Here is a 72089-nt window from a genome sequence, read left to right on the forward strand (position 1 = left end):
TTTTACTTTACAGAAAAGAACCTTAACATGTCAAATATGCAGCAATAACCCTGATGTCGATTGAAGTTAAAAAAATCAGCTTTAGTTTGCAAAGATCTCATGAATCTTACGGATGATAAAACACATATACTACTAGATCTAAGCATTTTTATGCAAGGTTACATGTTTGTTTCTGCACACTCCTTAAAGTGTATTTCAGGTATATGTAATGAAATATATGCATACAGTCTATAAAAAATTAAAATTATGTTGATTCTATGATCTTAAGGGTGATTCTCGAAATTGTGAATCTTGTTATTTGAAACAGAAGAATATTATATGTGAACAGAATACAATGCTCCGGGACCAAAAATTATGCTGCTATTTTAGGTAGGGTTGTAACAGTTTAGAAATCATTATGTCCGCGCGCCAGTCGATCTTCAGGGAATATACAGACGTATTCTTTCATACAGGTATTTTGAAACTATCCTATTTCAAAACTAAAACACTGATTTTGTATACTATAGGCAAGAGATATAAAGCAATACACATTTCTAAAAATTTTAATTTGACGTATCTAGAGACACGAAAAGAATTAACATAATAAGAAGTAAAATACAAATAGAATCTAAATTGACTATTCAAAATGAAAAGTAAAATTACAATTTTGCTGATGTGTGTACAATTTATTGTTATAAAATTTAAAAAGAGTTTATTCATTAACCAAAACTTTTAGAAGAAAATACCAATTAAAATATTTATGTCTGTGATAGATTAAGTTCTTATTAAATTTTCATGAGTAAGTATTTGCGAGACAGCTCATGATTTAACAGATAAGGGCACACATTCATACACGTAAAAATAAAATTGGACATTTTTTATGAACTACCTCAGATATTACATATAATTTTTACATAATTTGTTTAACAAAAACGTTCAAATGAAAATCATAAAGTTTTCCTATAAACAAAATTGAATCGTATTTATTGATGAAAATATACATAGACATATATGTTCTAGTTACAATGCATTTAGATAAGTAAATACTTACTTACACATTTATAATTTACTTGCTTACTTACTTCTAACCATTGTCATATATTTTCTTATCAAGCATTTATGTATTTTAACGCTGTATTTGTGCACTTTATTACATATGTCTAGAAGTTGTCATTTTACACACACTTTCAAGGCTTATGTTTGTTATATTGCAGACCTAAACACCCATTTAACGTACATACAGAGCAAAAGACCATTCGCCTGCAGGCCTAAACACTCGTAAAGGTACACACATTCACACCACTCATTCACTAGCTGTCTGCCTACTTTGCATATTTTTTTCTACTTAAAATATCACATTCTTACATTCTTAATAACCAATTGCATCAATATATTCTTAAATTTTGTTAAATAATAATAAAATACGAAAAGATAATTTTGTTTGCATTTATGTCTACAGAGATAGTTATAAGTGTTTAAAAGCTTTAAATGATACACTATTTAGTTAAGAAAAACAAAATATTAAATCTAACATTTGTACACTTAACAAATCTTATAAGTGTGCACCTTTTATGTCCTTATAACTTTTTCGTTTATCAATATATTTTTACAATATTTTGTGTTCTGACTATTGGCTGCATTTCCACACATTTCATGTGCTCAAGCATGCCAATTTTAATTATGAGGTGCGTTCAACCATGAACGAACGAAATTCCCACAATGCACGAAAAAAATGTGAGAATGGGTAAAATAAGATTGCACATGATATTCTCGGATACGATAGAGATCGACATATCAGAAAAACACCACATGGGTAGATTATCTATACAACAGCGTGACATAGCCCTAGGATTGGTCATCGCTGGTGTACACCAAACGGAGGTTGGTAACAAAATTTATTTGTTCATTTTTTTTTTAATTCCTTTGCATTGTAAAAGCCGAAAATCGTTTTAATTCAGTTTCTATCAAAGACGAACATAAAATGCATAATTTTTATTTAGAAATTACTTGTATGTATCATTTGTAGGTTGCGCCTGGCAAAAGTGTACACCAAACTACCTAAGAAGACTAATCTTTAATCACAGAGCAACTTCTTTGGTAACCTTCCTCACCAACCCCAAAATTATCTACAACGGTATGTAACATTGATGTGACGACGCTGTTAGGCTGTAATACACAGTCAGTGTGGGCACACACAGTGTAAGGACATCATTTTGCAACATCGACTTTCGACACGCATTCACATTTTTTAAAAATTAAATCTTCAATTTGTATCTTGAATAAATAAAACTTAATGAAAATGATAACATGTCTCTTTTATGTATTTATTGAAAATTTCAGCATGATCGGGCAAATATTGATACACCTATGAAACCATTTATACATGCACACTTATAAGATTTGTTAAGTGTACAATTGATGTTGTCATGTTTTTAACTTTAATTGTAAGACATTATTTTTATTAAACATATTAGTAAAATATGAGATAAACGCATTTAAAAGTCCCTTTACAAAGTATACCCGCTATTTTTAGAAGGTTAAACAAGTGTATTCATGTGCCATTGCATCGTTAGAAATCTAAAAACATTACTTTCAATCTACATGTATTACCTTCTATTTTTTGTAACGAATACAAACTATACAGATTGCATTCGTCCTTGTAAAGCGTTATAAACATTTTACGCACTAAAACATCATAAGTACTGTTACAGCCGTCTGCATAAATAGTCCAATAATGATAACTCTTGGTAACAAACCAGAGAAAGTGCTCGAACAATTTGTCCCTCCACCTGTAATATAAAACAGAGATATTTATTTATACTAGTATTTATTTTAACAGGTATTCCTGAAGTTGATACGTAATGTTGAACTTCTACAATGGTCTTTTTGATATATAAACTAAAGTAGTTTACTTGATAATATTTGAATTTGAATACGAATTAAATCATTTTTACATTTCCATTGATACAATATGTCAAAATCTTGTCAAGTCCCATTTTTTGTATGTAAACACTATGAATGGATTGATTCGGAAACTTTAATCTCGGAGAAAACAAATGCTGTATTATGCATTTTTAAGGGATTAAACTTACATAATATGGCCTAAATTATATTCAACATGATGCATTTCATTTGATGACTAACTACAACTAAGTTTTTTGCCGACAATGCCTCAGCTTTATGAAACAGATATTCATGGTGTTGTCACAAAACTTCAAAAATGTTATATAAGAATTTTACTTAACGTAATACCCCTCTTCAAAATATCTATTTCATAGGATATTGATAACAAAGCATGTATCTCTTACAAAATGTATTAACAATTTTGATTTGAACATTTAATAATATTCTTAAAAATAAATATTTTTGTCCACTTATTATTTTAAATTTGCATTTTTTTACAAAATTTGCGGCAAAATAAGTTTCATATGCAAATTCAGAAAAAAGATAAAATCGAATTACCAACGGGTAATAGTCCAAGACAATTCTTCTTTTGGCAAATATATTTTTATGTATAAGAAGAGAAGATTTCAGCTTGAAAATCGTTGATGTTCATTTTTATACACCTGTTCGTCCGTCTGTCTATGAGCAGGTTTCGTGTCCAGTCTGTATCTTTTGAACCAGTGTAAAGAAATTAAAACTACTCGACAGAAATGTTTACCATTATGAGACAATGTGCTGAGTGCAGGTTTCACCTTTCTCAGGTCATGGTTAAGGTTACACTAAGTAATTTAGTATAAATTTCAAAATTTCATGTCCGCTTTGTATCTTTACAACCGATTGCAGGAGGCAGAAATATTACTTTAAATGAGACGACGTAAAAAGCCCATGTATGGACTTTCTCAGATCAAAATTGACACCGGGCGTCACTTGATGTATAAGGGCTTTATATAGGAAAACATATGTATGCCTTATTTCAAATCTTTTTGTGTAGAGCTACAGTGTTGAGGGATGATATATTTGGCATGTAGTATTTCCTGGTGACTTCTATCAAAGTTGAATGAATCATTCACCTAGGGTATAAGACGGAACAACCCTAAAGGTTGTTTTGTATTAAAGGAATAATTAAGATAGTAAAATGATGGTGAAGTTAAATGAGGGTTTCTTCCCTATTTGAAACATTATTTTGATTACACAAACAAAGTTGCGTTCGGGCGTATATTGCCCAGCCTTTGCGGTGCTCTTGTTTTTCATATCAAATGAAAATGTTAAAAAACATCATAATTGAAAAAAGGACTTCAAATTCTCAATTTTTGAATTTTTTTATTCAATTAAACGCTTGATCTTTTTAGAATCGTTGGAATCATTGATATTTGTATACGCTTAAAAGTTAACAGTAATTAATGTGAATCAAAATTTTTGCATTTCAACAAAACCTATACAATCTTGTTTAATAACATACCGCTCGTGCCATTAGATGTGTTTGTGTGGTTGTTTTGTAATTGTAATCCGGGAGTAAAGGGGTATGCAGATTGGTTAGTCACCGACGGCGGGGTCGATGGTATCTTCACTAAACCATTTCCAGACTCAAAACCTGAAAATATCGTTGCATATTGATCAAAGCAAAATATTTTTAGTTTGAACTTCTACAATGGTCTTTTTTGATATATAAACTAAAGTACTTTACATGCTTTAGTTGAATATATTTTATTGTCTTGAATAAAATACGAATTAAATCATTCTTACATTTTCATGGAAACAATATGTCAAAATCTTGCCAGGTTCAATTTTAGTATGTGAACACTATGACCAGGTTAATGCTAAAACTTTAAACCTGGAGACAGAAGTTTTAAAGGGATTTAACTAATATGGCCTAATTTAATATTCAACATTATGCATTCTATAAACTGAGTTTTCCACAGGCAAGGCTAAGTAGCTATAATTGTAAAGCTGAACCAACTCCCTTAAACAATAAGGCACTTTGTTATGACAACTTTAGATCAGTAAAGAAAACATATTTTCCTATCAGTGACATGTTTTCCCAAGACACGTGCATACAATTGATTTGACACCAAAGGGACAGAAAAATACAACAACGGTAAGATACAGTTTTAGTCAACGTTTTAACAGTTGCCACTGCACGAGCACATAGTGTTTGCTTAAATGAGTACATGTATATAAATTCAAGAAAAGGGACACTTCCCCAGAGAAATGTGAACAAAACCAAACAGTTAAAAAACTTGCAATTGTACAAACGTAGTTTTAAAACATATCTGTCACTAGAAATACAGTAGAAGTATGCTAAACCATAATAGGTTGGAATACTAAATATGTCATTAAGAAAATTAAGAATATTTGTACCATATCCAAAGAAAAAAATATAAACCATTCACTCGGCCCTGATCATAAGAACATTCTAAGTAAATCTCGTTAACTATGACAAAAAAAAAACCAAACCAAAACAACAAAAAGCAACAACAAAAAAAACCCCCCAACAACAACAAACTAAATGTTTGATATAAAGCGAATATTTCAACCACCTTTGCTTATTTCCAAAATATCGTCTGAGAGCAGTTAAACAAAACTTACCTGTACATGTGCGTTGACACGACAAAATGTTTTTTTCAGGAGGTTCATGAGGACAGTTTTTGTAGTATGATTTAGTTTCATCTTTACAAATATCTTTTTCACATTCGTTGCGAATCTCATGGTCATCATCGGTGTAGACAATAGGTTCCGCTGAAATTCGAAGTTTAGGACATTCTGTGGTATTGGAACAACATTTCATGCGAACTCTTTTTGTTGGTATATGGTTATAACTTACACAACATGAGCAATTCCATGGCGACCATAAACTCCAGGTACATGATTCATCAGAAGCAAGAGTATACGTCACTTGTTGATATAACACAAACACTGCCACTATTAAACTTATAATATAAATACACCCACATTTATTCATGCCGATCCAAATTTTTGAATAATTCTATCAAAGCTAAATAGATTTTAGTAGCCTAAATTGTTATGTGCATAAATCAGTGTCAAGCCTAACCTTAAACGAGTTTAAAAAAAGTTCCAGAGTCACAATCTTTTAATATGCTTGATTGAATATTCTTATTTCTTATCACGCTTCTTTATCATTTGGTTGGGTTTCATTAATATTACCATTTGGATAATTGTGTTTATATGGGTCAATATTGCATAATTTCCAAGTTTATAAAACATTACCATATACGAAAAAATACACTTTTAATCTCTACCAATGATTACGCTTAACAATCCAGGAAGAAATGCGCTGTTCTTTCTTATCATCGACAAAAAGGTGTTAAAAAATATACAATTTCAATCAATGTTAATCAATAAATTCCATAACTGTTCAGTATCGGAATAAATAAAATCCTCATGTTGCCATATGCAAAAATATAACAGAGATAAAAATATGCAACAAAACAATTTAAAATCAATTTGAATATTACGAAGTTAAGAGTTTTTATATAACTTTCTACATACTTGATATGGCATTCATATCAATGGATATTGGAATGCAATGAAACTTTTATCTTAACAAATGTACATTTGTAACATTGAAATATTATAACGATTCAATAACTACAATAACACATTTATAAGGCCCTTAGACAACGTGAAACAAGGTAAGAAATAAAACCTATTCCACTCCTAATAGCTTCCAATGATATTATACATGGGTTTCACAAGCACAAGAGTCGATTCAAGCTTTCTTAGCTCCGAACCGAAGCGAATATCTGTCAGTGTTTCCGAAAAGTCTGGAAATTGTGTTAATGCGGAAGATACTGTTTGTAATGTTGGTGTAGCATTAGAAATGAATTGGCTGTTCTCTCCTAACAGTGAGAAAATGGAGTGCACAAGAAGTACAAACACTACATATTTAATCATTTTTACATATAAATCCCACTGTTATATAGTATCCTCAACGTAGATAAGATCTATAGTTTTCTTGGAAGCCTATATATTTTAAATTATCATGTGATAACAGTAAGTAAACTTCTTTTATACACTATTTTTATGTTGTCAAAATTTGAGAAAATACATATACAAAAGTATAGGTTTTGATGTTTGATTTTATATTTTACGTATGATGTGCTTATTACTGAACATATCTTTGATTTAAATGTAGATAACAAAAATTAGACGTTTTAATGTAAGACTTAAAGAATTTGTAATTACTGATAAAGAATAAAGGTTTAGATTACATTCTGTTTCGGGTTAAAACAAAAAAATTGGCAAATGTATTGCAATTGATGGGTGAAATACTGAACCGATCGAAATGTTTGAAAAAAAGAAACAAATGAGAACAAAGCAAAAACAACAACAACTACAATAAAATACAATCAAAGATATTTAAGTATTTGTCTAAAATATCAATAGAACAAACAAACTTTCGGATACTACTTTTCCTTTGTTAGAAAATGCGTTATATTTGCCAAAAAATAATTCAAATATAATCGCCTGAGAAAACATGCACGCAATATAAAACTGATTTGAACCATGTATTTTAAGTTCAACATTCGTACAAAATAAGCATCGAATATTGATTTAAACGTATGTGATAGAAGTCTGTAAGTATTCACAAAGAGATGATACACATTCTGCGGATTGGAATTAATAAATGGATACGGAAGTATCTGATTCGTAAGTAATATTATAAAATGCCTCAACTTGTTAAGAACAACCATAATTGCTTATTTCGACAATATTATCTAATTGTTTGAGTAAACATATTCCAGTCAATCTTGAAAAAATATCTGACAATGTATTAACGTGTAAAAGGTCATAACCAATACTGAAGTTTTCAAAAGACCAACGGAATTTTGTTTTTACCAGAACGCCTCTTGAGCTAGCGGTAATGACTGAATGTATTTTGTGATATAATGGCACATTTAATCAAATTAGGGAATCGCTACAACGTCCAATTGTATGCTATTGATATTCGGTATAAATTCTGAATAAAAGAAATGCTATCTAATCAATCTTTCAAGAATGTTTTCGCAAACATAAAATCAAAAACAATTTTTTTAATATTCTTTCATGATTTATCTTTTAAAGCTCTGTTTTACATTTTAAACGATGATAACATGTACATTCATTATCAGATAAGACAATATCGCCGATGCGTATAAACAAGTTTGTAGCACAAACCGATCTGCAAGTAATCCCTTATGCAGAACACCTCCAATTTTATTTTATCAGTTAATATTAAGAAAGACGATAAAAGGTATGTAAAAACGATGTCAAGTGATTCAAGCAACCCCATGCCAAAAATCGACAGAATATTTTGTTGTCAAATATATACAAAAATGACTTTTACTTTCTTAGTCAAATATAGTTGGTGTTAAAAACAGTAACACCTTCCATACTTTATATGAAACATGCAAAGCATCTTTCGATATATGAATATGTGTGCGCGAGATAAACATTAATTTAAATACAAATTTCCTAAGTAGGATGTTTAAAAAAAATATCTGTATTCATCTGGAGGCATGAAGCTTTAACGAATATTTAGAAATGAAACGAAAGTAACAATTGGTATAGAAAATAGAAAAGAAATTATTGTCTAAATACACATATGTTTGCATTCGGGTATGTTATGAAGCACATTTTGATGTCTATTAACAATCGCTTCTGAAGACCTATCGAAACAAGATATATGTAAGGAAAACACGAGTAACATATTCAATGTAACATTAACAAAGATTAAATTTTCTTCATATCTTGAAATAGATTATATAAGTGCTAACGACACAAAACATGTCTGTCACAATATCTTATGTTTAGATGATAAAACAAAGAGAGACGAACAGAGTTTTATGTAAACAGGACAGTTTTTAAATATTTGTAAAATTTTACGAAAATATAAAGGTCACTTTCAAACAAATTAAATCTTATACACTGTATACAAAATTCCATACAATTATTATCTTAAATTCATACATTTAGACATGTGCAGTATGACATACGTATTTACTTTCTTTAAGTGACATTATGTGTATCCAAGGGTATACAGTGAGTAAACAGGTGATAGTCAAAATAAAATATATTTTGCCAAAATAATTCCTTTCAATTTTATAATTTCCTTCGCATAAACGATAAATAACTCGCGTGACCAAAAATACACATTCCGTAAAAATCTTTCGGAATTTACCTGTATCGTTCAATTTATAAAAATAGTGGGAGAGTTTTTTTTTTATAATTTAGGCAGATTTATATTTTATCTTTAACATTTTCCAAAATCTAACGTTGTTCGATCTCCATTAGAACATTCAATCTTTTGAAGTATATACTTAATTCAGCTCAATCTGACAATGAAATTATGAGCATAATGTGTATTGTTAATACTGTTTATTATAAACATTATTTGACAAACATTTATCATTCATACAAAAACTCGAAAAAAAGATCAATTTCAAAAATTTATAAAAAACAAATATTTCTTTCAATTCAGATACTGCATTGTATTTTTTCACATTAGTTTTATGACAATTTAACGAACTAAAATATCAAAATTAGCAGCAGTCGTCAGCATAAGTGACCGGAGAATGAGAACTCCGAGCAAGAACTTGGCGAATGTGTTCAGACTAGTTGTCCTTCCACCTGGAATATAGAATAAAGATATATACATGGACTTGCTCATGTATATACGGTTAAAAATCCTATTAATTGTCACCAGATACAATATCTAGTGTGATGTTAATGCCATTATCGAAAAATTCTACTTTAACAAAATAGGTAAGCTTTTAATATTAAGTAAAAAAAGAAAGAAAGGAAAATCCGCTCAATGTAAAAACAAAAAAAAGCATAAGAAATGACTTCTGAATAAAACCCGCTTAAACCAAATTCTGATAATTTACATGTTGATGCTTTGTTATAAACATCATATATTCAGGAGTTACTATATGATAGACGTTTAAAGATATTTTTATTTAATCTTGTCTATAAATGTTACTTTGTTTGATTAAATGTTATTTCCTGTTATTTGCAGATACAGGTATAAGTCAAGATTTAAAACTTTTCTATTGGCGGCTGGAACTATTCACTATGTCTATCGCTAGTTTTGGATGACCAATGGTAATTATGTAGCTATTTATAATGATGAAAATATATTAGAATTATTGACAAGAAAAAAAATATTTTATACAAATGATACAGAAAGTATATGGAGAAGTTAGATAATTTAACAGCATCATTCTTACACCTATTTATTTCATAAAGTAAAACTTTATCTGCTAACTACCTACCATTTGACGGTGTGTTTTTCTCAGAACTGACATTGTTACCAGTTTGAAACTTGGAAGAAGACGGGTATGTGAATGACGCATTTGCCGATGTCATCCTCTTCGAAACGTGCCCTGTGACAACGCCCGGAAATATTGTTGTATCTTTGTTTGAGATGCCAGTTTGCAAAGAGGAAGTTTGGGATTGGTCATTCTTCGTTGTAATAGTACCGTTCTCACCTCCACGAAATATTTTGGTGGTTTGCGAAGAAGCGTTATGTACTTTGGTGGCTGTTGGTTTTGCAGCAAGTGTTGTTGTTGTTGTTGTTAATGTTCCTGTATATTACAACACAAAGGGTAAATGAATTAGAATCCTAAGGTATGTATATTTTTTCTGGATTATTTAAGAACATGTTTAATAAACATTGGCTAAATGCATTAACAATGAAATCAAAACAGCCTAAATGCATTGTATGATTATTGTTCAATAAAGCGAATCCGATATAGTACATCTTTAGACAAACAAACAAACAAACAAACAAACAAATATAAATGATTGTCAAACACAGACAAAATTGAGGGCAACAATATCTTTGAGAACAAAAGTGATCAATTCACACCCGCAAACACCGACTTAAGTAGAATTAAGCGTATCATGAATACAGATATATATGTGTAAAACTTGACATCTCTGTCTCTATTGACGAACTAAATTATAACTCATTCAACTTTCTCAATATATCAGTTTACATTCATCTGAATACTTTTTAAATAACATAAAAATTGATAATAATACAAGCGTTAACGTTTGAATTAGATGCATTGGTGCATTTATGGCCAGTTGTGTAATACCGTATTCTAGGCAACAATAAAATAACCACATGCTCGTATTCCAGTTATAAATTGATAGAAACATTTGCTTTATATTTTTTTGATAAAGTCATTTTCGTATTTCGGATATCAATCCATCTTACAAACACTGATCATCGTGAGAATCATGTTTTATAAATATATCGGTTTTGTATGGTAAATACATTTGTCTTAATCAATACTACAGAATAGCAAGAGTTATTGCGCAAAATACTGAGAACATAAATAATCAAAATGACTGTTCATTTCATACTACGCTGAGGTTTAACACTAAATATTTTAAATAGTGATACTATTTACAACATGCTCGGCCTCGACATAATAAAGAATATAAGATATTAACTTAATTATAGAAAAAAACATGACAGAGAAACATACCTAAGCACGTTTTTTCACATGATTTGATTTTGCTTTGTGCTGATAAATCGTCTAGAATCATCTTTGATGAAACACAAGTGTTGAAATTGTGTTGAGAAAATCGCGTTTCACAATCCTTCGAACAGCTGCCCTTATCTCCAAATTTATTTTCATCCGAGATATCTAAAGACATTATTCTCCTGACTGAACATTCATAAGTATGATCACAGCACTTGGCCCTAACCCTGTAAACATCTTTTTCCAATGAACCTCCACAACATGAGCAATTCCATGGCAACCACGATCCCCAACTACAGCGGCCACCTGTCACGTGATAGTGTTGTATGTAGTGATAAAGTAAACATAGTATCCAAATAAATTCAATGAATTTAGTAATAATATTCATTTTATGTAAATCACCCTATGATGTGCATAAAAAAGGAACATTTAATTCATTCGATTGACACATTCAATTCATTTTACATCACCATGCACCATTTTGTGCAACCTAGTGTCAAGTTAACGTATGTAGTTAGAACAAAATGTAAAATTTCAATAATCAATTTCTGATAACAGGGTAAATTGAACAACGATTGTAATCTTATCAGTCATTTCATCAGCCAATTGTAAACGTGTATGAATGAACGAGTAGCCAGGTGACAATGCAATTTTGAGAATTAAGTGATTAAAGTTTTATCTTATATATACATACTTCGAAAATTCAAACAAATTCATATAAACAATTTTAGATTTGATAACATACATTCGAGCGTTTTCATACAGTCGCATTTTAAAATCTCGTACTCTTCATAAATGTAGTCTGTACAAGTACACTTCAGTATCTGTCTGCTTAATAAGTAATTTAAATGTTTCTTAAAGTAGAGAAATTATATTCTGTAAACACAAACATATGGATGTCTGAATGTGTTAAAGGTTTCCACCGAATCTTATATTTATTTATTCATTTGTTTAAATGCAATTTTTGCTGTGTTTTCTATGTTGTTCAATATGACTGAAATACTGTTTGAAAAAGGCGTAAAATGAAACAAAAAAACAAACAAACAAAATGTTGTTCAATTATCGCGGGTAGTAAACATTAATTAACTCATGTTTAAACATACATTGTACTTAAAATGAAATGTATTCAAAATCAACAGATATGACTCAATATCTTTATATATAATAATATAAAACTAATGAATGAACAGCCGGAACAAATACTAAAAACTATTATTAATAAAAATATTTTGATGTAAGTGTTAATATATAAAGACGTACTGGTGAGCATATATACATGTATGTATATGCCCCGGGTATATAGTAACTGAACCGCACGTCTGTCTGCGCAAGATCAACCTCAACGTATATCTTAAGTTCTACCTGTACCAATGTCTTCCTTATTTACACACTTACCAATCAATACAAATTACATAATCTGGTCAAGTTACATAACTATGGCTTTCTTTTTTCCATGTTATTGTCCTTTTCAGCACTTAAAAAATAGATGGTGTTAAGCTAAACCGGCAAGTTGGATATATCTAAGGTTCAGTTTGTACTAATGGCTTCACAATTTCCACACTTATTTATCAATACAAAGTACATTATATTGATAAGTTATAACATATACATCAATCCATCTTTTCACAGTCATTTCCCTTTTCATCACTTTGAAAATAGGACCTAGTATGGTAAACCGAATCCACAAATTGGATTTATTTTAAATTTCTCCTCATTTCCACATTTGTTTTATGATAAATCCTATATTTGGCAGATTGTTACATTTGATAGTCCTCATACTTGTTTCTGAAGTAAGGGGTCACTGAGATCAAGGTCAAAGTTATTGGGTTAAAACTAATCGTTTGCATTTTTGCTCACATAGCCTTTTTTTTTTTAAAAAAAGGTGTCTTTTATACCGTACATATATGCCTAGGGAGATCCTGTTCCTTAAAGTTTAGTTAAGGGTCATTTGGATCAATGTTAATATCACCAATGCAAAAAATAGATGTTTACAATTTTACAGGAAGAACTTTTATCTATCGACATATATACTTTATTTTTGGTAGGAATATAAGTCATCTTCCTTTGAATGGAGTTAGGGGTCAGTTGGGTGCATGTCACCAGTGCTAAAATTGATTTTTACATTTTTTCTTATACAGCCTCTTTATTGACATATGTTTTTTATATATTTGGTAGGAAGATAACTTGCATGATATTCTTTATTTGTATTGAGTTACCGGTCAATGGTCAAGGGTGCCAAAATATATTTCTACACATTTGCATATAAAGCCTATATTGACTGATATTTTTCAAAACTGGAAGGAACATATTTTGGGTGGTCCAGTGTTTTGGGTAACAAGGTCAAGGTCATCTGTGCTTACAATAAATTTTTTCACTATTTTTTTTGTTATTTTACAGCCTTACTTTTTTAACTGCCATCGTTGTTTTAGGTACATGCGTAGTGAAATCTGTATTTTGTATTAAAATGAAGCATATTTTACTTTATTGTGTAACATGTATTTTGTATTATGTGATTATAATGTTTGCTTCTCAAATTGTTCAAGAGATTTACTGTAAAGGTTTAATTTTGTAAAGCAAGACCGCATTATTGGTTTGGTCGCTCTTATAGTTTAGTTAAGTTGTGGAATCACCCTTATGCCCTTAAAATTGCAGTAATTCTGCCAAATTACCATAACCATTTAATTGAAATGCAATTAATAGTAAAAGTGTTTTTTCTTGACAAAATGATTACTTATAACTTTATATGTTTACTCTGTATGTTGATATTATGATCTGTTGAGCTGTTTACTCATTTTAGGAAGGGAATTCCTTGTCGATTCTGATAAATTATAAGTGCGATCTGATTGGTCGGGAATCCTTTTCTAAATTCCTAAACGGCTCAGAGGTTATAAAAACGAGAGGTGATTCATATTTATATGAACACTTTTGAAACCAATATTTCTGCACGTTCAACACTGGCAATAACGTAAAAATTGGCCCTATAAAAAACAACGTACTGCTGCTACAGCTGACGTCATCCGAAAGATACGCAATATGATAAGATAGGTGCATCCACCAACCCAAAGAAAGATGGCAAACAAACTATGGGTATCTCAGTCAACAGTCAATCGTATCATTTCTAACATAATACGTATGAAACTAGAAAAAATGCAGGACTCTTCATGAGAAGCAACTTCAGAACAGACGTTTCGTTCTTGGCGGCTGTACTTCCGCTTAAATAGTGGGAAATGGAAAATCTTTGTCACTACGGACGAGGCAATGTGCTATATCGGTGGAAGCTATAGTCGTAGGCGTGTTTTCTATGTAAGAGAAAACTAGACAGACAAAGACTTAAGATTGGTTAGCGTGATTCGTTTGCACCAGGGTATATGGTATGGGCAGGAGTTAGTTTATACGGTAAGACGTCCTTGAAAATTATAAATAAAGTTGTTAAAGTAAATGCAGGCTACTATGTAAAAACCTGTTAGAGCCATTTATGAAAAATGACGTTACACGTTTGTTCCTGGTCGTGAAAAGGAAAATGTATTCCATTAGGACAGTGCTTCGAGCCACACAGCTGCCCAGACAAAAGAGATTTTCAAAGAAGGTAATGTCAAGTGCGTAACCCCAGATGAATGGATGCAAAAGAGTCTTGATGCAGCACCCATGGACTTTGGAATCTGGGGCATCCTAAAACGCCAATTACAAAAACGAAAAATATACACTTTGCGTGGACTTAAAATAGCGCTGAAGAAGGAGTGGCAGAATCTAGAGCAAAATATCATTAATAAGACTCTTGCAAGCTGGCTAAGGCGATATAGAATGATCTATTATGCCCATTAAACTGCATTTTAATAAACAACTTTCCCTGAATGAGAACTTGTGTACCTCATGTTATAATCTTTATGCCTAAATTAAACGAATATTGCACCAAAAAATCCAAACTTGATAAAGGCATTGACGACTTATATTTTAGGAAATCATAAAATCACTTAACATAGTGCCTGATGAAATGATGCTGAAACCTATTGCTGCATGGGTGTAGTTATTAGTTATTATTTCAATAGGTCTGTCTTGAACATTGATTTGTTTGGTATCATATAATAAATATCTCATCCATCTACGAATGATAAAACAAAGAAGATAAAGCCTCGGTCGCCCTCAATTGCCTCGGTGGAACAATTCATTTCTATCACCCTCAGTGGCATGTGATATTTATAAATTATATGAAACGGTGTTAAAAACCAAACGCATAATTAATGTTAATAAAACTTTGATATATTAAATGAAAAAAAATTAAGAAATAGATTAACTTAAACAGGTATTTTATAGTAACAGATCTAATAATGTGTATCTTACGTAAACAAAAAATGTGGGACCTTAAGTAAATCACTTTGCAAAAATAATATTATTGTAATTTAGATAATTGATAATTAGTGATTATTAAACTTTTAATTAAATTTTTATGTTATTTATTTAAAATGTACAAGACATCTTATTTGAGCTTTGATGGTTACTGATTACGGGGTATTTGACATTGAAATGCGTAAAGATAATTTCTAACGTTCTGCTTTAATGAATAATACATAATATTATATGCATTTTGCTCTTACCTTACTTCAAACCACTTTGCACTCACTGCTGTGGGTTCGAATACCACCCAGAGGCTTTTGATTCTTACATGTAAGGAAGCGTTCCAACTTTCTTACGTTCTACTCAGGTATCTCTTTATGCTTGAAATAGTGCAAGGAGGGGCATTTGGGGTCTTCCTCCGCTAGTAAAGCTGTAAAGTCGCCACATCACCTCCACAGTGTTGATGAGGCGTAAATCAAACAAAAAGCTTTGTTTTTCCCTTTGAATGAAATAATTAAAAAAATGCTATATATGTATGTACTGTATAATTTATCTTTATTATCATCGTCGGATACCCACGATTGATAAACATGTCACATAACATGCAATCAACCGTGGGTAAAATGAATCGATTTGCGTCGATATACAGCAACAGGTGCGTAAAATATCCACCAATGACATCGCGTTTAACAACTCTATGTTCTTCAACAGCGGAGGTAAAAAACAATAAGAAACAAAATGACAGCTCCCACGGTTAAAAACTGTTACACGTTTCTTGCTAAAATCAATGGCAAAACTATCGCCAAATAGCAGATATCAATCAGAAAGGAAAACATCACGCTGTAAAAGTAAATTATCTATACTTTCTTGCTGGAAATCGTTTAATTTTTCGATGTTGAACTTTTCACGTCGTCTATGGTTGTCGCAATAGTGTTTGTAATACCGAACGTCGTACAGAACGAGCGTTTTGATTGGTTTTAATCGCCTCATGAAATCGTGAGGCAGCCAATGAAATAGCTGCTTTTGACACACCTCTAATCGACTGAATATCGGCAAAAAATCCCACGGCTGATAAATGTTAATGGTTCGGCCGTGGGTATCCGACGATGCTTTATTATATACTGTAACTATTTGCAAGTTTTGGATTATCAATATTAAATGACTGTTACGTTATGCAGCATTCATTATAACCAAGACTTAGCTTCAAAGGTTTCCGGGAGAAATCAGCGGTTTTCACTGTTTTGATATATCGCCGGTTGATTTTTTGTTTGAGTTTTAAAATGAACATGAAGCCTTATCGAAAGACAGTGGCGTTTAACAGAGATTTATCATTTAACAATCCGACTGATCCCGCGGATGGATATCTTACATTTCTTCACAGTGACTTGTTTCAAATGACGGTGCATAGTGCAGATCAAATGGACGTATTTAAACTATATCTTGTTATATCTTATCGATACAATTCATGCATATTGTAAATTATCCGCAACGTGTTTCATAAAATGGATTATGTGATCTAAAAAGTTGAAATGAACTTTGATGTGTTAACTGTTGCCAACTTACAGCGCCACATTTTGTCTAATTATGAACGTATTTAATACCGGAAGAACCGCTTACAATATAACTTTGAAAATAACGTGATTAGCTGAATCTAAAATATGTTTTAACATTGATAAGATGTCCTTTTTTAAATGAAAACGTTGGAATAATTCAATTAACATTATCTCGATTATAATTCGTCTCCAGTTTGTCATAAACGGAAAATGATTATGAAAAGCATTGATAATACTTGTTTTCATTTTTTTTCAAAATTCTATTATATTGTTCTACTGCATGTACGCAGGTCTATCTTTTCACGTGTTTTACATTACCAGATCTGTATGACAAGATAAGACCTGGTTTCAAGGTTAGATAACTTTTTCCGTGTTCTGTCTCAAATCTTAGGATTTTCATTGGACAGTGAACACTCGAGTTGGTTTCTGACCAATCAAAGACCTGAGATCTGAATTATTTTCTTTATAACCAGAAATACCTCCTTACGGATTTTCTGTGCTTTAGATAGGTCCATCCGAAAAAGAAAGACCTGTCACAAATGCGTGTCAGTACAATTTGATTAGACTAGCTAAGTGCAAATTTATGTACTTAACTCGCAAAAATTTTTTAAACAGGACAGTCGTTTGTACTGAAAACAATTACAAATGTTATTGGCCATAGAAGACAATCAGGGAGACAGGACTAAAAAACAGATGCATGCCTGCAATGCAGGAGAATCTCTTGACAATCAATTATTGGACACAAAACGTTATTGTAGGTAGTCTAACCAGCAGGATGCAATAAAATAAAACTAAAAAACATCATGAAGCACTAACTTTAATCTTGCTAAAATCATTTATCACACACATTTAAATGCAAAACAAATATTTATTTTCGACGTTGATAAGTAAAACAAGGTTGTGATTAGTTTATCAATACATTCGATGTGTTTATACAAATCACGCAAAACGATATACAAACGAACCTTTAAATCTGCACGTCTTTGAAAACATGTCATCAGATTTTATTAATGAAAATTGGAAACATAATATTGTAATATATGTTGTCAAGTTATTTAAAGTGTCATGAGCCTCTTACTTTACAGAAAAGAACCTTAACATGTCAAATATGCAGCAATAACCCTGATGTCGATTGAAGTTAAAAAAATCAGCTTTAGTTTGCAAAGATCTCATGAATCTTATGGATGAAAAAATCACATATACTACTAGATCTATGCATTTTTATGCACAGTTACATGTTTGTATATGCACATTCCTTCAAGTGTATTTAAGGTATATGTAATGAAATATATGCATACAGTCAATAAAAATCGAAAATGATGTTGATTGTATGATCTTAAGGGCGATTCTCGAAATTGTGACTCTTATGACTTTGTAAACTACAGGCAGGAGATATAAAGCACTACACATTTCTAAAATAATTAATATGCTGTGTTTAGAGACATGAAATGAATGAACATCATCAGAAGTAAAATACAAATTGTATCTAAATTGATTATGAAAATTACAATTTTGCTGATGTGTGTACATTTGATTGTTATAAAACTTAAATAGAGTAAATTCATTAACCAAAACTTTTAGAAAAAATACCGAGTAAAATATTTATGTCTGTGATAGATTAATAAGTTTAAAAAAAATCTTCATGAGAAAGTATTTGCGAGATAACACATGTTTCTAGAGATAAGGGCACAAATTCATACAATGTCATGTAAATATAAAATTGGGAATATTTTATGCTCTATCTCGGAAATTACAGTATAATTATTACTAAATTTGTTTAACAAAACCGTTCAAATGATAATCTTAAAGTTTTCCGATAAACAAAATTGAATCTTTATTGATGAAAATATACATAGACATATATATGTTCTAGTTATCATACATTTATATATTTAAATACTTACTTAACTTTATTACATATTTCTAGAAGTTGTCATTTTACACACACTTTCAAGGCTTATGTTTGTAACATTGCAGATCTGAACACCCATTTAACGTACATACAGAGCAAAAGACCATTCGCATGCAGGCCTAAACACTCGTAAACGTACATACATCCACACCTGTATCCTAACAAACTCACTCACCCTTGCTTACTTTTTTATACTTTTTTTTCTTAAAATGTCACATACTAGCTTTCGTACGTTTTTAATAACTAATTGCATCTACCTAATCTTAAACTTTGTTAATAAAATACGAAACATAATTTTTGTTTGCAAATATGTCTGCAAAGATATTTCATTCTTTAATTGTTTAAAAGCTACAAATGACACTCAATTTAGTTTTAAAAAAACCCAACAAATATTAGATTTAACATTTGAACAATTAATATTGTCAAAGCTTCAGTTTTAATTGTAAGACATTATTTTATTAAATGAACTTGAATGTAAAATAAGAGAAAAGCAGATTAAAACGCCCCTTTCCAATTTTTATATGTTACTTATAGTAACGTAAATAAGTGTCTGCATGCGCGACTGCTTCGTTAGAAATATGAAAACATTACTGTTCAATCAATGTCCCTTTTTATGATATAATATGATAACTATACAAACATAACATTTTTTAACCGATTTTACAAATTGCATGCGTCCTAATAAAGCGTTTTAAACAGTTACGCACTAAAACACCATTACTATTGTTACAGCCGTCTGAATAAATAGTCCAAGAATGATAACTCCTGGTAACAAACACAAACTTGAAGAATTTGCCCCTCCATCTGGAATATAAAAGAGATAGATATTCATGAAGTTGCCAACGTTACTGGACTATGGCGTGTGGAGTGTTGCAAAATTGTATAAAAAATTATTTGTTCAATAAATTATATTTATGTTCTAAAAACATATTTGTGAAGTTAAAAAAGCATATATATTGACAATAATATATATATGTGGACAATAAAGAATATATTTATGGACAATAAAACAATATATATGGACAATGAAAATATATATATGGACAATAAAAAATATATTTGTGGACAATTATTATTATAAAACAATACATATGGACAAAAAATATATATATGGACAATAAAAAATATATTTATGGACAATAAAACAATATATATGGACAAAAATATATATATATGGACAATAAAAAATATATTTATGGACAATAAAACAATATATATGGACAATAAAAAATATATTTATGGACAATAAAACAATATATATGGACAAAAAAAATATATATGGTCAATAATTAGAAAATAATATTTGTTCACAAAATTATATTTATGTTGTAAAACACATATTTATGAGGTTAAAATTTTTTTTATATGGACAATAATTAGCATTATGGGATACACCAATCAAATTTGTAACAACCAATCTCATTGGTTCGTTCATTCCAACATGGCAGCTTGCATCGGAACATAGGTAAATGGAAAAAGGGATCGAGAAAAAAGTACACTTTGCATATTTTAGCCCCGCCTATAAATTAAGCACGAATTTCTCATTTCGAGTTATCATCCTTATTAGAATAGATTATAAATCTATGGAAATGATCAGTGTCACTGTAAAATTGTGCATATGATTTATCCTCCAAATAATATATATGCGTGATGTACTAGATGTACGTATACACTGGTTGTGTGGAACATATATGAAGGATGACCTGGTGTTTTAGATGTACATGTATAAACAGTGTAGTTCTTAAATAACATATATGAGGGGTTAAGCTAAAATGACAAAATGATCATCTAATGTACAAAAACTCTTCTTTTATTATGGAACAGGTATAAACTAGGGGATCACGTAAGATGACCAGGGGATCATCTAGATGTACATATACTTCATAGTCTTCATTGAACAGATTAAGGGAATCGCGTAAGATGTGATCACCTAGATAAACAAAAACTCCTTTTCATTATGGAACAGTTATGAGGGTGTCACGTAAAATGACAAGGGGCCATCTAGATGAACATAATTATACTATAATTTTCATTGAACCAAAATAAGGGATCATGTAAGATGACCAGGGCATCATCTATATGTACATAAACTCTTTTTTTATTATGGAACAGATAAAAGCTTGGGGATCACGTAAAATGACCAGGGGATCTTCTTGATTTACATATACTATAGTTTTCATTGAACAGATATAAGGGAATCACGTAAGATTACAAGGGGATCATCTAGATGTATATAAACTCTTTTTCATTAATGAACAGATATGAGAAGATCACGTAAAATGACCATGGGGTCATCTAGATGTACATCTACTATAATTTTCATTGAACAGAAATAATAGGATCTCGTAAGATTACTAGCGATCATCTATATGTACATATACACTTTTTAACTATGAAACAAATATGCGGGGATCAGGTAAAATGATCAGGGGATCATCTACCTGTACATATACAGTAACTATAGTTTTCATTGAACAGAAATAATGAAATCACGTAAGATTACTAGAATTTATCTAGATATACAAATACTCTTTTTCGTTATGGAACAGATATTATATAGGGGATCACGTAAAATGACCAGGGTATCGTCTAGATGTACATATACTATAGTATTCATTGAAGAGAAATAAGGGGATCACGTTAGATTACACGGATATCATGTAGATGTACCTTCTCTTTTTCATTTTGAAACAGATGTGATGGGATCACGTAAAATGACGAGGGGTTCATCTAGATGTACATATACTATAGTTTTCATTGAACAGAAATAAGTGGATCACGTAAGATTATCGTGACGTTCCAGCTTTACTGGTGGAGGGTGACCTCAAATGCCCTTCCGTGCATTATTTCAGGCACGAACGGGCACCTGAGTAGAACCACCGACGTTCCGTAAGCTAGCTGGATAGCTTCCTCACATGAAAGAATCCAAAGTGCCTGTCGGGATTCGAACCCAAAGCGGTGAGGGGCAAGTGGTTTGAAGTCAACGACCTTAACCACTCGGCCATGGACGCAAATAGATATATACATCTAGATGATCACCTGGTTATCTTACGTGATCCCCTTACTTCTGTTCAATGAAAGCTATAGTATAATTATGTACATCAAGATGACCACCTGATCTTTTACGCGATCCCCTCATATCTGTTCCATAATGAAAAGAGTATGTACACATAGATCATCCTCTGGTCGTCTTACCTGAGCTCCTTATTTCTATCGTTCAATGAAAGTATATGTGTTCATCTAGATGATCCGCTGGTCATCTTATGTGATCCCCTTATTTCTGTTCAATGAATACTATAGTATATGTACATCTACATGATCCCCTTGTCATTTTACGCGATCCCCTCATATATGTTCCATAATAAAATAAGAGTTTATGTACATATAGATGATCCCCTTTTCATTTATTTGATCCCCTCATATATATATACATCTAGATGTCACCTGGTCATCTTACGTGATCCCCTTATTTCTGTTCAAGGAAAACTATAGTGTATGTACATCTAGATGATCCCCTAGTCATTTTATGTGATCCCCTTATATCTGTTATATAATGAAAAAGAGTTTATGTACATCTAGAAGATCTTGTAATCTTACGTGATCCCCTTCTTTCTGTTCCATGAAAACTATAGTATATGTACATCTAGATAATCCCCTGGTCATCTTACGAGATACCCTTATATCTGTTCCATAATAAAAATGTTTATATGCATTTCCCTCACATATGTTCTTTAAAAACTACAGTAGACCAGATGACCCTTCTTCATATATATTCCATCACTACTAATATATATTTATATCTAGATGATTCCCTGCTTATCTTATATTAACCTTTCATGCATCTTCTATCAAAACTAGAGTATATGTTCATGTAGATGATCTCTTGGTCCTCTTATAATGTGATTCCTCATATATCTTTAATGAACATAAGTATACATTGTGTACATGTGCATTCAGATGATCCTATAATCATCTTACTTGATATCCTAACATAGATTCATATGCTGATTAAATTATTAGGCATATTTATGAAAAACCATTATTGTACAATTGTATGTCGTGAAGTTTAAAGCCTGTTTCAATTTTTTAGACATATGCATATATTTATTAGGAGGATTAAGCATATGCATTATTTCACAGTGACTCTAATGATTTCTTTTTAATCAGGATGATAACGCTTAATCAGAAATTCGTGCTTAATTTATAGGCAGGGCTAAATATGCAAAGTGTACTCTCACTCGATCCCTTTTTCCGTTGACCATGTTCCGATGCAAGCTACCATGTTGGAATGAACGAACCAATGAGATTGGTTGTTACAAATTTGATTGGTGTATCCCATAATGCTAATTATTGTCCATATAAAAAAAAGTTTAACCTCATAAATATGTGTTTTACAACATAAATATAATTTTGTGAACAAATATTATTTTCTAATTATTGACCATATATATATTTTTTTGTCCATATATATTGTTTTATTGTCCATAAATATATTTTTTATTGTCCATATATATATTTTTTGTCCATATATATTGTTTTATTGTCCATAAATATATTTTTTATTATCCATATATATATATTTTTTGTCCATATATATTGTTTTATTGTCCACAAATATATTTTTTATTGTCCATATATATATATATTCTCATTGTCCATACATATTGTTTTATTGTCCATAAATATATTCTTTATTGTCCACATATATATATTATTGTCAATATATATGCTTTTTTAACTTCACAAATATGTTTTTAGAACATAAATATAATTTATTGAACAAATAATTTTTTATACAATTTTGCAACACTCCACACGCCATACTGGACACAAAATTTCAAAATTGTTATAAAGGGGAAAATTAAGTACTAAACGTAATATCCCACTTCGAGATTTATTTCATAGGATATTGATTAAATAGCATGTATCTCTTACAAAATTTATTAAAAATTTCGATTTGAACATTTAATAATATTCTTAAAAATAAATATTTTTGTCAGCTGATTATTTTGAATTTGCATTCTTAATTAAGCGAAACAAAACATGTACGATCAACATTTAACCAACCCGTCACAGATCGACCAAAAATTCACGGCAAAATAAGTTTTATTTGCAAATTTAGAAATTGATAAAATCGGATTACCAACGGGTAATAGTTCAAGACAATGCTTCATTTTAGTAAATACATTTTCTGTTTTGGAAGGGAAATTTGATAACTGCTGAATTTCAAAATCATTTTATACGCCTGGTCGTCCGTCTGTCCGCCTGTCTATTAGAAGGTTTCGTGACTGGTCTGTATCTATTGAACCGGTGGAAGGAAATTAAAACTAATTAAAACTTTCTCAGATCAAAATTAACCCCGGGCGTCACTTGATGTATAAGGGCTTTATATAGGAAAACATATTTATGCATTACTTTATGAAACTACAATGCCCAGAGTTCAGATATTTGACATATGGAATTGCCTTTTAGACCACTACAAAAGTGATGTTAATCATGTTCTTTGGGTCAATATTGATCATATAGGAAAACATATTTTAGTCTATTTTGTGAGACTACTATGCCCATAGCTTAGTTACTTGACATGTAGCGTTGCCTTGTGGACCTTTACAAACGTGGTATGGTGTATGTCCATTGGGTCAAAATTAGCCCCGCTCCGGGAGTCAATTAATTCATATACACTTGTATAAGAAATATTCTTTAGTTTTATTCTGTGAAACTAAATGCCCAGAGTTTAAATATATGGCATGTAGCAATGTTTTGTGTATTAGAACAAAATTTATATAAATCAAGCCCGTAGGGTGAATATATGCCATGCTACTAGGGTCACCTGATTTATATGGAAAAAAGACATTTTAGTCTTAGTCTGTAAAACTATGATGTCCAGAGCTTAATCATTTGGTATATAGCACTACCTTGTGAACCTCCACAAAACTGATTCATACCATACCCCCTTTTATTACCCCGCTCCAGGGGTCACTAAGTTAATATAGACTGCTATAGGATAACATATTTAAATTTATTGTGTGAAATGCCAAAAGCTTAGATATTTGGCATGTAGCAATGCTTAATTGACCTCTACAAAAGTGACATAAATCATGACCCTTGGGTAAGGATAGGTTCCACCCTGGGGTCACTTTTTATGTAGAATTCATAACATATCTTGAAACTATTTCTCCTACACTATAAAAACAACAATTTTGATATTAGCATGTAGCATGTCAGACTTGTCTCTGCCCAGGGGGGCTTCTATTTCTTATGTAGATTGATATTTTAGAAAGCACCTCAAATCATTTTGTGTAGAACTGCAGTGCTGAGTGATGATATATTTGGCACGAAGCATATCCTGGTTAACGTTTATAAAAGTTTTATGAATCATTCACCTATGGTATTAGACGAACAACCCTAGGGATTGTTTGTATTAAAGGAATAATTAAGATAATAAAATGTTGTTGAAAGATTTTTTTGATTACACAAACAAAGTTGCTTTCGGCGTATATTGCCCCGTCCTTGCGATGCTCTTGTTTTTCACATCAAATAAAAATGTTATAATACATCATGATTTAAAAAATGACATAAAATTCTTAATTCTTGAATTTTTGTATTCAAATAAACGCTTGCTATTTTTGAAATCATTGAAATCATTGATGTTTGTATAGCAAAAAAAAAAATAATGTGAATACATATTTTTGCATTTCAATAAAACCTATATAATCTTGATTAGCAACCTACCACTAGTGTTCTTAGATGTGTTAGTGTTGTTATTTTGTAATTGTAATCTGGGAGTAGAGGTGTATTCAGATTGGTAAGTCACCGACGGCGTGGTCAATGGTATCTTCGACACAAAACCTAAAAATATCGTTGTATATTGATCAAAGCAAAATATCTTTTAGTTTGAACTTCTACAATGGTCGTTTTGATATATAAACTAAAGTACTTTAGTTGAATATATTTTATTGTCTCGAATAAAATACGATTAAATCATTCTTACATTTCCATTGAGATACAATATGTCGAAATCTTGTCAAGTCACATTTTTAGTATGTAAACACTATGACCAGGTTGATGCGAAAATTTTAACCCTGGAGACAGAAACACTTTAAAGGATTTAACTTACATAATATGGCCCATTGATGCCTGATTATAATTTTGTTTTCTACTGGCAATTCTAAATAACTATAATTTTAAAGCTGAATCAACTCCCTTTAATAATAAGGCACTTTGTTATGAGTGAAGAAAACATGTTTTCTTATCAGGGACATGTTTTCCCAAGACACTTGCAAACAATTGATTCGACACCAAAGGGACAGAAAAACAATGGCAAGATGAAATTTTATGCAACGTTTTAACAGTTGCCAGTACATAACGTTTGCTTAAATGAGTATATAAATTCAAGAAAAAGGACACTTCCCCAGAGAAATGTAAATAAAACCAAACAGTTAAAAAACTTGCAATTGTACAAACATAGTTTTAAAATATATATGTCACTAAAAATACAATAGAAGTATGTTAAATCATTATAGGTTGGAATAATAAATATGTCATTGAGAAAATTAAGAATATTTGTACCATATCCAAAGAAAAAATATAAACCATTCCTTCGGCCCTAATCATAAGAACATTCTAAGTAAATCTCGTTAACTAGGACAAAAAAAACCCAAACCAAAACAACAAGAAGCAACAACAAAAAAAAACCCAACAACAACAAACTAAATGTTTAATATAAAGCGAAAATTTCAAACACCTTTGCTTACTTCCAAAATATCGTCTGAGAGCAGTCAAACAAAACTTACCTGTACATATGCGTTGACACGACAAAATGTTTTTTTCAGGAGGTTCATGAGGACAGTTTTTGTAGTATGATTTAGTTTTGTCTTTACAAATATCTTTTTCACATTCGTTGCGAATCTCATGGTCATCATCGGTGTAGACAATAGGTTCCGCTGAAATTCGAAGTTTAGGACATTCTGTGGTATTGGAACAACATTTCATGCGAACTCTTTTTGTTGGTATATGGCTATAACTTACACAACATGAGCAATTCCATGGCGACCATAAACTCCAGGTACATGATTCATCAGAAGCAAGAGTATGCGTCACTTGTTGATATAACACAAACACTGCCACTATTAAACTTATAATATAAATACACCCACATTTATTCATGCCGATCCAAATTTTTGAATAATTCTATCAAAGCTAAATAGATTTTAGTAGCCTTAATTGTTATGTGCATAAATCAGTGCCAAGCCTAACCTTAAGCGAGTTTAAAAAAAGTTCCAGAGTCACAATCTTTTATACTGCTTGATTGAATATTCTTATTTCTTATCACACTTTTTTATCATTTGGTTGGGTTTCATTAATATTACCATTTGGATAATTGTGTTTATATGGGTCAATATTGCATAATTTCCAAGTTTATAAAACATTTCCATATACGAAAAAATACACTCTTAATCCCTACCAATGATTAAGCTTTACAATCCAGGAAGAAATGCGCTGTTCTTTCTTATCATCGACACAAAGGTGTTAAAAATAATACAATTTCAATCAATGTTAATCAATAAATTCCATAACTGTTCAGTATCGGAATAAATAAAATCCTCATGTTGCCATATGCAAAAAGATAACAAAGATAAAATGCAACAAAACCATTCAAAATCAATTTGAAGTTGAAGGTTAGAGGTTTTATATATAACTTTCTACTTACGTGATATGTCATTGATATCAATGCATAGTGCAAATACATTGGTACTTTTATCTTAACAAATATACACTTGTAACATTGGAATATTATAACAATTCAATAACTGCAATAACACATTAATAAGACACTTAGAAAACAAGAATCAATGTACGATATATGACATGTTCCACTCTTAATCTTTCCAATGATGGTGCTTAACGATCCAGGAAGATTTAGCTGTTATTCCTAATACTGAGAGAAGGAGGGTACAAGAAGTACAAAAATATACAAATTTGATCATTATTTACATATAAATTTCTAACGCTCTCAAGTACCTTCACAATATATAAACGAAACATAATGTATATACCTCTCTTGGAAGCCTATATATTTTAACGTGGACCCCTTTTCCCGACAGGAGGTAAACTTATTTAATACACTAAGACCCTGGGTCTATATATTTTTTGTTGTGAAATGCGGGAATGTAATTATGAGAAAAATCAATTCACGAATTAAGTTTTGATGTTAGATTTAATATTTTACATATTATATGTTTATTACTTAAGATAGCATTTATCTATTGTAGATAACAAAAAGTGGACGGTTTTATTGTAACAACTAAAGAATGTGTAACTACTGATAAAGTATAAAAGTTTAAATTTTATTTTGTTTTCGGTTTAAAAAAAAGAAAATGGCAAATGTATTTCTATTGCTGTGTGTAATACTGAACCGATCAAAAGGTTTGAAAAAAGAGAAGCAGATGAGAACAAAGCAAAAACAACAACAACTACAATAAAATACAAAACAATCAAAGATATTTCGAAGTATTTGTCTAAAATATCAGTAGAACAAACAAACATCCCGATACTACTTTTCCTTTGTTAGAAAATGCGTTATATTTGCTAAAAATTAATTCAAATTTAATCGCCTGAGAAAACAAGCACGCAATATAAAACTGATTTGAACCATGTATTTAAAGTTTAACATTCGTACAAAATAAGCATCGAATATTGATTTGAACGTATGTGATAGCAGTCTGTAAGTATTCACAAAGAGATGATACACATTGGTCTGCGGATTGGGATAAATAAATGCATATGGTAGTAACTGATTTGTTAGTATCATTATAGAAATACCTCAGCTTGTTAATAACAAGCATTGAATGCTTAATTCGACTTTATTATCTAATTGTTTGTGTAAACATATTGCAGTCCATCTAGAAAAATATCTGACAATAAATTAACATGTCAAATACACAGTCCAAAAGGTTATAACTAATACTGAAGTTTTCAAAAGACAAACAGAAAAAAGACAACAACAGAACGCCTTGTGAGCTATCGGCATGGGGGAATTTAAGACCTGAATGTATTTTGTGACATAAAGGCATATTTAATCAAATTAGGAAATCGCTACAACGTCCAATTGTATGTTATTGTTAGTCGGTATAAAATCTGAATTAAAGAAATGCTATCTAATCAATCTTTCAAAAATGTTTTCCCAAACACATATTTTAATATTCTTTTATGATCTATCTTTTAAAGCTATTATACATTTTCAACGATGATTACATGTACATTCATTATCAGATAAGACAATACCGCCGGTGTGTATAAACAAGTTTGTAGCACAAACCGATCTGCAAGTAATCCCTTATGCAGAACACCTCCAATTTTCTTTTATCAGTTAATATTTATGAATACGATAATAGATATGTTAAAACGATGTCAAGTGATTCAAGCAGCCACATGCCAAACATCGACAGAAAATTTTGTTGTCAAAAGTATACAAAAATGTACGAAAGACCGGTGGGGACATTTCAACTTCATGAATTCCTGATTTCAGCTTCATAAATTCTCGATTTCAACTTCACGAATTCACGATTTCAACTTCACGAATTCACGATTTCAACTTCATGCAGTTGAAATCGTGAATTCATGAAGTTGAAATCGTGAATTCGTGAAGTTGAAATCATGAATTCACAAAGTTGAAATCATGAAGTTGAAATCGTGAATTCATGAAGTTGAAATCGTGAATTCGTGAAGTTGAAATCGTGAATTCATGAAGTTGAAATCGTGAATTTGTGAAGTTGAAGTCGTGAATTCATGACGCTGAATCGTGAATTCGTGAATTCCGTATTTTTTAAACGGGAATGCACGAAGTTTAAATTGTGAATTCATGATGATGAAATCGGGAATTCATGAAGTTGAAATGGCCCTACCGGTCTTTCGTTAAAATGACTTTTTCTTTCTTAGTCAAAAATAGTTGGTGTTAAAAACAGTAACACCTTCCATACTATTTATGCAAAGCATCTTTCGGCATATAAATATGTGTGCACAAGATAAACATTTATCTAAGTACAAATTTTCTAAGTAGGATATTTAAAAAAATATCTGTATTCATCTGGAGGCATGAAGCTTTAACGAACATTTAGAAATGAAAGGAAAGTAACAATTGAAAAAGAAAAAAAAAGAAATTATTGTCTAAATACATATAATGTTTGATTGTAGGGTATGTTATGAAGTACATTTTGATGTCTATTAACAATCACTTCTGAAAACTTATCGAAACAAGTAAAGAAAACACGAGTACCATATTCAATGTAACATTAACAAATATCAAATATTCTTCATGTCTTGAAATAGATTATCTAAGTGCTAACGACACAATACATGTCTGTCACAATATCTTATGTTTAGATGATAAAACAAAGAGAGACGTGCAGAGTTTTATGTAAACAGGACAGTTTTTAAATATTTGTAAAATTTTCTGAAAATATAAAGGTCACTTACAAACAAATTAAATCTTATACACTATATACAAACATTCTATACAATTAAAATAAATCCGCTTATATTTATATATTTAGACATGTGCAGTATGACATACGCATTTACTTTCTTTAAGTGACATTATGTGTATCCAAATGTATACAATGAGTAAACAGGTGATAGTCAAAATAAAATATATTTTGCCAAAATAATTCCTTTCACTTTTATAATATTCTTCGCATCAATGATAAATAACTCGTCTGACCAAAAATAAACATTCTGTAAAAACCTATCGGAATTTACCTGTAACGTTCAATGTATAAAAATAGTGGGGCAGTTTGTTTTATATTTTTTTAGGCAGATTTATATTTTATCTTAAACATTTTCCAAAATCTAACATTGTTCAATCTCCTTTAGAACAGTCAATCTTTTGAAGTATATACTTAATTCAGCTCAATCTGACAATGAAATTATGAGCATAAGGTATATTGTTAATACTGTTAATTATAAACGTTAATTGACAAACATTTATCATTCATAGAAAAAATCGAAAAAAAATCAATTTCAAAAATTTATAAAAAAAACATTTATTTCTTTCAATTCAGATACTGCATTGTATTTTTTTTTCACATTAGTTTTATGACAATTTAACGAACTAAAATATCAAAATTAGCATCAGTCGTCTGCATAAGTGACCGGAGAATGAGTACTCCGAGCAAGAACTTGGCGGATGTGTTCAGACCAGTTGTCCTTCCACCTGGAATATAAAATAGTGATATGCATGAATTTGCTAATGTGTATACGGTAAGAAAATCCTCTTGCTTGTCATTGACAAGCACATACCATATCTGATGTGACGTCAAATTTCTACCTATGCCATAATCGAATAAAGTCTACTTTAACAAAATAGGAACGCACTGGAATTTAATAAGACAAAAAAGTACCATTCAGTGTGAATACAAAAAACAACAACATAAGGATAACTGTCTCATTTTAGTCATTACAAAAATCAGTAATAACGCCCGTCTATTGAACAAATGGACTGATGTGAAATAATCTTGTACATACTTTTATCCATCTATGATTTCGTGTCATTATTTCCGAGTTTATGGAATCTTTTAACAAAACCAATGTATTAAAACGGAACGATTGAAACAATCTATGACGTCTCTAGTTTTATATACAACCAGGACTAATTTTTATAAAATACATTTTAATGAAAACATCAAAGATTAAAATTAAAAACTTGATAAAAAATTGTAGGACAAAAGTCCGTAATCAAATAATTCTGTATAGAGGCACTTTAAATTGTATACATTTCACTTTTCATGCAAGTATAATATTGAAAATACAAGATAAATGTGGGACTCTGTATCAAATAATTACAAGGGTCAATATACGTAGTAATTTATTTAACTGTCGCAAGTTTGTACCTAACTTCAGAAATGATTGAATTTGAAAATATTGATATTGGCTTGAAAATATTGATAATGATGGCACGATTAGCGTTTTTTTCGTTATAAATAGCAACAAATTTCATAAGATATTGTGAACGTCACGTAGATAGATATATAGTATCGATTTTTGCACATTCGATAAATTCTGTTCTCAAAACTGATGATGTTAAAAGTGTGTGTTGAATAGGCGTGTTCAAAAAGTGAAATATTTTCTCTAAGAATATGATGCTGAATTTCTAAAGGTGATATATTTATCTATTCAAATATTTCAAAAGTTAGAGGATGATGTATTTTCAAATTACTTTCAGCATAATGATACTTGTTCTATAAGGAATAGAAGACACAACATGAAAAATGACTCAACTTAATAGACCCGTTTCTCCCGGAAATTCATGAACGAATTAGATCACTACAACAAACATCATAATAACACATGAATCTTGAGATAATGTTAGGCATGTTAATGTAATTATGATCGATAGTTAACCTTTAACTGACTGGCCGCAACTGAATCACCAATGAGACCAGTGCTGACCAAGAACAGTCGGCTCACATGTTAAAATTTAGATAATTAATACTTCTCATTCTCCGTTCCCATTTGTTACAATGTAAAATACATGTTGTATTGAATTCAGTACTTGAAATGAACAATATGATCTCCTTTTTTGTTTATTTAGCCAGTCATAATTGTATCATTATATTGTGATATTATTGATTTTTTACTGTTTTTTTCTGTTTGTTTGTTGTTTGTTTGTTGTTATAACCAGATGCATATTATATGCCTTGGGTTAATAAAAACTGAAAACTGAACTGAACTGATTAAATGTTGTTTCCTGTTATTTGCAGACACCGATATAGAGTCAAAGATTTAAAGTTTTCTATCGGCTGAAACTTTTTACTATGTCTGTCTCTAATTTTAGATGACCAATGGTAATAATGCAGCTATTCATAATGATAAAAAATAGTATTTTTAGTTATTTATAAGAAAAAAATATTGCCACCATTTTATACAAATTATACAAAATGAATATTATATTATAGCAATGAGATTAGATAAATCAATGTTCTTTACCTCTTAATTTCATCAAGGAAAACTGTATCTGCCTACTACCTACCATTGTTCTTTGAACTGACAGTTTGAATGTTTGAAGAAGACGGGTATGTGACTGACGCCTTTGCCGATGTCATCCTCTTTAAAACGTGTCCTGTAACGTGTCCTGTAACATCGCCTGGAAATAGTGTTGTATCTTTGATTGTGCTGCTAGTTTGTAAAGAGGAAGTAATGGAAGTTTTGGGCTGGCCATTCTTTGTTGTAATACTAGTAGTACCGTTCCTGCCTCTAAGAAGTGTTTGGGTGGTTTGAGAAGAAACGTTGTATACAGTAGGTTTACGAGTTACTTTGGTGGTCATTTGTTTTGCAGCAAAGGTGGTTGTTGTTCTTGTTGTTGATAGTGTTCCTGTACAAAGGGTAAATGAATTAGCATCAGTTAAAATAATGCTGAATTTTATTCATTTTTTTTCTAGATTATTTAATGACATATTTAAAAATAAATAAAAATGATTGTGAAACAGAGGCAAAAATAAAAGCAAACAATATCTTTAAGAACGGTAGTGGTCAATTCATGCCCACTAGCACCGACTAAAGCAGAGTAAAAGTACAGTTGTGTAGACAATACTTAACCTGAGCAGCTAGTTCTCTATTGATATAATAAATTAAAAAACCACAGTCAGTTATCTCTGTATCTTTGCTTACATTCATCTGAATGATTTTTTTAACATAAATGAATTAAAATGAAAATTTATAAATTTATATCAAAATCTATTGAATAAGGTGCATCGGTACATTTATGACCAGTTCTGTGCGTAATTCCGTATTCCAGTGCAAATTATTAAATCAATATATGCTTATATTCAAGTTATGAATTAATGTGATATATTTGTTCTATATTTTTGTGATAAAGTCGTAATTCATATTTCGGATATATATAAATCTTACTATCACTGATCATCGTGTAAACTATATTTAACAATGTTTCAATGTTTGTATTGTAAATTCATTTTTCTTAATCAATATTACAAAATAGGAGGAATTATTGCGTACAATATTGGATCAATTACAAATAGGAGAAGGGATTTTCATTTTCATACTAAGCTGGGGCTGCACACTAAATAATTTTAAATATTTATTATTTTGCAACATGCTTGCTCTCGACGTAATAAACAATATCAAATATTTTATAAATCGTAGAACAAATATAGCAGAGAAACTTACCTATGCACGTGTCATTACATGATTCTTTTCTGTTTTGAAACGTTACTTCATCTAAGAGTTATCTTTGATGAAGTACAATTATGAGGATTTGGGTCAAAAAATCAATTTCCACAATTATTCAAATAACTTCTTTTTTCTTCAAACTTATTTTGATCTGTTATGTTTAGATCCGCAAATCTAACGTTTACACATTCATATGTATTATCTGCCACGTGATATATTTGTATGTAGTGATACATTAAACAGTGTATCAAAATAAAGCCATTTAGTTTACGTGTAGTTTTCGTCTTAAATACCGTGCATACAAAATGCAAAAAGGAACATTAATTTATACAAAAATCAAATTGATCGACTGAGTCTTACATTACATAGAATCATTGGCGCAACTTAGTGTACGTAGGTAATTTAAGGTATATTTAAATAATATGAGCCGTGTCATGACAAAACCAACATAACGGTTTGCGACCAGCATGGATCCAGACCAGCCTGCGCATCCGCGCAGTCTGATCAGGATCCATGCTGTTCGCTATCAGTTTTTCTACTTGTTATAGGGTTTGTAAGCGAACAGCATGGATCCTGATCAGACTGCGCGGATGCGCAGGCTGGTCTGGATCCATGCTGGTCGCAAACCCATAATGTTGGTTTTGTCGAGACACGGCTCATATATAGTATAATTCTTTCGATTGTACTTTGATTGCTTACTACTTACTTACCTCTATTTTATCAGCCATTTGTAAACTGGTATGTCGGAACAAGCTATGAGATGACAATGCAATATTGATAATAGAAAGATTAAAGATATTTAAATACTTATAGTGGAAAATTTACTTTTGTGTTCAAACTTATTCAGGCAAAACGAAATGTCTCTATGAGAGTGATAACAACAAGTATGAAACAAAAATCATCCGAATCATCCGCACTTCTCGATCGGACCATAATGGATGTATTATTCTGTATTGATAAATGCAACAAAGTCAACGTTCGCCTTATACATCGTACCCAACTAATAAGATACTTTATCTTTTTTAAGTGTTCGTGTCAAAGTTATTTTATAACTGATAATATAAACTCACAGTTGCATTTTTAATAAATGCATCATAACTTCAGACATCAAAATGAAGGTACTTTTCGCTGTCTGCCTAATAAGCTAAATCAAAGCAATTGCGATAACAATCAATTTTGGTTTCATCAACAGAAATTCTGGAGTTATTAATCCGAAAATGTTGCAAAACCAAGGAGGCAGAGGACATAAAAATGAGCAATTTAAAGTTCAGTCTGCCAAAAACACAATTCCACATACTACATTTTTACAGAGGCAGATAACCAATTGCACCACATTGATAAAATATATGACATGCATTGAAGAAAAAATACAGTTTGCATACATTAAAAGTAAAGAATGACATAATATATTATTTACCCCACCAACTATAACTCATGAAATATACTAATATAGGCCATCCTCATGAAGGTACAGGATTCTCCAGAATTCGCTCGATTTTCTTCAAAACATATCACATACACACAGTGAAATCAATGGCAATTTCAAAAATGCCATAAAGTCAGTCATACGTTTAGATTTTTAAGGTTTCTTGGCGCCAATGCTTCATTTTCTCAACTTTTTAACCACCATCTGGAGAGTCACAAATACATACAAAGCTACAAAACTGTGTAATGCAGGACAATTACCAAAACTGCTGTTAATTTCTTACACACAAACAACAAAGAATTACAATGACAAAAAATATCAAAATTTTTCAGTTCATTCCAAACGCCATGGCTGTGCTACTAATAAATTTGACCGGGCCATAGTTCGAATTTCGCCTACCCTTAATTATTACGTTTACATTTTATTTTCTTGATATTACATAATGTATGTATGTTGAATGAACGTTTTAAAACTATATTTTCAGAAAGGTCATCACCTTTTCTATAATGTGCATGTTTGTTTAATTTATTTATACCTGTGTATGTGATGACTTAATATTTTTTTTTTTGATATTTTGGTTGCACTGGAATGAATATTTTACTTCAATTGAGTACATATTAAAACTACAACTTAATAACTAAAAGCTTTAATCAAGATTAAAAACACTGTACTTAATTTCTAAATCAATAACAAATCAATGCGTGTGATAATAAAAAGAGGCATGCTTAAACTAACATAAATAAAGAAATAAATAAAGTATTTCACTTTTATAAAACAACAATTAAAAAAGCAGATACATATATCTTTTAAATCTTAGGCCCACCCCTTCCTCCGAATCAAAATAAACAACTTACAAAAACAACAATAAAACAACAACAAAAACAACGATAATAATAATAACAACAACAAAACAACAACAAAATCAAGAAAATTACATTTTATTCATATTCCGTTAAAGGCTGGCTGTTTTTACTAATATCCAACTGGACTTAATTACCCAAACTGATAAAACACGTGACAATTACATAATAAATAAAGAATATTACATGGGCAGACATTCAAATGTGTTGTATCGATTGAGTTTTATGTCGTTGAGTATTATAACGTTGTATTGCCAACTATCCATCTCCGTTTTCTCTTTATTTCACAAACCTTTTATATATAACAATACCTACGAGAAGGAGTAAAACGAAGATGACCACCGGAACTACAATAACAACACAATCTGTAGAAAAGAAAAAGTAAGACACTTAATATTATCTTTGTCTAGAAAAAAACCTGCGCAAAAGCAGATTCATTTTAGGGTACACCTTGCTTAACAATGTTAAATACACATTGCTTAACTATTGCTCTTAACCTTTGCTGAGCGTAAATAAACTTTGCTTAACCATTGCCGAGCGTTATAGGAATGTAGAAATATGATAATTGCTTAGTGCATGAATTAGAGTTTGCAAAGTTGTTGTTGAAATTCTTTTATTTCTGAATTTGAAAGATGTCAATGTAAAATAATCGTAATTAGAAGTTATTGCTATAAATAGCGCAAAGTGCTGGAGAAAATAAAAGAAAGAACTAGCCGAACTGAATCAAAACGAGGTTGAGCTAATAAATTCGTAAAATATGTTAAATAAGTTGGCAGCATTTTAGTGTTGTCTAAAGTGTCAAAGCGTTTTCTATATATCTTGATTATGATTTCCTTGATAAATTGTTGTATTAAATTTATATAGAGAATATTGAATGAGTGTAATTTCAATAATAAATTTATTGAACGAGCTGAATAAATTCAGTAATAAACTGACACGAATTTAGTGTTCTTTTTTCACATACAAAAAAAGAATGTTTAAAATAAAAAAGAGTATTTTTTCATTGACAAACACGCCTGTAGTATAACGCTAACATTTACCGCGTCTTTACAATGTGTTTGTATAACGCAAATGAGGTCATGTTAAAATATATGCACGGCCGTGCAGTACCAATTTTACGGAGTCACAAAAGCGGTATGTGATAAAGATTTATTTGGACAGGAGTGAAGGCGGTATGGAATAAATTTAAGTGCATGTATCATTAGACCTTGGGAGTATAATTCATTTATATCATATAGCATTGTTTCTTCAGAGTCAGTGTTGCTTTCTAACTGTAACTATGTCTCCCTTATTATTTTGACGACACAACGGGTCATAAATTAAAATTAAACTGAAATAGCTGTCCGATAAAAATACAGCATAAAAGTCAAATGACACTACAACTAGCGCCGCGGTCAACGCCTCCCATAGTGTACTCGGCACATTTTTGGTCAGCTCGTTCCCTACTTTTAGTTATCTCGTCCAGAACGAGTCAACTTTTTGTCAACTCGTCACTTTTTTATATATATTAGGCAGATCTGAAATGGCTTTAAACATTTTCTCTTAATTAATAAGATGTAAATTGATATGATCTTCTATAGACCTTGCTTGCAATTCTTATAAATTTTACATATTTGATAGAATGCATATTGTCGGGTGCCCTAAATTCGTCTCTGTCATATACTTAACGCCAGAACGTCTCAACAAAAGAGAAATAGTATATATACAACTTCTTGATGCAAATAAAAATACATGTACATGAGAAAAAAAAAACATAACATAACAACAATAACAACTTCTTGTCGTAAATAAACATACGAAATATATTAGCTTACAGTCATTAAATTGAAGAGTGATGTACAGAACGCATTACATGAGCAGTAACTTTTTAAATACTAATATGATGAATATGAGAATATGAGAAACAACATTTCAAAATTCATTCTACTCACAATTTATATCATCTGGGTCTACGACATTTTCCGCATTAGATGATGATTCATATGATACTGTGCTTGATCCTTCAGCAGTTGAGTAAATAGTGGTGAGAGTTTTTCCACTGGCTCGTGAAGGTGGAACACGAGTCGGTGTTGTTTTTCTGTTAGTAACTGAAGAAGTTGAAGGCGATGTTGGTGTTATCACTGGTGTTGTTGATGACCAAACTCCTCAAAACATTTTCATTTTTCAAAAATTATGCACGAGAGAAAATTTTACTCATAAATCTGGACAACATAGCTTTTATTAAGTAATTGAACTTTAAATCTATATCTAAGCTCTGTACATATTGAGAAAAGAAAAAAAGTTGACACCATTTCATACAAAAATATAAAATGTATAAAGATAAATCAATATTCTTACACCTACTTATTTCATAAAGGAAAACTTAATCTGCTAACTACCTACCATTTGACGGTGTGTTTTTCTCAGAACTGACATTGTTACCAGTTTGAAACTTGGAAGAAGACGGGAATGCGAATGACGCATTTGCCGATGTCATCCTCTTCGAAACGTGTCCTGTGACAACGCCCGGAAATATTGTTGTATCTTTGACTGAGCTCCTAGTTTGCAAAGAGAAAGTTTGGGATTGGTCATTCTTCGTTGTTATAGTACCGTTCTCACCTCCACGAAATATTTTGGTGGTTTGCGAAGAAGCGTTATGTAAAGTAGTTTTACCAGTTACTTTGGTGGTTGTTGGTTTTGCAGGAATTGTTGTTGTTGTTAATGTTCCTGTATATTACAACAGAAAGGGTAAATGAATTAGGATCCTAAGGTATGTATATTTTTTTTCTGAATTATCTAAAGACATGTTTAGTAAACCTTGGCTTAATGCATTTACAATGAAATCAAAACAGCCTTATTGCATTGTATGATTATTGTTCAATAAAGCGAATCCGATATAGTACATATGTAGTCAAACAAACAAACAAACAACAAACAAACGAACAAACAAACAAAATATAAAAGATTGCCAAACACAGACAAAAATAAGATCTTTAAGAACAATAGTAATCAATTGTCGCCCGTTTGCACCGACTCAAGTAGAATTCAGCGTATCATGAATACAGTCAGATATAAGTGTGTAAAACTTGACATCTCTGTCTCTATTGACGAAATTGATTATATCCCAGTTAACTATCTCAATACATCAGTTGACATTCATCTGAATACTTTTCATAATAACAAAAATTGATAAAAATACAACCGTTAAATTTTGAATTTGATACATTGGTGCATTTATGAATAGTTTTGTAATACCGTATGCTAGGCAACAATTTCATAAGCACATGCTCGTATTCCAGTTATTAATTGATAGAAACATTTGTTATATATATTTGTGATAAAGTCATATTCATATTTTGGATATCAATCCATCTTACTAACTCTAATCATCGTGTGAATCATGTTTTACAATATATCAGTTTTGTATTGTAAATATATTTGTCTTAATCAATACTACAATATAGGAAGAGTTAATGTGCATAATAATGAGAACAGAAATAGTCAATATGACTGTCCATTTCATACTACGATGAAGCTTAACACTAAATAATTTTAAACAATCATTATATATTTACAGACATAATAAACAATATCAATTTTTTTATAAATCGTTAAAAAATATAGCGGAGAAACTTACCTATGCATGCATAATTACATGATTTGATTCTGTTCTGTTCGGTAACATCATCTAGAGTTATCTTTGATGAAGTACAATGGTTAGAATTGTGTTGAGAAAATAATGTTGGGCAATCATTCGAACAGCTGCCTTTGTTTTCAAATTCACTTTTATCTGTAATGATTGCAGCCGCAATTCTAACGTTTACGCATTCGGAAGTATTATCACAACACTTAGCTCTAATTCTATAAACATCGTTCTCAACTGAACCTCCACAACACGAGCAATTCCATGGCAACCAGGAGCCCCAGCTACAGCGGGCATCTGTCAGGTGATATTGTTGTATGAAGTGATACAGTATACAGTGTATCAAAATAAATTCATGAAGTTTAAGTGTAGTTTTCATCTTCTATCACAATGCATACAAAATGCAAAAAGTAACATCTGATTAAAGTAAAAGCAAATTGATTCACTGCGACTTACATTACATTGTAAAGATACAAAAAAGCATTCGCGGAGCTAAGTGTACATATTAAGTAATTTAATGCATTATAACAAAATAAATATAAACCATAATCCTGAGCGTTCGATTGTATACTAATTGCATACTTACCTTTATTTCTTATCAGCCAATTGTAAACGGGTATGTCGGAACAAGCAAAAGATGATAATACAATATTGATAAAAGAAAGATTAAAAATTTAAGTTATGTAAATACTAACAGTGGACAATCAACGTTTGTGTTCAACTTATTCAGGCAAAACAAAATTTCTCTACGTGATCGAAAATTACAAATATGAAACATAAAAACATTCGCACTGCTCGATAGGATCATTAAATGGACGTATTCTTCTGCATCGATGAATGTAACAAAGTCAACGTAGCATCTAACATCGTAGTCAACGCCACAACCAAATTAATAAGATACTTTATCTTCTTAGTGTTCGTGACAAAGTAATTTTATAACTGATAACATTAACTCGAGCATTTTTCCCATAGTCGCATTTTCAATACACGTGCTACTTATAAATGCCTTATAACTTAAGACATCAAAATGTACTTTTAGCTGTCTGCTAAATAAGCCAAATCAAGTTAAGGGGAGAACAATCAATATTGGCTTCATCAAGAGAATTTCTAGATTTATTGATCAAAAAAAGTTGCGAAACCAAGGGGGCAGATTACCTAAAAAAGAGCAATTTGGAGTTCAGTTTGCCAAATATTACAATTTTTTACACAGGAATTCGTCAAGGATATAATGACAAACATTGAAGAAAAAATGACAGTTTGCATACATGTCTCCTAAAAAGCAATTATTATTTGTATCATAGTTTGGGGACCTTTCTGTTGAAAACGTGTCAGAGTTAAATCGTATACATATACATGCACAGTGCGTTAACTGAAGTGCAGGTAGAAGTTACCCTCACTCAAGAGCATGCCAATTGATTGGCTCATTTTTGATGGGGTTTACTAATTGCGGCTGCAAAGAAAGCGACATAAATTTCATATTCGGATGCTCGTTCATTGGTAACTTATTGTTCGGGTTTTATAATGTGACAACAGGGAACGTGTTTTTATGTTTGACTTTGATACAAAAGAGAAAGAACATCAAAACATTCGACAGTCTGATTTATACTAGGGGGCTACACCCCCTCGTACAAATCAGATAGCCTCGTGTTTTGATGCTCTTTCTATAACTTACCACACCCACTAAAATCACACATGAAATCAAAGGTGTTCGGTGCGTTAACAGTAACAGTTTTTCCGATGTCGTAATGCAAATAATGGTTCTGCAGAGTGATCTCCCCTTTATTTTTTGTACGGAGTATTTTCATTAGTCTAAGGTTTTCAGATGACCAATGAAAATACTTCATAAGAATGCACCCGTTTATACATTCATTTTGAATTGAGAATTCGACAGAAATATCCATTCATTTCGAATAAACTGTCGTTTAGTCGGTCAGGTCTCTGTCGAATTACACTTGCGGTAACTTCGTGATTAGATATCTCCTTATAACTTGAAATGATTGTAAAGACAGCTTTATTTCCTTTAAAAGTAATCAATTCCCTACCATTTGGTACCAAGATTTTGAGAATTGGTGAAAAAAATGTTGGAGTTATGGAGTTCATTTTAAGATGATTGCTGACAAATGAGCGGCCAGTTGCATACATATACTAAATATATATTTTTTTTTGGGGGGGGGGGAAATGAAGAAAATTGAATAAAAAGCATATACCAAGAGGGGGCAAGGGGGTAGTGACCAATTAACGCGCTGAACACCTATGCATGAAATATGATAATATGGGTCATCATGATACTCAAGAATTCGATCGAATCCTTTAAAATTATCACTTACACACAGTGAAATCAATTGCAATTTCAAAAATGCCCTAATGTCAGGCATACGTTTATATTTTTCACAAAATTATTTCAAGGTTTCTTGACACCAATGCTTAATTTTCAACTTTAACCACCATGTGGGGAGTCACAAATCTGGAATGCCCTACCTGGAACACTTAAAAGCTGTGAAACTCTAACAGTATTTGAGAGAGCACTTAAAACTCACTTATTTAAGAGGTTTTATTTGGACTGATTATTTTTAGGTTCGCTATTTTTTTACCAATTCTTAAGTCTTACCTGTATTTTATTATTTATGTGGGTCTTTTTTAACTTTTTAAACTACATTTGATTTGAATTTGTGACTTGAGCAATATTGATGTTTTAATTTGTTTTTTAAATATTGTATTGGTTATACTGTACAGTACTTTTGAACATGTCAATGTGCATGAAAAAAGTGCTTAAGAAGTTTGGTATATAATAATAATAATAATAATAATAATAATAATAATAATAATAATAATAATAATAATAATTGTAATAATAACACATACATACATGGCTACCACACTGTTTAGTGTCGGGTAAATACCAAAACTACTGTTAATTTCTTACACCCAAACAAATAATTACAATGACAGTTTGTTTTTTGTCATCCTCTGATTAGGTTACGTCGTTATATCTGTGACATATTAAATATAATGAACATGGAAGAGAAACTGATTAATGTAGAAGAAACCGAATTTCGTAAATTCATTTTTGTCATAGTTCATACGATTTTGGACAATATTTTCCACAACAGATGACGAAATTTTTACAAATACTGCATATAGCTGATTTGTTATTCTTCAGATTGGTGATGCTGACTAGTGAAGAGGATAAAGATGCTGGAATATTTCATGACGATGATAATGATTATGATGGTGCTGTGACTGATATGGTTGTACTTACATCATCTTACACATTTTTGAAATTTCAAAATCATTCAAAAAAGAAAAAGAAAAAAAAAACAAAAGAAAAATAGCCCAAAAATGCTTTCCTTTTATTATTCTATTTGTGTTTCAAATCAAATAAAGTATTAAAATACAGACTAATGATATATTAATATAATCATACGTACAATAAAACTAGCGTAGCAGTGCAATCTTTTCTAAAACATTTTTAAAGCGAATTTTTACATTAATTTTCATCGCCGAGAAACTGCATTAAAATGATTTTGTACACGAAATAATTTTACTCGCTACATACACATTGATAAGATTCATTTTTAAAAATAATGCAAACAAAAAAAATAAAAATAAATCAATAATAATAATAATAATAAAAATAATAATAAAATACATGCATCGTATCGTTCTACAATTTCTTGTGTCCACCACCCTAGTTCAAGGGGGGAAAGTATCGGATTAGTATTGCAGGGATAACTGGTCCCTAAGGCAAGGTCAAATTTCTCCCTAACAATTATTCTCGGGTTTTGAGTCTGACGGTTATTTGTAAATCACTGTTGATTCGGATACCATGTGGGAGTAAAAGTCGGTCGCATTGTTTCTGGTTAGTTATCTAGAAAAGCCGTTTAGGCGTATCGACCGTCGAGATATGGCCCCCCAAAAAGTGTTAAAATCAGCGTAAAAAACAAAACGAAAGAAAACCAAACAAACAATCAAACAATTTCTACTACAGCTGAGCTTATTTTAATCTGTGATGTATGAAGTCGCCTGTACGTACATCTGCATGATCGCAACACTTATTTCTAACTCTGAAAACTTGAATGTTATACGAATTTCCACAGCACGTGCGATGCCACGACAAACAAATATCTTAACTACATCGATTAAACAGCCGTGAATGACTCCACCTCTTCTGCCATTTTCTTTTCTTACACTTTTTCATCTAATGCAAGTACACTGTACAACAGATGTTTTGACTAAGAACTTAAACACACATTTCATATTTTACTTACTTTAAATGTACAATATTGCAGTATTTGAAAACATATTTACTTAGGAGTTAACTGGCTTGCTTCGCCTACCCTTAATAATTACGTTTACATTTATTTTTCTTGGTATTACATAATGTATGTGCGTTTAATGAACGTTTTAAAACTATATTTTCAGAAAGGTCATCACCTTTTTCAATAATGTGCAATCATATTTGTTTAGTTTATTTATTTCCATGCATATGATGACTTAAAATTCTTTTTGTCATTTTGGTTGGTCTGTAATGAATATCTTACTTCGACTGAGTATATCTTAAAAGTGCAATTTTATAACTAAAAACTTTAATATAGATTAAAAACACAGTGTTTAATGTCTAAATCAATAACAATGCAATGCGTGAGATAATAAAAATAGACATGCTTAATCTTAAAGATCTTGTATGTTGTGATCAAAGTGGTTTACCACACTAAGTGAAATTATATATATGTACATAATTATGCAAATAAAACATTTTTCAAACATCAAAGAATATGTAAAATATGTACTGCAAATATTTGTGGATATTATATGTAATCATTCAAATATATGCGTTCATTTCTTATTGTAAAATTTGACTTGAATTTCATAGAAAATAATTATTTTTATTTCTTCCCTTTATTTACATGAAATGTTAACTTCTGTAATATCTTTATAAATAATGCTTTTTTGGAACCTGCAATATTGATAAATCTTAATTCGACCATCATATTAATGATCTAAAAAATGTGTTACAGGATTTTTAAATAAATAGATATCATTCGCTATTATAAAACAACAATAAATCTACACACAATTAAATATTTAAAGCAAACACATATTTCTTTGACCCAAAATGAAATTTAAACCACTCTAATTAAATTGTTTCTACAGTCTACAGAATTCTACAAATCCACGACCAATGGTCATGTATGTTTTCGTCAAATAGTCTATTGTTTGCCTTCTGAAAGACATTTTTTTAATCTTAGGCACATCCCCTTCTTCCAAACAACTTCAAATAAAAAGCAGAAAAATAGAAAGAAAACCCAAAACAAAAACAACAAAAAACAACAACAACAAAAAGAACAACAACAAAATCAAGAAAAGCCGCGATTGATATGTGATTCATTTTCCGTTAAAGGATGACTGTTTTTCTCATATCCGATTGGACTCAACTATCCAAACTGGTTAAAAAACTAACATGTAAACGTGGCCATTATATAATAAATACATAACTATAGAATGTTATATTGGCAGACATTCAGATGTGTTGTTTTGCTTGAGTTTTATTTCTGACGTTGTATTGCCAATTACCCAACTCCGTCTATCTTGATTTCTTTAACATTTTATATGTACAAATTCCACTTCCAATAACTGCGAGAAGAAATAAAAAACAGCCGATCGGAACTCCAATAACAACAGCATCTGAAAAAAGCACGACACTTAACTATATACGAGTATTTGTCTGGAAAAAAGCAAAACAACAGATTCATATTAAGTATACATTGCTTAACCAGTTTAGATTAACTCTACTTAACCGTTAATTGTATTTTATATATATTAGACAGATCTGAAATGGTTTTAAACCGTTTCTCTTAAGAAAGATTCATATTAAGATTTAAATCAAAATGAATATATATGCCATATGGAATTGAAATAATAATAATATTAATAATAATAATAATTATAATAATTATAATAATAATAACATTGTCGGGTGCCCTAAATTTGTCCCTGTCCTATACTTAACGTCAGAACGTCTCTACAAAACAGAAATAGCATATAATTATACAATTTCTTGTCGCAAATAAAAATACATGTACATGAGCAGTAGGCAGTAACTTTTGAATACTAATATGATGATTATGAGAAACATAACTTCAAAATTCATTTTACTTACAATTTGTTGATTTAATAGTTGTCAGAGTTTGGCTGCTGGCTCGTGAAGGTGGTGAATGAGTCGTTGTTGACGTTCTGTTAGTAACTGACGGAGTTGTAGGCGATGTTGGTGTTGTCACTGGTGTTGTTGATGACAAAACTCCTGAAAACATTTTCACTTTTCAAAATTATGCACTAGAGAACATTTATATTCCCATCCTTGTGCACACACAAGGGAAAACAAAGCGTTCATTAAAAAAATAAAACTAAAATCTGTATATTGACTAAATACTTAACTGAATTGCAACATTTCATAATTAATGTTGGTTTCATTTTGTAATTGTAAAATGACCAATGAAAACTTTTCTAACATGCAGTTCTTTCCTGTAAATTTTACAGGAAGTCAAATTGGAAACATACAGGCATTCGGTCTGAATGAAAAAATCTTGAAAATGAATTTCATTTCTTTTTACTTGGGAGCAGCATATAATTGTTCTTTTTAAAAACATATTTGGATAATATTTTTAACAGTATGTAATTTTGTGACGAATTTACTTTTAGAAAATTAGCAATAATTATTTTTGAGCCTTTTGAAGTAAAAGAATATCTTCTTAATTTTAAACATGACTTTTCTAATATCAACGATGCTACGAGTGTGTCAAATATTTAGATTTACCAATGCCTTCCAAGAACACGCTCAGTTAAACCGAACCTGAAACAGTTTCACTTTTAGCTGTCTCTAGGGACTTTTAAAGTTTCCAATTTATCAATTGTATTAATAAAATATAATTGTTATCCATTTCAAGGTGTAAGTTTCAAAACTTAATGTTTAACAAAATTATAAACACTATACAAAAGCGTCAAAATATTTCCCTAAAATATAGCAAGAGTATTGAAACTTGTGAACTTACCTACACACGCGAAATTACACGATTTAGTTTTGCTTGGTCCTGTTAGTTCATCTAGATTCATCTTTGACGAAACACAAGTGTGAGGATTGTGGCCAGAAAATAGCTTTCCACAATCATTAAAACATTTCCCTTTTTCTTCAAATTCATTTACATCCGTGATGTTTAAAGCCGCATATCTTACCTTTACACATTCATACGTATTATCACAACACTTAGCTCTAACTCTATAAACAGGTATGCTATTAGAATTTCCACAACATGAGCAATTCCATGGCAACCAAGAGCCCTAAGTACAACCAGCTTTTGTCCCGTGATTCTGTTGCATTAACAGATAAAGTAAACATTGTAACCACATAATCTCAATTAGATTACGTCTTGTAGTTTTCATTTCAACTTAATATCCTAATCCTATGCAGATAAGTAACATATAATGCAATGTTTCGTTTAATATAATTTACAGCATGAAACACTATCCAAGTTTAATCCTAAACCTATCTTAGATCATGATTTGTCACAATAAACTGTTAATTGTTATATAATGTAAAACAAATAAATTTCTGTGAGAGTCTTATATCATCCGGCATGTCACTCTTATCAGGAATATTGTCAATACGTATATTTACAAATATTTCTAATCGAATATTAATCTGCTTGAACTCCATGAAGAAGATTTCTAAATTTGTTATCATGGTTAAAATAGAGAGATAAATGACATGAAATATATTGTTTCTGTGTGAGAATAAGTAATAAATAGAAAAAAAGTTTCATGTACGTGTGCAAATAGAATGAATACGAAAATTACAAAGCTAATGATGAAGTTGATGAATATTTGATACTGTTTAAACATAAAGAAAAGAAAGAAAAGAACATTTGCTTGTAAACATGTTCTTTCATTTGTACTTGAATTTTATATTGCTGTTGGGCTAGTCAGATTGGTTTTAGTTCTGTTATATTGATATTGTATCGGTAGGAACAATACACCAGTAAGACTGACACTGAACCAGTAAGATTGAATTTGAAACAGCAAGATTTATACTGAACCAGTAGGCTTGATATTGGACCAGAAATATTGTCATAAGTGACTGGCAAGTTTTACATTCGACCAACGGGAATGAATTAGATTTATACCAGTAATATTTACATTGGTCTATTAAGACCAATAAGTCTGACATTAGACCAATAAGATTGACATTGGACTATTGACATGTCATCATGGACCAACTAGACTCACATTAGGCCAATAAGTTTGACATTTGACATGTAAGATTGAACCCAAAATACTGATATAAGAACATTACGATTTACATTTGACTATTAATATTGTCATTCAACAATTAGACTGACATTAGACCCTAGACCAGTAAGACTGACCTTGTTCCAGCCAGATTGACACTGAACCAGTAAACTGACTTTGACCATTAAGAGTTTACATGTGACCAACAAGAAGACTGACATTGGATATTGGAACAGAAACAAAAACTGTTGTTTTTCTTCAGCGTCAAAATTCAGGAGTTCGATCTAGGTTGAGACTTTTTTCAATCGATATAGCTCATAGCAAATAACTGATACATGATACACATTTATATACGTAAGATTTTGATTGAGATCAAATAGTCATTAAAAGGTACATAAGTGAATTAATACAACAACACACATATCCCATGTTCCATGCTACCTACACCAATATTTTTTTTCTCATTTGTTTAACTCTGTAAACAAATTAGACTGCTCATTATTCGTATACAGTTTATTGTTCTGATGAATTGTCTAGTTCCACAGTAAATCCGCGCTTCTTTTATATGTTAAATGTTAAATATGTATTGTATAAAAAGTTTGGTAATCATACTTTAAACTTGAGTAACACCCAGAGATGTTATACTATAAAAAAATAGAACAAAGAGTCTTTCAGTACCTTTGCACTTTCATTTGTCTTCTCAATTGTACGTGAATGTGTATTGTTCGGTGACGGACATGGTGATATATTTCGAACTGATAAAGAACCATCACGTAAACTGATAAATGCTTCCATGCACCAGGTTGTTGTATTCTTTAATCGTAAGAAGTGAACATCTTACATTGACAAAATCACCAAGTAGAACTTGACGATAACATGTTACTAGATTGCAAACATTATCAGTTGACTTGATATTTTTCAGAAAGTGGACACTGGTAAACGGTAATACGAGTAATATACTTAAAATTTGATTTCTTTTTGACGAGTTAAAGTAAAGATCTACATGTATTGCAAAGTGTTTGGTTGTTTAATCCAGTGAATGTACTAGTTTTCCTTGTAATTGTAAAAGATTTACTGTATTTTTATTAAAAAACAGTATACATGTATAATGTTGAAAATGAAGACAAAGAAGTATTTATATATTTTGTTTTTAATTTAAACCATGTCCAATCTATTCTAAGTTAACATCTTAAGAAGTTGATGATTGAACTACATGTACAAGTACTTGAATGGAATTACAAATACTTATTATTTCAAAACACTAACTCATTTTGTTGATAATACATGCAGGTCACTTCTTTATGTTGATATTTTGTTTACTGTATAAAACTATGAAAACATAACTCGGGGGAAAAGCATATCTGTGTAATTATTGCTAAATAACCTTCCTTTTATTCACAAATATAGGTAAATATAAGTTGAATTTGTCTTAAGGACCTAATCAGTGTTATACATTTCATTTTCAGTACATAATACGTTATAATTTTTACACATCAATAAAGTTGAGAAAACTATTATCATTACTTCATGTTTTAATCCAATTGAAAAACATAGTTAAAATTATTTCTATATGTTGATGAAAATGTGTTAAAGTTAAGGAGCTCCCTCCCCTAGGGCTATCGCCTTTGTGAATCGCCAATGAATGAAGTCATCTGAAACGTGGAAAACCGAAATCATACAAAGGAATAAGACGCTAGAGAAATGATATATTCAATATGTATATTTCTGGAAAGAAAGAAAGCATACAAGAATAGAAATGACTGTTCAAAACTACACGTGATATGTTCCTTAGATAAAGATTTTGTTCTGAAAATTTAAACATAGTGTAAACGTTTGTCCTACCGTGGTACTTCAGGTCATGTCTATTCTTTAATTCCAATTGATCACTGAAACAATCATGTTTGGTTAAAATTCAATTTCTTTATCACATTAATACTATAATTTATAGAAATCTTGTTCATGATGTTCAGATCGTTGTCTTTCTCTAGTTTGCTTTATATTTTGCCCGATCATACCAATACAAATTGCCATAACAACGAGACATATCACTCCACCAATTATCCAACCTGTAAGTAAAAATGAAATAATATAGCTATGAAATAAAGAAATGCTTATTTTTATTAGAGGTTTGCACAAAAATAAAACAAACAGAGCAAAACAAAAAAAACAACAATTTCTTATAATAATACAGCAGACCTTATCTTATTAACGTATTAACATAATGTGTTAAGCATTTGTTATATTTTTGCATTACAAGAATTAAGACTCAGAAATTACCATACAATGTTTACTTAATATGAATCTGTTGTTTGGTACAAGCTTTTTCTAGACAAAGATATAGTTTAATGTCGTTCTTTTTCGTTTCGTTGTGTGAGTTGACGGCGGAGTTTTGGTCAACTGTTTTTTACTTCCTCTTGCAGTTATTGGAAGTGGAATTGTTATATATAAAAAGCTTGTAAAACTAAAATAAAACAGACTTGGCTCGGAAGGAACGCAACATTAGCAATAAAACTAAAGCAATAAAACACTTCTTATGAAAGTCCTCCTATATAATACTCTATATTTATGTATTTATTATGCAATGTTTACATGTTGGTTTTTACAGGATTTGGTATTTTTTCCAAAGTAGATGTTAAAACTGTCATCCTTTAACAGAATATGAATCAAACGTTAATCAGAACTTTTCCTATTTCTTGTTTGTTTGTTGTTTATTTTGGGGAGAATGGGTGGGGCTAAGATTTTTAAAATCTTGTTTAAATCTTTTTGTAGCAAATGGCTATTTCACAAAAGACCATACATAACCGTTAGCCGTGGAATTGTATAATTTAGAAGATAATGTGGAAAAAAACTTACATATGTATTTTAGAAGCTTTCAAGTTAAACAGTTTCTTTTTTGTGTCAAATGCCTATACGGATGATTGATTTACATTTTTAGAGACTTAGACAATGTTGTTTAATAATAGTGAATATATTTTCTTTATTTGTTTAAGAAATGTTTTTTTTTTGTTATCGCACGCATTGTATTTCTATTTATTTAGATATTAAGTATTGTGTTTTTAATCTTTAAGTCTTTGCTAAACTAAAATAACAACACAACACCATATGCAAGGCCAGACGAACGTTTATTACGAGATGGCAGCCGAAAGTAGTTTGTTACAACATGAATTATTGTTTTGTATCAAGGATTTTCATTCAAGCTTTAAAATATTCTTTAAAACATTTCAGAATTACAAATGCTTATATTTTATTTCATTCATGCAAACAGATTTACGCAAAAATATTTCCAATAAACCTAACAAATCTGCACATACAAACATAACAAATCTTAGTCATTGCAAAATTTCTTATTAAAAGAAAAATGCGATTATTCTAGTACATTATACAACGATTAAAAACACTTAAAATGACAACATTTGCCTAAAAAATTGCCTTCATTATCTTACAACATACGTCTTTGCCGAAATCGGATAATGCTACATTAAATTGGCTCGCAGTGCGACCCGACTCGCCCAGGAAAAACCATCGTGTGGAAACCTGTGTCCATTTGTCAAGTGTCGGTTCGCTAATGTTGGACCTCATCTTGCGACGACGTATGTTTTCATTACAAAATCAAATATATGAATTACTTAAAAATGTTTACATTAAAGACTTTTTTTTTTTTTTAGATTTATACAACGTGTCTCTGTGAAATCGTCTGGTAGAATGACCCTCTTTACACATTACAATATACATATTGAGTTAAGTCACGATTCATTAAACACGACTGACCAGTATTCACCCTTTTGAATGCGTAACGCGATAGACAATAATTTCACGCTATTACTATCGAAACGCGTGAAATATTAAGTCTTTGCTAAACTAAAATAACAACACAACACCATATGCAAGGCCAGACGAACGTTTAGAAAATCAAAAAGAAGGGGCTGGCGTTGTATCGGATTGTAAAACAACAACAAAAAGTATTATAATCCTAAAAGCTTAGATACTTTCTAATCTCCTGTCTAAAGAATCGGCAATATAGCCATCTTTACTACTGTCACCCTTCCAACGACCGTGTCGTTTCAAACACCGATCATTCACACCTGCATTAGCAGCAGCAGTTACACCACCAGACCGTAAGGAATGCAATCCCAAGTTCAAATCTCCCTGCTACCTCTCTCAACCTGTGCAACAAAGTTTCCCTTGCTCGAGTGTAACTCAAACATTTGTCTTTATAAATCAAACAACCATTACCTTTTGACCGTATACCAGGACGAAATAAAATTTTAGGACTGCTTTATACTTTGATTTGAAATTCTTAAATACCGTTGTAGCATTACGTATGGACATGCTTCGGAAACCCCCTTTGCAATAACAATTTCTGAGCCAAAACGATACTGATCAGTCTTGCTTTTGTTAATTTTCAAAGAAAAATAATTGTCATGAAAAGTAATATCATTACAACGGAGATTTCTTATCTCATCAAAACCATAAAAATGCAACATATCCCAATAAAATCATACATAAATCACGTACTACGAAAATGTCAATACTGTTTGCATACTTTGCACAAAGTTCAGTAATCATTTCTGCAGAAACTGGTTCTTTTTTGTTGACCGGTTTAGAAATACAGACGCTTAGACGTTTCTAACAAGTTTTTTATAAACAAGTTGTCCGTAGGATCTGGTAGATTACGGAGTGAATGAGCCCATTTTATTCCGTAGACCGTAGATGAAACCATGGCATAAGAACACTTTTTGTCTATTAACTCAGTTAAGTACATAGCTATTAGAATTGGCGAAGCTGGAACACTGTTGCCTCCCTTTGATTTAATATATTTTTCCCATTTCAGAAAATAAAAAATAATACTTTTTCACTGTACTGTCGCTTTTAGAGCTAACAAGATAATCAGCCATCTTCCCAGCGGTATCTTTAAAAGAACTGTCTGAAACGCCTGATTTCTGTACCTCATCTTCAATGCACCGTCTCAAGTTTTAAACCTGAAGGAAAACACACACAAAATATAACACACCTATACATATCAAAATCTTATAGCTATTAATCTAAAATTCAACGGCCTCCCATCAAAAACGCCGTTTCTGCCAAAACCACGCTTCGTAAGAACTCCAGGCTGAAACATAAATACATCTTTGATAAAGCTTGCTGGTTTCCCTGCTGGAAAAAAGACATGGCCAAAATAGTGCCGAATGCCAACATGGCACCACTAAAGTACCACTACATTTGTCGCTATTAATTTTATTGACGCACCTTACTATTAATCTTGGCGGTGGAACAAACCAATTGTTCTCACCGACCCAAAGTTGCTCAAAAGCATCTATACCTGCTGTACCCGGACACCAGTATCTTGAATTAAAGCATTTACATTTAGTGTTGTAATGACACGCAAAACGGTCAAAGGTATGCTTTCCCCATTTGTCATCTAATACTTTGAAAATCCAGTCAACAACTGACCAATCATCACTGTCCGAACATCTGCTCAGAAAATCAGCTTCAACATTATTTTTTCTTGGTAACCAACGAGAATGTAAATTAATTTGTTTGTCATCACACAATTTATCTACCTTTAATGCTATCTCTTGCAATTGTGGTTTGCTACTACCATTTTGCAACACACTACACACATTTTTATTATCTGTGTTTATCAACACTTCTCTACCATGGAGATAAGGTAAATTTGAGTGTACTACCCTATATACAGACTCGAGCTCACGCCAGGTGGAGCTCAAAATGCTCTCGGATTCTAACCAAGAACCGATTACATCGCTGTCTGCAACACCCTGTATGTAACCCCCAAAACCTACATTACTTGCGTCAACAAAGACGTTTGCATAATTACAACTTCCAGCTCCACTGGCGTCAACAAAGACGTATGCCGTATCACCTATTTCAGAAAATAACGAACCCTTGTTCAAATTTCTAATATGTTCACGCCAATAAATAAGCTCATCAAATGCACCACTGCTTATTTTGACTGGAGCATTCCAGCTTGCTCTGCTATTTACACATTCATATAAATATCGGGTTCTGAGTCTTACTACCGAACCAAAAACACTCATCATCGATATCAACTGACCCGTTAAACATGCTACCTTTTTGACCGAAAACAAAACTACGCCCTTGCATACAGAAGTAATAAAAAACTTTATCACATAAACCGAGGCGCAGGAGTGTAATAAAGCCATTTAATAAAAACGATATTACACTAGTGTAATAACACTTTGACGTGACGTCATTTGCGCTATATAGAAACATAGCGTTAAAAGCGCGCTAATGTTAGCGTTACACTGTGGGCGCGTCATTGAAAAAGTACTCATTTTAACAGTTTAGTGTTTTTATTATATATATGTGATAAATAGAATATTATATTCGTGTAGATTCAATACTAAATTTATTGAACTCGTTGAATAAAACAATATTATGCTCGCCAGAGGCTCGCATAATATGATTTTATTCAACTCGTTCAATAAATTTAGTATTAAACTACACTCATTCAATATCCTCTATGTAATAATGATTCAGTCCGATCTATTCTTTCTTGCGTTACTTTCAGCACACCCTCACATGTATTCCAAAGATAGCCTACCCAAATAGTTTGCTGAATCGGCTCCCACTGACACTTATCTTCGGCTAACAGAAAACCGAAACTAAACAAATCTTTTTTAGCAAAAATACTGTTTTCCCTGGCCATCTCAAGAGAGCTAGCACCACCTAAACCATCATCTAAAAACAAAATGATTTTCATCCCCAAATTTCTCCATTTCTTGATTACTACCCGTAATACCTTAGTAAATATATATCCGGCGGTAGATATACCGAACGGCAAAACCCGAAACACAAAATATCTCTTCTTTCCCAATTCTGTCCATGAGAAACCTAAATAAGCTGCATGTTGGGGAAATATCATAATATGATGATACGCCCCTTTAATATCAAACGTATACAGAAAATCACCTTTTGAAAAGACTTGTCTCGCCAAGTCATGACTTTTCATAACAAAATTTGTACTTGCATAAATCTGGATTAATATGTCGGCAGTCTAAGACTAACCTCGGTTTACCATGCCTATTATAAGCAACAGTTAACGGGTTTACCACAAAAGGTGCCTCTGTAACTTCTTCTATACAACCTTTAGTGAGAAGGGTTCGAATCTCACTCGAAACAAATGCAGCATTTTCTCTGGCAGAGACCTATTATTTGTAAGTTCAACAGATTTTGGTAATGTTTTTAAAAGGCAACTTATATCCTTCTGAAACTACACTTAAAATATATTCACCTGGCTCCGCCTCTTGCCAGTGCTTAATGCAATTATGCAATCTCCCAACCGGAGACACTACTTTATCTAAAATCTTATCATTGTCAGACATATGTGAAACATTCTTTATCAAATCATTAGAGCATTTATAGCTTAACTTCATTTTCTCAATATTAAAGTTATCAGACTCCTCAACTCCATTTAACAAAAATGAACCATAATTTATACTTATCTGTGTATTGCCATTCTTATCAGCCTGCAAGTCCATGCGGCACTCTGCCCGCCAATGCCCGGGTTTCCCACACTTGAAGCATAGCCCTGGTTTCCTGTTTGCTGTCTGTTGATTCGGAGGACGACTATCTGAAGCTGGCGACGCTTTAGTAGCAGGGTACGGTGAAAAGCGTCTAGCTCGTACTCGACGTTCCTGACGAACCTTCCTATCTGCTTGAATCTGTGCCTTGTAGATTTTCTTCTCATCGTCGGAGTTTTCCGCCAATGGATGAGACTCGTACTCTTGTACGACACGCCAACCATGCTCTGAACTGTCGGCCAATTTTAAACATTTTTGACGATGTGACAAAATGTCCATACCTTCTGAAATTTTTTCTCTGGCACTGCTAGCAGACGAATTCGAATCTTCCTTAGTAATGGTAGCAAGATAACCGTCTGCTTGTCTCATTTTATCCTTAACTTTAGCGTTCACCATAAACTGTTGCTCGTGGCCTTTCTTCTTGAACACATAAGTACCACTAGTACACGCCGAAATTTGATTTTGTGAAATTTCGTTTATTTTCTTCTCAAATGTCTGCAGTCTAGAATCAAACAAAGACTCTAAACTAGATAAAATACTGCTTTTTTCCATCCCGAGTCGCAACGGCCGCCACGTGCTAAATTGGAAGTGTAAAATATTTATACAACGTGTCTCTGTGAAATCGTCTGGTAGAATGACCGTCTTTACACATTACAATATACATATTGAGTTAAGTCACGATTCATTAAACACGACTGACCAGTATTCACCCTTTTGAATGCGTAACGCGATAGACAATAATTTCACGCTATTACTATCGAAACGCGTGAAATATTAATGAAGTTTGTACTTGATAAGTTTTTAGATATACTTAGCTACTCATTCCTGCCACAAAAGCAAAAAATAATTTTAGTCACTACATGCACAGGTATAAATAAGTTAAACAAACATGATTGCACATCATACAAATGTGTAAATAAACGAGAAAATCGATTATTATCTTTACTACGAGAGCTGTTCAGATATGAATGCAACTACGTCAATATCTCGCTTTAAGTTTTGCACTAACTATGTACATGTAAATGGTTGGTCCTTCGCTGACCAAATACGGTCCTGTATCAAGAACCGCTGTATGTAGTCTTGGTATACAGGCGAAAGACATATTATATGAAATTTGCCGTGTTTATGGGAACAACTAACTTTCTTTTTTATCTGTGTAAGAAATTTAAAAGTGGTGTGGATTCAGTAAAAGAAGCACCTCATGCACTCCTCCGGTATATACATGTATTATTAGGCAAAGTATTATTCTTCTATTTATAAATTTCATCCAAATAAACTTTATATGTTAACTAGCTACATACCAATTGACTGTGTGTTTATCTCAGAACTGACAGTGTAACTAGATTGAAACTTGGAAGAAGAAGGGTATGTGACTGACGTCTTTGCCGATGTCATCCTCTTTGAAACGTGTACTGTAACATCGCCTGGAAATATTGTTGTATCTTTGATTGAGCTGCTAGTTTGCAAAGAGGAAGTTATCGACGTTTTATGTTGGACATTCCTTGTTGGAATAGTATCGTTCTCACCTCCACGAAATGTTTGGGTGGTTTGAGAAGTAACGTTGTGTAAAGTAGTTTCACGAGTTACTTTGGTGGTTGTTGGTTTTGCAGCAAATGCTGTTGTTGTTGTTGTTTTTCTTGTTGTTGTTGTTGATGGTGTGCCTGTATATCATAACACAAAGGGTAAATGAATCAGCATCCATTGAAATAATGCTGATTTTTTGGTCATTATTCTCTAGATTATATAATGACATTTTTGAGAACGGTAGTGGTCTATTCAGGCTTACTAGCACCGACTGATGCAAAGTAAGAGTATTATTGTGTGACTAACCATCTCTTTCCCTAATAACTAAATAAATTAAAAACACAGTCAGTTATCTCTGTATCTTTGCTTACATTCATCTGAATATTTTTTAACATAAATGAATTAAAATGAAGATTTATAATAAAAACTTTTGAATAAGGTACATCGGTACATTTATTACCAGATCTGTACGTAATTCCGTATTCCAGTGCAATTATTAAATCAACACATGCTTTAATTCAAGTTATGAATTAATAGAAATATTTCTTGTGATAGAGTCATAATTCATAATACGGATATATATAAATCATACTATCATTGATCATCGTGTAAACTATGTTTAACAACGTATCAATGTTTGTATTGTATATACATTTTTCTTAATCAATACTACAAAATAGGAAGAATTATTGCTCACAATATTGAGAACAATTATGATAGCCGATATGACTTCAATTTCATACAATGCTGTTAACACTAAAAAATCTTAAAGATAATTATATTTACAACATGTGTACTCTTGATATGATAAAGAATATAAAATATTTTCAAAATCGTAGTGCAAACATGACCGAGAATCTTACCTAAGCATGTGGCTTTACATGATTTGATTTTGCTTTGTTCTTTAATTTCGTTTAGACTCATCTTTGATGAAGTACAAGTGTGAGGATTGTAGTTAGAAAATAGCTTGTCGCAATCCTTCAAACAACTGCTCTTTTCTTCAAATTTATTTTCATCCAAGATATCTGAAGACGACATTCTCCTTGCTGGACATTCATGAGTATGATTACAACACTTAGCTCTAACTCTGAATACCTGAATATCGTAGGAATTTCCACAACATGAGCAATTCCATGACAACCACGAGCCCCAACTACAACGAGCATATGCCACGTGATATTGTTGTATGAAGTAATACATAAGTAAACATTGTATCAAAATAAAGTCATTAAGTTTAAGTGTAGTTTTCATCTTCTATACCATATATACAAAATGCAAAAGAAACATTAAATTAATACCGGTACTAAAAGCAAATTAGTTCACTGAGTCTTCAATTACAAAGATATAAAGAACCAGTCGCGCAACTTAGTGTACGTAAGTAATTTAATGCATCATAACAATAAAATAATTATGAAGTATAATCCAGAGCATTCGATTGTACACTGATTGCTTACTTACCTATATTTCTTATCAGCCAATTGTAAACGGGTATGTCGTAACAAGCAAAAAGATGACAATGCAATATTGATAATAGAAAGATGAAAGATTAAAATTATATAAATACTTACAATAAAAATCTACGTTAGTGTTTAACTTTATTCAGACAAAACAAAATGTCTCTACGAGAGCAATAATAACAAGTATGAAACAAAAGTTATCCACACTGCTCCATCGGGTCAGTAAATGGACGTATTCTTCTGTATTGATGAATGCAACAAAGTCAACGTTCGCCTCTAACACCGTAGTCAACGCCCCAATCAAATCAATAAGATACTTTATCTTCTTAGTGTTCGTGCCATGGTAATTTTATAACTGATAACATAAACTCGAGTATTTTTCCCACAGTCGCATTTTTTCAACACACATGCTACTTATAAATGCATCATAACTTCAGATATCAAAATAAACATTTTCGCTGTCTGCTAAATAAGCCAAATCAAGTGAAGGGCGATAACAATCAATTTTGGCTTCATCAAGAGAAATACTAGAGTTATTGAGTTGCAAAACAAATTGGGCAGATGACCTAAAAAATTAGCAATTTGAAGTTCAGTTTGCCAAAAACACAATTCCAAATATTACATTTTTTACACAGACAGATACCAAGATGCACAGCATTCTTCAAGGATTTAATGACATACATTGGAGAAAAATGACAGTTTCATACAATGCTCCTAAAAATAAAAACTGACAGCAATAATTATTTCACGGCGTCTCAACGCCGTGATATTGTGATGGGTAGTTTTCGGTAGCATGGGCAAAAGTCACGGGACAAAATGCCTTTCGATTTCTACAGCCGACATTTTATTGTTTTTACGTAATCATTGTACAGCCCATTTCCGTGAAAAGTTACATAGAAACAGTTTTTTTTTCAAAACCATATAGAATCTAAACAGTATTTTTATCAACAAACGAAACATCAGCGTTTTATATTAACACATTTCCGGACATCCTTTCGACATGCTTGAGAAATTCGCCTTGAATGGATTATGTATGGTGGCTGATTAACGCCATCCAAATATTTTCGCGACTTCGCCTCAAAATGCGAAAATGCGAAAACACGAAGGGACGACATATTTTGACTAATGTGTTCTCATGTCGGATCTATGTCTCTCTCGGAGTGAATTTTTTCACGTGTAAAATGTCTTTGAACATTACATTCCTAAGTTTCTATATTTGCAATCAAGAACTTAAATTGTCTTATTTTTTTAGCTCACCAGAGCCGAAGGCTCAGGGTGAGCTATTAGTATCAAAGGGGGATACTCCGGCGTCCGTCGTCCGTCGTCATGTGTCAACAATCATCTTCTTCTCTGAAACTGCTGGGCAGATTTAACTAAAATTTGGTCTGTAGCATCCTTGTGATAGTCACACTTAAATTTGCTCATGTCATTTCAATTGGCCCCTTTTAGGGTTCAGCAGAGCTAAAAATAGAAAAACCTTTAAACATCTTCTACTACAGAACTAATGGATGGATGATCACCAAACTTTGTCTGTAGCATCCTTAGGTAGTCTTTTATCAAGTTTGCTCATATTAATTTGATTGGCACTAGGGCTAAAAATAGAAAAACCTTTAGACATCTTCTTCTTCAGAACCAATTGATGGATGATCACCAAACTTTGTCTGCAGCATTCTTGGGTAGTCTTTTATCAAGTTTGCTCATATTAATTTGATTGGCCCCTTGTTGGGGCTGCTATAGCTAAAAATAGAAATACCTTTAAACGTCTTCTTCTACAGAACTAATTGATGGATGATCACCAAACTTTGTCTGTAGCATCCTTAGGTAGTCTTTTATCAAGTTTGCTCATATTAATTTGATTGGCCCCTTTTAGGGGTCACTAGGGCTCAAAATAGAAAGCTTTAGACATTTTCTTCTACAGAACCAATTGATGGATGATCACCAAACTTTGTCTGTAGCATTCTTGGGTAGTCTTTAATCAAGTTTGCTCATATTAGTTTGATTGGTCCTGTTAAAGCTAAAGCTTAAATGCACTAGCATTTCTTTAAATTAAAGTTTAAAGATATTCTAAGCTCTCATTTTAATATAAAAAAATATTGACAATGGATACACAGTCTCCTTATAAATATAAATATGAAATATACGTGTTTTGACTTCACACAAAGTAGATATGTTATGTTTTAAGCTCTTAACACTATTCGTGGTCACAGTATAAATATAATGATTTTTTTTCTTTTTTTTTATAGAAATGACCATCTTTACATTGCCTGTAATAGCATATGCAGTTTCCTGTACATAGTATATTCATTCTTTTATCCAAATAAGACATTTTCAGCAAGAATTTCATAAATTTCATTGGCTTGGGTCATGACCTGTTTATGATGTGTTAATATATTTCAGCTCTCGAATTCGGACTACTGCATCATTGTAAGGTCAGTTGTAGGTCATTAACCAGGAAAAAAATAGGCCTAAAGAAACATAAAATTTGTTTCTCCTGTACTTTACTATCAAAGATGAGTTTATCTGCTCAATTCTCTTATTGAATTTTGTAAAAAATTGTATTTTTTTCATTTTTTGTTGTTGAATTAACAAGGGACAAGGGGTTTAATTTCTGTTTCTGAATTGAATTTTGATATGAACTGGCTTACTTTTGATATATTTGATATCGCTTTACATACTTTTTTTGTCTTTTATGTACAGACTTGAAATTTGGACTATGGGTGTAAATTGTGTAATTTTTGATGTTGAATTCAATTTTGATACCAGCTGACCTACTTTAGGTATTACTGACATCATTTGACCTACTGTCTTGTATTTTGACATTCAGATTTTAAATGTTGACCAGGTTTGTAAATTCTGATGCCGAAATGAATTTTTATATCAACTGACCTACTTTTGATATTTTTGATATAATTTGACTTTCATTCTTGTGTTCTTGACATACAGACTTGAAATTTGGACTAGGGGTGTAATTTCTGATGCTGAATTGAATTTTGATATTAACTGGCCTACTTTTCATATTTTTACAATGTTTGACCTATTGTCTTTTTTTGAGGTACAGTTATGTTACCATACAGAATGTATAAAAAAAATTTGTACCAAACTGTGAACTTCAAACAACTACACCTTACATGTTTTGCATGTGACATTTTGTGTTTTCATTCAAAAAAAGTTTTAAAAAATATTGCCCAATCAAAATTAATCCTGCTCTAGTGGTCAGATGTTCTGCATTTATTCTACATAGTCTCATAGGAACACACTTGCAACATACATATTTTAACAAATCCTTTCCAAAATATTAGGGCAAAATATTACAATTTTTTATAGTGAATAATGAAATGATGGGTTAGATGAGTCATCTAGGGCCATCTTAGTGGTCCTATTGTTTATTATGAAGAAAAAAGCTAAAACAATCAGTGTTGTGAAAGTATATTACTAAAGGGGCAAGTTAAAGTTGATCGAGCTGAACTGCCGAAAGAGCTGGACTTGCCTTTCAGCAAGTTCTTTTGAAAAATAATTTCCAACACTGAAAAACAGTTGTTTCTGGTGAGCGACTCAGGCCCTCTTGTTTAATAATTTCATTTTTCTTGCGCAATTCTCTAAAATGAGACTTGGTTTTTCTATATGCGTTTCACAATTAACATTCACCATACCATGTTGTAAAATAACTTAATTTGGTCATTAAATCAGTTTTTACCACAACATCAAACTTCATTCAGAATTCATGTTCACGTTATTGTGAGCAAATTCTGAGTTTCTTTTAGATATGAACAAGAAAATGTTTATTACCCCCCCCGAAAAGACGGATATAGAATTAGTCTCCATCCGTCCGTCTGTCCTTCCGTCCGTCACTCTACATTTTTGTCCGGAGCATATCTCAAAAAGTATCAATTTGAAACTTCATAGGTGGAGGTATTAACTTGAAACTTCATTTGTGGATAAATCATATTTAGGAAAAGTGCAGTGCACAAGAATGATAACTCTACGCTGCATATTTATTTCATTGTTGCCCTTTGTTATTCTTCAAACTCAATTTTTGTCCACAGGAAAAAGCCTTTGAGATATCAACATGAAACTTCATGTGGATAGATCTCACTCAGGAGGTGTGCAATGCAAGAGTGATAACTGTACCATTTCTAAATTTTGAGTTATTGCTCTTTGTTATTTTTCATACTTAATTTTTCACCTGAGTGGAGCATAAATTAACTAAAAAAACAAACTTTGAGATGTCAATGTAATCTTCATAGGTAGATGGATCTTTTTGAGGATGAATGTTGTGCGAAAGAATGATAACTCTAACCTTTATAATTTTTGAGTTATTGACATTTGTTATTTTCTTACTTTTTGTCCGGAGAATATCTAAAAAAGTGGTAGAGGTAACAACTTGAAACTTCATAGGTGGATAGCTCTTTTTGATGAGAAGTGCAGCACACTAGAATGATAACTAACCGTGCATTATTTTTCAGTTATTGCACTTTGTTATTTTTCATACTTAATTTTGTCCAGGGTATAACTACAAAAGCCTTTGAGATATCTACATGAACCTTCAAAGGTGGACAGATCTCACTCAGGAGATATGAAGTGCAAAAGAGTGATAACTCTACCCTTCATAATTTTTAGTTATTGCCCTTTGTTATTTTTCATACTTATTTTTTCACCTCAGTGGAGCATATCTCTGAAAAAGTCTTTGAAATGTCAACATGAAACTTCATAGGTGGATAGATCTTTTTGAGGAGGAATGTTGTGCGCAAGAATGATAACTCTATCCTTTATAATGATTGAGTTATTGCCATTTTATATTTTTCAAACTTTTTGTCCGGAGCTTATCTAAAAAAATGTTAGAGGTAACAACTTGAAACTTCATAGGTGGATAGATCTTATTGGGGAGCATTGCAGCACACTAAAATGATAACATACCGTGCATTGATTTTTCAGTTATTGCACTTTGTTATTTTTCATACTTTATTTTTGTCTAGGGTATAACTACAAAAGCATTTGAGATTTCAACATGAAACTTCATAGGTGGGTGGATCTTTCTCAGGAGGTATGCAGTGCAAAAGAGTGATAAAATATAACTCTACCCTTCATAATTTTTGAGTTATTGCCCTTTGTTATTTTCCATACTAAATTTTTCACCTGAGTGGAGCATATCTCTGAAAAAGTATTTGAAATGTCAACATGAAACTTTATAGGTGGATAAATCTTATTGGGGAGGAATGTTGTGCGCAAGAATAATACCCTTTATATTTTGTTAGTTATTGCCATTTGTTATTTTTCATACTTTTTGTCCGGAGCTTATCTCAATTATTATTAATTGAGCCTTGATTTTAAACTAAATGTGTCTGTATTTCTTACCATCCTTTACTGGTTTTAGATTATCATTATTGTTTAATAGGTTTACTTAATTAATGTTGTTCATTATGTCTTATATATATATGATTATGTTTTATCGGATTTATGTAAAGCACCCTTGAACATTTATTATTTATGAAAAGAGTGCTATAGAAATGTGGTATATAATAATAATAATAATAATAATAACAACAATCTCAAAAAGGTGTTAGAGGTATCAACTTGAAACTTATTAGGTGGATAGATCTCATTGAGGAGGAGTGCAGCACACAAGACATTCACTCGAGAGGTATGCAGTACACAAGAATGATAATTATTCTGCTCTACTACATATAAACATGGCTCTTGTAACAAGTTACATGATTATGATATTTTAAAACCTTCTGAACAAGTTAACATGCCAATTCAAAACAATGCTATTTGGAGATACCTTATCAATATATTTAACTGTTTTTTTGTTGTTTTTTTTTGTGTGGGGGTTGGGTTTTTTTTTTGTTTTTGTTTTTCGCCGTGACAATCATATTGCTGCATTTCCCAGCAATTTTTTACTTGTTTGTATCATAGTTTGGGGACATTTCTGTTGAAAGCGTGTCAGGGTTAAATCGTATACAAATACATGCACAGTGCGTTAACTGAAGTGCATGTATTGGTTATCCGCACTCCAGAGCATACTCATTGATTGGCTCATTTTTGTTTGGGTTTATTTATTGTGACTGCAGAGAAATGGAAAGCGACATAAACTTCATATTCAGATGCTCGTTCATTGGTTACGTTTTACTGGGGTTTCATATTGTGACAACAGGGAACGTGTTTTTATGTTTGACTATGATACAAAAGAGAAATAACATAAAAACACTCTGCAGTCTGATTTATACTCGGGGGTTACGCCCCCCCACCCCTCGTACAAATCAGATAGCCTCGTGTTTCGATGCTCTTTCTTTTCTATTACTTACCCCACCCACTAAAATCACACATGAAGTAATAGGTGTTCGGCGCGTTGATTGGTCACTCCCCCGGGCCTCCTCATCGACTCTACAACTTTACTAATGATATATTTATATACTCAAACGTACTATTAAACTAGCGTAGCAGTGCGATCGTATCAAAAACAATCTTAAAAGGCGCATTTCGTCCCCGGGAAGTTTACATATGCATGGTTTTGTATGCGAAATAATTTCACTCGGTACATTTTCATTCATAAGATACATTTTTCAAAATAATTTTACAAATACACATGTTTGCACGCCGTTCTACAATTTCTTTTGTGTTGACCGCCTTAGTTCAAAAGGGGGGAAAACATCGGATTAATATTCCTGGGATCACTGGGTCGAACCTTGGTCGAGGTCAAATATCTCCCTAACAATTATTCTTGGGCTTTGAGTTTCATGATAAGTCAGTCACCGCTGCAACACGCGGGGTTACAAGTCGGTTAAGTTTTCTAGAGTAGCCGGTTAGGCGTATTGACCGTCGAGATATGACTCATAAAATGTTAAAATCAGCGTAAAAACAGAAAGAAAGCCAAACAGACAATCAAACAATTTCTACTACAGCTGACCTTATTTTATTTGTGATGTTTGAAGCCGCCTTTACGTACATATGAATGATCACAACACTTAGTTCTTACTCTGAATTTCTACAACATGTGCAATTTAACGACACTGTATATAACAGCTGTCAATGACTTTACTGTTGTACCATTTTCTTTTCTGACACTTTTTCATCTAATGCAAGTACAAACAGACTTTTTTTTATAAAGAATACAAAGTATTAATATTTACTTACTCGTATATCAGTATTTGAAAACTTTTGTGGTAAACTGGCTTGCTTAGCCTAATTAATCATTACGTTTACATTTAATTTTCTTGATATTACATAATGTATGTATGTTGGATAAACGTTTTAAAACTATATTTTCAGAAAGGTCATCACCTTTTCTATAATGTACAATCATGTCTGTTTAATTTATTTATACTTGTGCTTGTGGTGACTTAAATTCTTTTTGTCATTTTGGTCGCTCAGGAATGATTATCTGACTTCAAATGAGTATATCTAAAAACTACAACTATATTTACTTAAAATATATAAAATCTTTAATAAAGATAAAAAAAACAGTGCTTAATATCCAAATCGATAACAATGCAATGCGTGAGATAACAAAAAGAGGCATGCTTAATCTTAAATTGATATATAATTCGCTATTATAAAACAACAATAAAGCTACACAAAATTAAATAAATTAAAGCAAACACATATTTCTTTGAACCAAAATGAAATTTAAACAACCCTTAAATTGTTTCTACAATCTACAGAATTCAACAAATCCACGACAAATTGTCATGTATGTTTTCGTCAAAAAGTCTATTTTTTCCCTTCTGAAAGATATTTTTTAAATTGTTAGGCCCACACCCTTCCTCCAAATAACAGAAAAACAAAACAAAAAAACAACAACAAAAAACACAAAAACAATAACAACAACAACAACAACAACAACAAAAACAACAACAACAAAATCAAGAAAAAGCGTTGATTAACATTTGATTCAAATGCAGTTAAAGGATGACTGTTTTACTTATATCCAACTGGACTGAATTACCCAAACTGATAAAACTCTTAAATGCTAAGGTGCCCATTACATAATAAATATAAAATATTACATGGGCAGACATTCAAATGTGTTGTATCGCTTGAGTTATATTTCGTCGAGAATTTTAACGTTGTATTTCCAACTGTCCATTTCCGTTTTCTTTTGATTTCACAACCTTTTTATATATAACAATTACGCCTGCAATACCTGTGAGAAGAAGTAAAATACAGACGATCGGAACTCCAATGACAACAGCATCTGAAAAAAAAGAAAAAGTAACGATCCACGGCAACCCATGAATATTAAAAAATAAAAAGTATACAACTTCTTGTCGCAAGTAAAAATACATAAAAAAACAATTTCTTGTCGTAAATAAACATACAAAATACTGTATCTTACAGTCATTTGAAAAGAGTGATGAATAGAACGTCTTACCACAGCAGCAACTTTTAAATACTAATATGATGAATATGAGAAACAAAATTTCAAAATTCATTCTACTCACAATTTGTGTCGTTTGGATCTTCGACATTTTCCACATTAGATGATGATTTATACGATACTGTGCTTGATCCTTCAGGAGTTGATTTGGCAGTCGTCAAAGTGTTGCCGCTGGCTCGTGAAGGTGGTGAACGAGTCGCTGTTGCCTTTCTGTTAGTACTAAAAGAAGTTGAAGGCGATGTTGGTGTCGTCAAGGGCGTTGTTGTTGTCCAAACTCCTTAAAACATTTTAATTTTCAAAATTATTTACAAGAGTTACATTTACATCCCCATTCCCGCACATACACACGCACACAAGGGGGACATAGTGTTCATTAAAAAAAACTCAAATCTGTATATTGACCCTTAAAATGCTTAATACTTAACTGAATTCAGTTCATAATTAATGTTGGGGATGTTGAAATTTATGACTAACTTATTCAGATTGTATTGATCTGGTAGTTGCTCTGGCGACAAAGGATAGCAATTGTTGCCCCTAGCATAAAACAGTCAATATAAATAATCAGCCAAATTCATGGTCTCGTTACATTAAGAAATAAGCACAAATTCAGGAATCTCAAACTTGATATTCTGTTTTATACACAATATCGTCATTCGTTTATATCTTAAATTAACATGAAAGACTAGCATTAGATTTTAAATGTATTTCCATCAAATTTCATTACAAATTACACTTGCATTTTTTTGAAGTTTTGGTTATGAAAATACTAAACTACTAAGTAAGCATTTAAAATTAAAATTGTCTGTCAGAAGATAATTTTATGTAAACAGTGAAATTAAATTTAACGAAATACCTAGAATCGAAAAAGTAAATATAGTAAATGAAAAAATCTTTAATATGAATTTGATTTCTATTTACTTGAGAGCAGCATATATTAATTTTTTTATAAATCATATTTTTGGATCATCTTTCTAACATTATGTCGTTTGATGACGGAGTTATTCTAAGAAAATAAGCAATAATTACTTGTAGGGGTTTTGAATTGAAAAAAATGTCATCTTTATTTTTCAAACATGATTTTTTTTAATAACAAAGATAGTGGCATAGAGTTAGATTTACCACTGCCATCCATGAACACGTTTAATTAAACCGAACCTGAAACAGTTTCTAATTTAGCTAAATCTCTGGGAACTTTTGAGGTTTCCATTTTGACAATTTTGTCATGAAAATATAATTCTTATTCATTTAAAGGTGTAAGTATGTGTTTAAAAACTTATTGTTTTACGGGATGTATTATTCAAAATTATATAAAACAATCAAACATGTTACAAATCTAAAATCGCCGTGAACTTACCTATACACACGTCATTACATGATTGAACCTTGCCTGGTCCTTTCACGTCATCTAGACTCATCTTTGATGAAACACAAGTGTGAGGATTGTGGTCAGAAAATAGCTTTCCACAATCATTTAAACAACTGCCCTTTTCTTCAAACTTATTTTCATCTGTGACGTTTAGAGCCGCAACTCTAACGTTTACACATTCATATGTATTATCACAACACTTAGCTCTAACTCTGAAAACCTCTTTATCCACTGAACCTCCACAACATGAGCAATTCCATGGCAACCACGATCCCCAAGTGCATCGAGCGTTAGTCACGTGATGCTGTTGCATAAGCAGATAGAGCAAACATTGTAACAACATAAACTCAATGAGATTACGTCTTCTTCTTTTCATTTCAACTTAATTTCCTAATGCTATGCAGAACAATAACATATAATGAAATGTTTCGTTTAATATGATTTAATTTTCAACATAAAATTATCCCTTTTTCTTAGTTTAATTCTAAACCTATCTTAGATCATGATTTGTCACAATAAACGGAAACTGTTATATAATGTAAAACAAATTAATTTCCTGTGATATTGCTAGCTCATGGTCTTATATCACGCAACATGTCACTGTTATCAGGCATGTCAGGTATATTGTCAATACGTATATTTACAAATATTTCTAATCGAATGTTAATCTGCTTGAACTTCAGAAAGATTTCTGAATCTGTTATCATTGTTAAAATAGATAGATAAGGGACATGAAATATATTGTTTTTGTGTGAGAATAAGTAATAAATAAAAAGGAGTTCCATGTACATGTGCAAATAAAATGAATACGAAGATGACGAAGCTAATGATTAAGCTAGTAAATATTTGATACTGTTTAGACATAAAGAAAGGAGAGAAAAAAACTTTTACTGGTAAACATGTTCTTTCATTTCTACTTGAATTTTATATTGTTATTGGGCTAGTCAGATTGCTATTAGTTCAGTAATATTGACATTGTATCAGTAGGATCAAAACAACAGTAAGACTGACACTGAACCAGTAAGACTGAATTTGAAACAGCAAGATATATACTGAACCAGTAGGCTTGATATTGGACCAGAAAAAATGGTCATAAGTGACTGAAAGTTTTACATTAGACCAACGGGAATGACTTAGATCTAGACCAGCAATATTTACAATAGTCTATTGAGCTTTTCATTCTAGACGAATAAGACAGACATTAGACCAATAATTTTGACATTGGACAAATGAGATATACTTTGAACCAGCATGATTGATGATAGGCAAGCAAGATTGACATTGGACTAATAACATGTCATACTACCAACTAGACTGACATTAGGCCAATAAGTTTGACATTGGACAAATGAGATATACTTTGAACCAGCATGATTGATGATAGGCAAGCAAGATTGACATTGATCTATTAACATGTCATTCTGGACCAACTAGACTGCCATTAGGCCAGGACGTTTGACATTTGACATGTAAGATTGACATTGAACCAAAAATAGTGTTATGGATAGACATGTAAACATTTTGTTTATTTTGAACTAAAATAACTTAATTATAAGGTTGAATGAATTTGACCTTTTTAAAAACTCTTTTTCATTGGTGGATTTTAATTTATGCATTACGTATGCAGTAAACAACTTTCTATTGGTCGCCTATATTTTTGGCGGTAAACTTTTTTGTCGCTTGCGCTTCTGCCTTTTTGGTTCATTCTGTATTCGTTTGACAAGAAGATCACATGTTGAAAATTCTATTTTACCCTCCACGCCCGCCCTTATTGTGTGTTATTTGTATATTTTATTGTACAATATTGTATTTTGTAGAAGTTATAAAGAGTTGCTGGATTATGAATATTACTTCTGTAATGATTAATGGATTGTCATGTGAATAGACAAAGACATTTTGATTGAGTTTCATGATGAAACAATTTCTATTTGTATTGAATAATATATTCATTTAATATGAATGTGAAACATGTGATCTCGAATTACCTAATAATATGATATCAAGATCAAAATTTCTCTTGTGTTTTCTTTTAAATGATAACTTATAATTTTAACAGTGTGATGAGATATTACCTTCCCTTTACTTGAAATATGCTCTGTCATTTCCGTGATTTGTGTGGTTGTTTATCAACTATATATCTAACAGTAAACAGTATAAGTATTCAATGATTCGAGTTAAAGAAACATTGAAATATCGTTCAGAACTTTGTGAACATGATCCGGGTCGCGAAATAACCTGACAATTGAGCGTAGATACTCAACTGACCAAAGAATAACAATAATAACGATCAGATATGTAGAAATATACCTGAACTATTATTCCATTACAATTGATGCAGAAAGTATACACTAAAAGTGTCACTAGAACACAAAGATGTGTATTATTTACATTTTCTAGCTGACGGATTCAGCGGAAATAAGTTCCATATCCGGCCAAATTCCGAGAAAGTACTGTAATGCAACGAAACTACCATAATCATATTTTGGAAAAAGAGTGACTATTATATAAAAAATCTGCCGATATTTTATGTCTTTATTATTCTATAAGAGAATAATAACATTTTAGCGGATCCTTGGCGAATCTATTTTGTCTGACGGCGTATGAGCCATGAGTGTGCTACGTTTAGCGGAACGCTGTGATTGGTTAACTAATTCCGTTGTCGAATCTTATTGGATAAAAGTACTTTTGAATGTCTTAGCGGCGGGCAAATTTCATTTCGGAATTAACACGCCAAAGTCTATAAATACAGACGCTCAATTCAGTTGAGCAGCTTTTCCAACCGTGAAACACGGACTAACAAGGTTATTATTTGAACAGTAGCTCAACCCTAACTAAAAATCCGCCAAACAACGGAAATCCGTCAAAACTTGAACATTCCGCTAAATAAATATTCCGCTAGAAGACTTTAACTGTAATTTACGCGAAACACGTTCATATAACCCCTTCTTTAACAACTTTACATTGACGAACTCATTAGATCTACAATAACTATACCAAGGGCAATAATTTACCTGTTTTACAGTATTTAATTATCCTGTTTTATGCATTTATTTAACAGAAGATCTTAATAAATAAGATTAACTGTACTTGAGCGTTTTGGTATTTTCAAGTGTTTATATTCTTTTTCATTGGTTAAGTTTTATGGTAAATTACCGTACCATTTAACTTCAGTAGCCTTAAAAGTGATCCTGACAAAATCATTTCAACAGTGACAACGG

General features: G+C 31.5%; 6 protein-coding genes across 7 annotated transcripts; all 6 read right to left on the reverse strand.

The window, feature by feature from the left end:
• Nucleotides 1-2206: 2206 nt before the first annotated feature.
• LOC132726929 (uncharacterized) lies at nucleotides 2207-6622 on the reverse strand. The gene is made up of 3 exons (XM_060712347.1): nucleotides 5509-6622; nucleotides 4382-4513; nucleotides 2207-2768 (listed from the first exon to the last, which is right to left on the reverse strand). The coding sequence occupies exons 1-3, from the start codon at nucleotides 5879-5881 to the stop codon at nucleotides 2665-2667; spliced, it is 609 nt and encodes a 202-aa protein (XP_060568330.1). The 5' UTR covers nucleotides 5882-6622; the 3' UTR covers nucleotides 2207-2664.
• A 2526-nt stretch (nucleotides 6623-9148) lies between these two features.
• Nucleotides 9149-12419, reverse strand: LOC132727044 (uncharacterized). Its single transcript, XM_060712458.1, has 3 exons — nucleotides 11418-12419; nucleotides 10194-10505; nucleotides 9149-9549 (listed from the first exon to the last, which is right to left on the reverse strand). Exons 1-3 carry the CDS (start codon nucleotides 11800-11802, stop codon nucleotides 9440-9442), a joined length of 807 nt encoding a protein of 268 aa, XP_060568441.1. The 5' UTR covers nucleotides 11803-12419; the 3' UTR covers nucleotides 9149-9439.
• A 5684-nt stretch (nucleotides 12420-18103) lies between these two features.
• LOC132727014 (uncharacterized) lies at nucleotides 18104-29725 on the reverse strand. The gene is made up of 3 exons (XM_060712431.1): nucleotides 27005-29725; nucleotides 25944-26060; nucleotides 18104-20015 (listed from the first exon to the last, which is right to left on the reverse strand). The coding sequence occupies exons 1-3, from the start codon at nucleotides 27375-27377 to the stop codon at nucleotides 19918-19920; spliced, it is 588 nt and encodes a 195-aa protein (XP_060568414.1). The 5' UTR covers nucleotides 27378-29725; the 3' UTR covers nucleotides 18104-19917.
• Nucleotides 29726-36745: 7020 nt separating this feature from the next.
• Nucleotides 36746-40856, reverse strand: LOC132727025 (mucin-2-like). 2 transcript variants are annotated; one of them, XM_060712448.1, is made up of 4 exons: nucleotides 40300-40856; nucleotides 39066-39389; nucleotides 38615-38770; nucleotides 36746-37048 (listed from the first exon to the last, which is right to left on the reverse strand). In XM_060712448.1, exons 1-4 carry the CDS (start codon nucleotides 40682-40684, stop codon nucleotides 36963-36965), a joined length of 951 nt encoding a protein of 316 aa, XP_060568431.1. In that variant the 5' UTR covers nucleotides 40685-40856; the 3' UTR covers nucleotides 36746-36962. The 2 variants fall into 2 exon arrangements, with proteins under 2 accessions (XP_060568431.1, XP_060568424.1); XM_060712441.1 differs by having other exon boundaries at nucleotides 38615-38827.
• An 8946-nt stretch (nucleotides 40857-49802) lies between these two features.
• LOC132726941 (uncharacterized) lies at nucleotides 49803-58966 on the reverse strand. The gene is made up of 3 exons (XM_060712358.1): nucleotides 58538-58966; nucleotides 57452-57811; nucleotides 49803-50654 (listed from the first exon to the last, which is right to left on the reverse strand). Exons 1-3 carry the CDS (start codon nucleotides 58923-58925, stop codon nucleotides 50524-50526), a joined length of 879 nt encoding a protein of 292 aa, XP_060568341.1. The 5' UTR covers nucleotides 58926-58966; the 3' UTR covers nucleotides 49803-50523.
• An 8595-nt stretch (nucleotides 58967-67561) lies between these two features.
• Nucleotides 67562-69433, reverse strand: LOC132726920 (uncharacterized). The gene is made up of 2 exons (XM_060712336.1): nucleotides 68860-69433; nucleotides 67562-67782 (listed from the first exon to the last, which is right to left on the reverse strand). The coding sequence occupies exons 1-2, from the start codon at nucleotides 69245-69247 to the stop codon at nucleotides 67562-67564; spliced, it is 609 nt and encodes a 202-aa protein (XP_060568319.1). The 5' UTR covers nucleotides 69248-69433.
• Between the last annotated feature and the right edge of the window lie 2656 nt (nucleotides 69434-72089).

Source organism: Ruditapes philippinarum, unplaced genomic scaffold, assembly GCF_026571515.1.
Source record: "Ruditapes philippinarum isolate M1 unplaced genomic scaffold, ASM2657151v2 ctg2177_1_1_1_1, whole genome shotgun sequence".
Lineage (NCBI taxonomy): Eukaryota > Metazoa > Mollusca > Bivalvia > Venerida > Veneridae > Ruditapes > Ruditapes philippinarum.

Excerpts from the sequence above, each read along its gene's own strand:
- LOC132726920 (XM_060712336.1), bottom strand. The coding sequence starts at position 69,247 with ATGAAAAGAAGAAGACGTAATCTCATTGAGTTTATGTTGTTACAATGT. Across the intron at positions 67,783-68,859 it reads ATGTAATGACGTGTGTATAG|GAGTTTGGACAACAACAACG; the intron begins GTAAGTTCACGG and ends AAATGTTTTAAG.
- LOC132727025 (XM_060712441.1), bottom strand. The coding sequence starts at position 40,684 with ATGAAAACTACACTTAAACTTCATGAATTTATTTTGATACACTGTATA. Across the intron at positions 38,828-39,065 it reads GAAAAACACACCGTCAAATG|GAGTTTGGTCATCAACAACA; the intron begins GTAGGTAGTTAG and ends AAATGTTTTGAG. Across the intron at positions 37,049-38,614 it reads AGACCCAGATGATATAAATT|ATTGTGTTGTTATTGTAGTT; the intron begins GTGAGTAGAATG and ends TCTTTTCTACAG.
- LOC132727014 (XM_060712431.1), bottom strand. The coding sequence starts at position 27,377 with ATGAATAAATGTGGGTGTATTTATATTATAAGTTTAATAGTGGCAGTG. Across the intron at positions 26,061-27,004 it reads GTGTCAACGCATATGTACAG|GTTTTGTGTCGAAGATACCA; the intron begins GTAAGTTTTGTT and ends CGATATTTTTAG. Across the intron at positions 20,016-25,943 it reads CACATCTAAGAACACTAGTG|ATGGAGGGGCAAATTCTTCA; the intron begins GTAGGTTGCTAA and ends TTTATATTCCAG.
- LOC132727044 (XM_060712458.1), bottom strand. The coding sequence starts at position 11,802 with ATGAATATTATTACTAAATTCATTGAATTTATTTGGATACTATGTTTA. Across the intron at positions 10,506-11,417 it reads ATGTGAAAAAACGTGCTTAG|GAACATTAACAACAACAACA; the intron begins GTATGTTTCTCT and ends TGTAATATACAG. Across the intron at positions 9,550-10,193 it reads GAAAAACACACCGTCAAATG|GTGGAAGGACAACTAGTCTG; the intron begins GTAGGTAGTTAG and ends TCTATATTCCAG.
- LOC132726941 (XM_060712358.1), bottom strand. The coding sequence starts at position 58,925 with ATGAAAACTACACTTAAACTTAATGACTTTATTTTGATACAATGTTTA. Across the intron at positions 57,812-58,537 it reads ATGTAAAGCCACATGCTTAG|GCACACCATCAACAACAACA; the intron begins GTAAGATTCTCG and ends TATGATATACAG. Across the intron at positions 50,655-57,451 it reads GATAAACACACAGTCAATTG|GTTGGATAATTGGTGGAGTG; the intron begins GTATGTAGCTAG and ends TTTTACTTACAG.
- LOC132726929 (XM_060712347.1), bottom strand. The coding sequence starts at position 5,881 with ATGAATAAATGTGGGTGTATTTATATTATAAGTTTAATAGTGGCAGTG. Across the intron at positions 4,514-5,508 it reads GTGTCAACGCACATGTACAG|GTTTTGAGTCTGGAAATGGT; the intron begins GTAAGTTTTGTT and ends CGATATTTTCAG. Across the intron at positions 2,769-4,381 it reads CACATCTAATGGCACGAGCG|GTGGAGGGACAAATTGTTCG; the intron begins GTATGTTATTAA and ends TTTATATTACAG.